Raw genomic sequence first — 72,089 nt, forward strand, 5'->3', positions numbered from 1 at the left:
CAAAGAGAGTACAGTCAATTAACTATTGAGTTATAAATTCAATTACCAGAGGAAGCACAAAGTTATTATTGTCATCATTACAGCTGGGCTTTTCCTGTTGCAAGAGAGGGGAACCTAATGATGGCTGCTTAGACAAAAATAGTAATTCATTGATTTAGGCTGCAAACTGGCTTTACAGGATAGGTGGATCTAAGGTTTCAAATAACATCGTGAACTGTCTCTCTGTCCAGTGTTTCCCCATCCCCACAGTTTTCTCCCTTCCATCCTCCCTCTATCTGAGTCACTCTAATATTTGCTTTCTCAATGATGGCTTCATTCCCCAGCAGGCTCAGCCCATCTGGGACCACAGGATTACCAGTTCCAAACTTAGAGCCTTTAATCTAAACAGGACAGAGACCATCTTTTTCCCAGTATCTATATTAGCCCACTAAAAATGACTGCTAAGTAGGATGCTCTGATCAGCTTGCCAGGAGCATGTGCCTGTCACTTGGACAGAGAATTTGATCACCAAGAACAACAGGGTCAAGAGGAAGAATTCCCAGAGGAAAGGATGGCAGGAAGATGAACAGGAACACCTGCTTACAGCCATTTCTTACTGCTCACTCTGTGTTCTCTGGGTCCTAAGGCTGAAGAGATTCTGCAGACATACTTGAAATCCAAGGAGTCTATGACTGATGCAATTCTACAGACAGACCAGACTCTCACAGAAAAGGAAAAGGAGATTGAAGGTGAGGAGTGAGTTAAGAGATTAGATGGCCTCAAAAGCTCCAAAAATTGAAATAACTTGACTAGACAAACATGAGATGGTTTAACTAGAGCAGGATCCACAAAGGTGTGTCTTATTTGCTGTGGTTGTCTCTGAGTAGGGCATATGCAGTCAACAACAATGACAGGTAAGTGTATAAGGAAGAATGAGGCAACAAGATAACCCCACACAAATTTTTCTTCTTCCTTTTCCTCCACAGTGGAACGTGTGAAAGCTGAGTCTGCACAGGCTTCAACAAAAATGTTGCAGGAAATGCAAAGAAAGAATGAGCAGATGATGGAACAGAAGGAGAGGAGTTATCAGGAACACTTGAAACAACTGACTGAGAAGATGGAGAGGGACAGGGCCCAGTTGCTGAAAGAGCAAGAGAGGACCCTCGCTCTTAAACTTCAGGTATCTAATTGCATCACCTTGAGGTTTCTGTTTTTCTGTTTTCTCTCCATTCTCCCTGATCACAAACTTAGTGTGGCAGGGAGAACGTGAAGCCCAGTGGAAGGACCCTGCTTGCTTACTTGTACTTTTCAATTCCTGTCTGTCCAGCCTGAACTGGCTACTGCCAAGTCTGGTCACTAAAAGATTTTTATTTGCAGTTGTGTAACATTCAGTCATTTATCAGTATATCCTTCAATTCAAGGCAGCTATTATCTGCCAGGCATCGTTAAAATATCTGTATCTTGGCCAGGCGCGGTGACTCAGGCCTGTAATCCCAGCACTTTGGGAGGCCAAGGCAGGCAGATCACGAGGTCAGGAGATCCAGACCATCCTGGCTAACATGGTGAAATCCCGACTCTACTAAAAATAAAAAAAAAATTAGCTGGGCATGGTGGTGGGCACCTGTAGTCCCAGCTACTGGGGAGGCTGAGGCAGGAGAATGGCATGAACCCGGGAGGCGGAGCTTGCAGTGAGCCGAGGATCGTGCCACTGCACTCCAGCCTGGGCAACAGAGCGAGTCTCCGTCTAAAAAAAAAGAAAAATCTGTATCTCTTGCTTACTACCATATGAAGAAAGAACTGTGTCCTTATTACTTAAAAGAAGAAACAAACATTCCAAAAAGAATAAATAATTAAGTTCACACAGCTAGTAAATACATCGGAGCTGTCTTCATCACTTAGTGGAATCCACAATGATTATTTTTTTCTCTGATACCTAGTAGGAAATTAAATTTATGAAAACCTTTATGAGCAGAAAGTCTCCTAACCCTCACACCTGTGTGATACTCTGCTAATTCTGACCATTTTTTATGTCCTGCTCTCAGTTCGTTTTGAGTTGTGAGCTATGTGCAGAAACTCAGTGTGGTCAGTCTGGCACTCGGATTTCTTACCTATCTTCGGCTACCCCTGACACCAAGGTGTGGCAGCTTAGATCAAATTTCCTAATGCATGATTCATATACCTTATGAGATTTTGAGGATACTTTGCTTATTTCTGTGTTATGTCATATACATAATAGTGTAAGGAACATGGCTGTGCTTTGATCAAGGATAAGCCAAAGTACGATGTTCACACCTTGCGTGACTCCATGAGTCTAGAGCACAGGCGTATAATTCCACTTGTCATCATAGCCATGCAGACATAACACAGAGAAGCTCACCACCATAGCCATAACATAGGGAAGGCCATCACTTGGCTCTCAGCCACCATTGTCTATAAAAGGTATAATTCCCTGTTGACACTGTGCAGGTGCTGGTGCCCAAAGAGAAAGCCAAAGCTGTCCATCTTTGCAGACAGACAGAGGGGAACCAGGACACAGCTCAGCCCACTCATGCCTAGAGAGAGAGAAAGAGTTAAGCTGCTGACCTTGAAGGCAGGGGAGAGCCAGCTGCATAGCTATGTGGGGGGCTGCGGGACTAAGCAGCCAAGGCAGGGCAGACAGTGTAGACAGCTAGTGTGAGAAAGCTGTTGATAAGAGCTGCTGCTGAATAAAATCATATTCACCTGCCTATGGCCCCCCGAATGGTCTTTCTGCTCATCCGCCCACACCCTCCCAACCTCAACATGACCTGTGGCATAGTCGTGAGCCTGACAAATAGCATATGTATAGGTAGATATGTAAAAGAATGCATAAATAAGAGTTGAAGCCAAACATATGGTCAAAACTGCCCACCAAGCTGTATATAATTAATGGAGGGAAAATCAAGGCTGGTAATTTAGGTTCATCAAACATAGTAAAATGTATAAGCTGAAACTCTCTCTTAGCTGAAGGATTCCCAGGAGAAGAAATCCTGAGCCTGGATGCCCAAGCAAAAGTATAATGAAAATTAAGGCTAGAGAATATTTTGAGAGAAAATTAAATAACAAACCATTGAATGTGGAAACCAGATAGAACATTTCAATTTGCCTGATGCTACACTTTACTTAGCCTCTGTTTGTCCCTTTTTAGGAACAGGAGCGACTGCTTAAAGAGGGATTTCAAACAGAAAGCAGAAAAATGCAACATGAGATACAGGATCTCCAGAAGAAAATGAGACAACGAAGGACATGTACCATAAGCTAAAGACCAGAGCCTTCCTGTCACCCCTACCCAAGGCATAATTGAAACAATTTTAGAATTTGGAACAAGCATCACTTCATTTGCTAACAATTAGATCTTGCATCGTAACACCAAAATTATAAAGGCATGCAGTACAGTGATCAAAATCATGTTTTTCCTTTAAAAAAAAAAAAAGACTGTAAATTGTGCAACAAAAATGCATTTACCTCTGTATCAACTCAGGAAATCTCATAAGCTGGTACCAGTCAGGAGAAGTTTATTCTTCCAGATGACCAGCAGTAGACAAATGCATACTGAGCAGAGTCTTAGGTAAAGTCTTGGGAAATATTTGGGCATTGATCTGGCCAAGTCTACAATGTCCCAATATCAAAGACAACCACCTTAGCTTCTTAGTGAAGACAATGTACAGTTATCCATTAGATCAAGGCTACACAGTCTATGAGCAATAGTGTGATTTCTGGACATTGCCCATGTATTATCCTCACTGATGACTTCAAGCTAAAGCAAACCACCTTATACAGAGATCTAGAGTCTCTTAATGTTCTCCAGAGGAAGGTGGAAGAAACCATGGGCAGGGGTAGGAATTGAGTGATAAAAAAATGGGCTAAAGAAGAAAGCTTTTCTTCTTGTTCAGTTTATCCAGATTATAACTTCAATGGGACACTTTAGACCATTAGACAATTGACACTGGATTAAGCAAAGTTACATAATGTCAAATACACACTGTATTTATGGCAATGTATAATTTGCAAAGATGGACTTTAAAAGATGATGTGTAGCCAAACTGAAATAATTCGGTTACTTATTGTTTAGAATGCTAAAGCTTATGCTAGTCTTTTCTAATTCTTAACACTCATACTTGAAATCTTGCTGAGTTTCCCCAGAAGAGAATATGGGATGTCTTTTGACATTTTTGACCCATTTAATAATGCTCTTGTGTTTACCTAGTATGTGTAGACTTTATCTCATGTGTCAAAAGTCCTAGGAAAGTGACTGACGTTTCTTACAGCAATTAAAAATTATTTTTGAACTGAAAATACAATGTATTTCACTAGGCTTCTTATTTCTGATTTTCTTTTTTTGCAGTTCTTTTTATCAGAAAATAAGGTTTTAGTCTTTATAGCAATGGTTGGCAATCTCTTCTGTAAATACCAGATAGTAACAATTTATGGCTTTGCAGGTCATGCAGTCTCTATCTGAAGTACTCAGCTCTGCATGTAGTGCAAATGCAGCCATAGAAAATACAAAAACCAATTGGTGTGGCTATGTTCCAATCAATTTTTACTTTCAATAACCGGGTGGCACACATAAGCCATAGTTTGCAGAACTCTGTTTTACAGAAACATTGGTCAAAGTTTTATATACCTGCCTTGTGTTACTCACATGTATAAAAATCATATGGATGAAATTATATATATTAGAATCTTGAAAAAAATATGTGGTTATGCAAAAGAACACAGTAAGAAAAAAAGCAGGGAAGCAACTAATGCCATTAAATCCACATTAATAATCCTGTCTTTCCTAATTGCTTTGAGGCCTTTTGTTACCTTGAACTACCTCTGATCCAATCACATGGCAAATGCCTCCTTTCACACTAGAGCGTGGGGCTGCCGAGCACGGTTTCTTCGTTGAACTGAAACTTCATAGAAGACCAGGTGAGACCACAGAATACTAGATGAAACGTTCATGTAGATACGCTTTATATTTTCTTCCAAACTCCATTGCTACAAAGGTGTAAATAAAATACATTTTTATGAGTCGAAGTAACTTCACAGTGGAAAAGAATAACTCTGCCTTCAAAAGCAAATAATGGTTTCTTTGTTAATCAATAAAGCATCAGAAAACGAAAAATCAGCAAAATTGAGTGACTTCCTCACCAGTTTGGTAGCATTAATATTTAGACCAAATTCAGGCCGGGCACTGTGGCTCAAGCCTGTAATCCCAGCACTTTGAGAGGCCGAGGCCGGTGGATCACGAGGTCAGGAGATCGAGACCATCCTGGTTAACACAGTGAAACCCCGTCTCTACTAAAAATACAAAAAAATTAGCCGGGTGTGGTGGCGAGTCCCTGTAGTCCCAGCTACTTGGGAGCCTGAGGCAGGAAAATGGCGTGAACCCGGGAGGCAGAGCTTGCAGTGAGCCGAGATCGCAGCACTACACTGCAGCCTGGGCAACAGAGCAAGACTCCATCTAAATATATATAGATATATACCACATTCCAAACCATCTGACTTGGTTTAGTACTTTTCTCTAACAGATGCCAAAATAGAATCAAGCTTTCTCCAGGGAGGCATGTTGCTTTCCTGTCCTTAGGCCCTCCAATGGTGTGCAAGGGTGCAGGCTACGGTGAGTGGGGCCGGGGCAATCACCAGCCCCCTGGATGGCATGCTTGGGTCCCAGTAGCAGGTGACCTGGGCCTGCTGTCAGACTTCCTGATGTTGTGTGCACACACCTGCAGCAACAGTTGAGGCAGCATAATCCCCAGGCCCTGGGCAGCATGTTTGTGTGGTTGGTGGTGTGAGAGCCTGTCCTCAGGACACAGAACAGTGTCTGGGCAGACCAGCTCCAGAACCTTTGGAGGCACATGCAGATGCTTGGTGGCCCTGCTTTGGGTGGAAGGTTGAGAGGGTTGCTGTCAGTGGCAGTGGCCCCAGGCAAGTGGCTTTCAGAAACTGAGGAGTGTGCATTTGGGCTCCCCTTGTCCAGGGGGCAGCCTCCCTGCTGTGGTGCACTGCCTGTTCCCTACTGCACCACTGGATTCAGCCCACGGGACAAAGTTGCAGCCCGCTGGATGGAAATGAAGAGATGTCAGCAGGGCTCCAGGGACGTGGAGATGCTGGGGCTGTTGGGCCCCAGAGCAGGCCACAGTCTGGTGGGGGCTGGGCTCTCAAAATAGAGCTGCCGGGTAGCTCCTTGAGTCTTGGCAGTGTTCGTTACCTAAACCAATGGAGGCCGTTTGCCTGATTGCAATGGAAAGCCAAACAAGGAAGCACAAGGGTTTTGTAGAGGGAAAGGTTTATTTTTAGTTGACTAGCAAGGAGATGGGGGAAATGTTCAAATTTGTCTCTCAGATCTGGGGGTTGCCACAGGTTTTATAGACAGAGGGTAATGAGGTGTGATCTGACTGCATTGTGCCATGAGGTGATGTCAGGCCTGGATCTGATCAGATCACAGATTAAGCCCTGAGGTGTCTCCTTCTTAAATCAGCCCTGCTCCTTTGTCCAAGCACTTAGGTTCCACCGTGTTTGCATGCTGAGTGTGTGTGGGCATGCTCAGGTAACATAACTGGAAACCAACAGTCCGTGGCAACTGTAAAACAATGCATTACTTTATTACACAAACTTGAACCACATTGGGCTGATTCTGCATTTCAAGTCCCCTTTTTTTCATTGTTCATTCCTCAATATTGAGGGAGAATGGGCGACAAGCACTCTAGTACTTCCTGTTGATTAGGGCACGGACCTTGGTTAGAGGAATAAAATTGTTTAGCACTGTGTTGTACGACCTCCCTGATATCAGGGTTATGTTTCAGAAGGAGTTGTTTGATTCAATTTTAGGAAAATGCATAAAGTGTTAACAACTTAAACATCATTTCTTCCAGAGAACAGAAAGAATGCTCAGGTTTTATAGCCAAAGTTCCCACGCAGGTTCCCAATCAGATCTGTTCATTCAATTGAGAATTAAAACTCGAAACCCACTTAGTTCTGATTGGTCAACCCAGCTGAGTTCTAATTGGTCAATACAGCTGAGCCCTGAATGACAGAGGCAGGGGAGCTGAAAAGCCCCAAAATAATAAGCTATGTGTTTTGGGTGAACTCAGAACGTGTGTGTGACCCCTTGTTAGCAAATGGCCCCTTGGCTCAACTTTAAATGTAGGCCCAGTTAAGCCACTCAGGATGCATCTTGAAAGATGGGCTCAAACTTGTTGGCAGACAGCATTACATTTCATCCCAGCATGGAAGTGATTAGCTACGTGCTTACCTGTTAGATTCTAATCAAAGTCTGCTAGGTTATGTTGATTCTGGTTCCTGTCTGGAGTAAATTTAAAGTCTCTGGGTTAGGTCAGCATGATCCAAGTCTCTTGCAGATATTTGTTAAAACAGGCTAGAAAAGCCAGGCGCAGTGGCTCACACCTGTAATCCCAGCACACTGGGAGGCCGAAGCAGGTGGATCATCTGAGGTCGGGAGCTTGAGACCAACCTGACCAATGGAGAAGTCGCATCTCTGCTAAAAATACAAGCAGGTGGATCGCTTGAATCTGGGAGTTTGAGACCAGCCTGGGAAACATGGTGAGACCCCATCTCTACAGGAAAAAAAAAAAAAATTAGTCAGAGGTTGCTGGGCATGCCTGTGGTCCCAGCTACTCCAGAGGCTTAGGGAGGAGGATCACTTGAGCTGCAGAGGCAGAGGTTGCAGGGAGCTGAGGTTGCACCACTGCACTCCAGCCTGGGTGACAGACCCAGACTCTGCCTCAAAAAAAAAAAAAAAAAAAAACAGAAATTAGGAAAACTAGTAATGATAACAACATAAAAGATCACACATTCACAACTTATTACAAATTTTATGCTCTGAAAACCTTTTTAGAAATAACATATATTTAAATATCATGCTTAGGAAATGTGTTGATATTTAATACTTAATTGAAAGTTTTACTAAATTTTCAGTGTTCAAAATAAGATAAGACTTCTAGGTACATTATTTCAATTCAGCCTCACTAAACAATATGAATTGGATATTGATGGGCTCATTGAAATGATGAAATAAGTTATAGAAAGCTCACAAACTGAGGAGTGGCAGAGAGGCTAGCATCTCCCTTTAGTGGCAACATCCTCTATATTCCTAATGTGACAGAGCTCGAAGTGACATAGATTAGATGCCCTTCTTCCTTCTTATCTTTGCTTCCAAATCATTTATTCTCTTTCTTTAGCTTCTAAATCTTCCAGAAAGCCACAAAACAACAATACACATAAAGTGAAACACATGTCATCAGGCTATATTACTCACAACTCCCTTGCTCTAGGTATTCTGGATCTCCCAACCCCTTTATTCACTGAATATTTTATCAGCTGACTCTTCCTCTCTTTATCACTACTCTTGTTGTTAATCTTTGAGGCCTTTCACATGTGGTAGAGAAGCATCTAATAACCCAGTCTCTCAGTTCCTTGACCTCTGAGAAAGTCTTTTCTATCATCTCACCTCAGCCTCATCCTTTTCTTTGCAGTAACTAAACCTCCTCCATAATCTCACTGTCAAGCATCCCACACAATCAGCCCCTCTCATGCCGTGCCTGCTCCATGTTGATGTGTCAAATGCTCGATTCTCCATTCTCATGTTATGTCTCAGCAATACGACAAAGATAATCATCCCTTCCTTCTTCAGGCATTTCATATTTCGGGCTGCTTATATAGCACACAGTTTTGTTTTCTCTATCTCACTGGCCATTCTTTTTCAATTTACTTTTCTGAATTATTTCTACTTCTACTTCTGAATTTCTAAATATCATAGCTCTTCAGTTTTTGAGCCTGTTTTTTTCTTTAATCCACTCTCTTGGCTTCGGCAAATCTCTATTCAACATGTCCAAATTTACAGCTCTAACTTTACTGCCTGTTTAGCGTTCCCATGCTGATGTCCAATAAATATCTCAAGTTTAACATATCCAAACCAAAACTCTGATTTCTCCTGTGATCCTAAACTTCATCCTCCCACAGTCTCCCCTAACTTGGTAAATATATTTCCTTTAACCTCATCCTTGATCCCTATTTTCCTCTCTGTCCTCAAGTTCAATTCAATAGCAAGCCCTGTTACCTCTAAATTGGAAATACATCTAGAGTTGAATAGAACCTCACCCTTTCTAGTCTAAGTCTATGTTGTCATTCACCCGGAATTCCACACTGGACTCCTAATTTGCTGTGTTCACTTTTGCCCTTCTAAATCTACTCCAGTCTTAGTGACTTTTACTTTTTTAAAAGTAAAATGAAAAACAATATACATAAGGAAAAATAACCAAATTATAATCTTACAGTAGATGATTTTTGAGAAGTACATCTGTCTTGCACCATCATGTAAGGAACTAAATCAAGGAACTAAATTTTGCCAAATACCCTCAGAATCTTAGTTATAGCATCACCCAAATTTCCATCTTGCTAGCCCATGTGCTCTATTGCTTGCTGACTCTCTCTGTGTGTCTCTCTCTTTCTCATTAGCTCACACACTCTTTTACTCTCTCTCTACTCCCCTTTCTTTTTTATCTCCCTCTCTCTTTCATGGCTTGCTCATACTGATGAAGGAAGTTATCAGGGCAGAAATTTCACATGGCAAACAATTGAGGATGACCTTTAGTCAACAGCCATAAAGGAACTGAGGACCTCAGTGTAACAACTTAATGATAAAATGAATCCTGCCAATGACCATGAGACTGAGTTTGGGGAGTGGATTCTTCCCCAGGGGGCACTTTGATTGCAGCCTGTGAGAAACCACAAAGAATACACAGCTAAACCTTGTCTAGAATCTTGTGAACTTTAGAAAATATGAGATAATCAATGCTGTTTCAAGTCACTACATTTGGAAGCATATTTCTTGTGCAATAGCAGATACTAATACAGAAATGTTACCTGACTTGGAACATCACAGATTGTTATTGTCTGCTTTTTTCTTTATATAAACTGAAATATATATTATGCTTTGTTTTTTGTTTGACTTCTTTAACTCAATATTATGTGTTAAAATTCATGCAAGCTTTTGGGTTCTGTAATAATATTTCACTACAGATAACTAGGAGTGGAATTATTAAATATATAGTATGTATTTTTCACCTTATAGTAGATAATACCAAATAGTTTTTTAATACAATTGTCTCAGTTTATACTCTCACCAGCAATGTGTAAGAATTCCCAGTGCTGCACACTCTCATCATCACCTGGATAGGTCAGCCTTTTGAATTAGAGTCATCCTGGTGGGTGCAAGTAGATTTTATTCACAGTCTAATTTGCTTTTCCTTGAGAATGAGAGATAATTAAGGAAGTTGAGCCCCTGTTCATGTCCACTGTTCATTAGGATATCTTCTTTGGGATGAGACTGTTTAAGACTTTTCTTCTATTTCTAGTGAGTTGTCCTTTTTTTCTTCATTTGAAGACTGCTTTATATATTCCATTCATGTGTATATACATATTTAATTTTTTTAAACTTTAATCTTTTTTTAATCTTTGTCTTTCAGTCTCTTCATTGTATCTTTGGTTAAATAGCAGTTCTCAATTATAATACAGTTAAAGGTATTGATTTTTTTTATTTAAACTGAATAGTTTTGTATCACGTTTCCCAACTGGGAAAATCTGAAAATAATGTCTTTGATTTTTTTTCTGAAAGTTTGATTGTTTTGACTTCCACAACTATATCTATAATCCATCTATAATTGACTGGTTTTTAATGTCAGGAGGGTAGGAACCAAGTTTAATTACTTTTTAACATGTGTATAGTAAAGACTTAATGATGGCAGCCACGACCCATCTAGAGTGGCTGCCGCCATGACACTGACTGCACTGGGGACGTGTGGCCAGGACTGCATACTCCATGGAGCTGGTGGGAGCCAGAAACAGGTGGAAGACCTGCCTGCTTCTGATTGGTAGGGTGGGAGCCTCACGTTCCCTAGGTGCAGCTGCAGCTGCCCAGCCATGGCTTCAAGCCTGGACATCCCTGTGCTCTTGGGGACTGGGAGCAGGCATGAGCTCCAGGTGCAGCTGCAGCCACCCAAGTTGCAGCTGCAGACCCAGGCATCGCTGTACTCCCAGGGGCCAGGGAAGTCCCCCTTGCCCCTGCGGGCTTGGAAATGCCTGCTCCTGCTTCCTGGCCTCTCCCTGCTCCCGTGCCTGCTCTGATCTGGAGCAAAATTGAGGCCAAGACTGGGTATTATTGCAACCTGGTCGGGTGTGCACACACCTAGGGCAGCCCTGACACACTAGCCCCTGCTGCCTTGTGCACCACCAAGCACCAGATGGAGGCTGAGGCAGGGCTGAGGGCAACTCAGTGCTGGCTTATAGGCACCCTTTGGCAGGAATAGCCTGGGTTACATAAGCAGCAGCAGGAGGCAGACAGGCTCTAGGGTAGAAACAGGTAGGCCCTTGGTGAAGCCCCACCTTCAAGCCAGGGAAGGCCTGAAGCCTGGAAGCTGGGCTGCCAGTCCTGCAGACCAGAGTGAGAACTTATGTTGCTTTTTCCAGGCCCACCCATGGCCACCCATGGACCAATCAGCACACACTTCCTCCCCGCTGAAGCCCATAAAAACCCTGGGCTCAGCCAGACTTGAGATGACAGAATGACCTGCCCGTGGAGAGGAGCTACCCCCTCCAGGTTCTCCTCTCTGCTGACAGCTGAGGAGACTTGGGACTACCAGCTGCAACAAGGAGCTACCTACTCCAGGGTCTCCTCTCTGCTGAGAGCTGAACACTCATCAGGACATTCCAGTTGTGGAGAGAAGCTACCCACTGTGGGTTTCCTCTGAGCTGTTCTACTTCTCAGAAAAGCTCCTCTATGTCTTCCTCACCCTTCACTTGTCTAGGTACCTCATTCTTCCTGGAAACAGGACAAAAACTAGGGACTCGCCAAATGGCAGAACTGAAAGAGCTGTAACACAGACAGGGCTGAAACACCCCCCTTGCTCACCATGTTGTGGGCAACAAGAAGGAGAGAAGAGAGAAGGAGAGAAGAGCTGTGGCCCCTTGGGGATCCCAGACCTAGAAGTTCCCCAAGCCAGGGCTGTGATAACCTCTCTGGAGCTCCACACTTCCTGGTGACTCCAAGCTTCTGGCACCACCACATTCCCTGGTACCAGCCGTGGAAGCTGCTTGTGGTTCACCTGGTCCAGTTTCAGCCTCTCAGGGAGTCAGTGCCCATGCCAGTCCCTGGAGCTGCCCACCCTGCCACAAAGCATGCCTGGCTATGAGCAGTGGCTGGACCCCATGCTCACTCACTCACACACTCCTCCCCACTCAGCTCACTCTTGACAGGCATGAGATCCAGGAGGGTAGCATAAGCCAAGTGCAACCTGCCAGGCTGAAGGGGTGGAACAAGTCCAGTGAGCCCAAGAAAAACTCAGGCAAAGGATCCACTGGCCACAGAGGTTTCCAGCTGGTGAAGTGATAACTCAAGAATCCCGTGATACTAACACCATTTATTGAAAAGATTATCCTTTCACTATAGTTTCTATTAATCAACTCGCTCTATGTATGAGTCTTGCAATTACATTGAATCTATAGATAAATTTGTGGAGAAATGAGATTCATAAAATAGTCTTCCAATCCCTAATCATGACACGTCCTACCATTTATTAACCCCTTTAATTCTCTCAGAAATACTGCATAGTTGATGGTGTACAGTTCTTGCATATTTTGTTAGACTTATTTCTAAATTTTGTTAGATGACTTAAGTAAACTACTTTGGAGCATAAATACACATGTAGAAAAGTGGACACATCATAAATATATAGCTCCATGGATATGCACAAATGAAACATCCAGAATGCCAGCACTCAAAGAAAATTCAGAATATAACAGTTGCCATGAAGCCCTTCTCATGCTTCCAAGCAGAGTCTACCACCTCCTCCTACACCCATGAAGATTACTATCCTGTTTTGGTACTTTATATAAATGAAATCATAAAATACATATTTTTTAGTATCCAGTGCCTTTTACTCAATAGTAGATTGAGTAAATGTAAGATTGAGTAAATGTAAGATTGGTCAGTATTTTTGTGTTTAGCTGTAGGTCAATTATTCTCATTGTTGTGTAGTATTTATTATATGAATATATCATAAATCATCTATTCAACTCTGGTTTTTTTGAGGAAGAGTCTCACCCTGTCACCCAGGCTGGAGTGAAGTGTCACTATGTCTGCTCACTGCAATCTCTGCCTCCCAGTACAAGAAATTCTTGTGTCTCAGCTTCCCAAGTAGCTGGGATTACAGGCGTGTGCTATCACACCTGGCTAATTTTTGTACTTTTAGTAGAGACAGGGTTTCACTATGTTGCCCAGGCTGGTCTCAAACTTCTGACCTCCAGTGATTCACCTGCCTCGATCTCCTGAAGTGCTGGAATTACAGGCATGCACCCCCACATTCATCCCCACTCAACTCTTGATGAGCATTTGAGTACTTCCACTTTTATGTCTATTATAGTAGTGTTATGAGCATTCTTGTGCATATCTTTTAGTTCACAAATGTTCAGTTCTTCATGTGTGTATTTAGAAATGGATTTCTATAAATGCATATGTTCAGCATTAGAAGATACTGTCAGTTTCATAGCACTACTAGGTCATATTTACATGAGTAATGTATGAACATTCTAGGTGCTCCACAAGCTCATCAAGCCTCAATATAGTTTGCCTTTTTTCCACTTGGCAGATGTGTAGTGGTAACACATTATGGTTTTTCATGACTCATATATTTAATAATTTTTATGGCTCAATAGTGTTATTTATAGACCACATTCATATAATCTTATATTACTTTTGTTAAGAAAATTATTTTATCTATGTATGGATGTATCTCTTCTTTTATTTTTCTCTTCCTCTTTATTTTTCCCATTCTTTCCTTTCTCTCTCCCTCCTCCCTTCCTCCCTTTCCTCCCCGCCTCCTTTCCATCTTCCTTTTTTCCTTCCTTTCTTTTTAAGAAAAATTTTAAGTTCAGGAGTACATGTGCAGGTTTTTTGCATAGATAAACTTGTGTCATGGGGGTTTTAGTACAGATTATTTCATCACCCAGGTTTTAAACCTAGTACCCATTAGTTATTTTTCCTGATCCTCTCCCTCCACCCCACCCTCCTCTCTGATAGGGCCCAGTGTGTGTGCTCCCCTCTGTGTTCTCATCATTTAGCCCCCACTTACAAGTGAGAACATGGGGTAATTGGTTTTCTGTTCCTGTGTTAGTTTGCTAAGGATAATGGCCTCCAGCAATCTCTTAATATTCTTTCCCATGTAATCATTTGTATGTGTGTGTATGTGTGTACTTGAATAATATTTAATTTAATATTTTGGTTAAATATTTGGCTGTTTAATATGAATACAACATTTGTGCTTTTTCATTGAAACATATGGAGGCAGGCCAGGCATGGTGGCTCAAGCCTCCAATCCTAGCACTTTGGGAGTGCCACAGGAGATGGATTACTAGAGCCCAGGAGTTCAAGACATCTTGGGCAACATGCCAAAAACCCTTCTCTACAAAAAAAATACAAAAATTAGCCACGTGCCTGTGGTCCCAGTTACCCGGGAGGCTAAGATAGGAGGATGATTGAGCCCAGGAGGCAGAGGTTGCAGTGAGCTGAGATCATGCCACTGTACTCCACCTAGGTGACAGAGCAAGACAAAGAAAAGAAAGGAAGGAAGGAAGGAAGGAAGGAAGGAAGGAAGGAAGGAAGGAAGGAAGGAAGGAAAGAAGAAAAGAGGGAAAGGAAAAGAGAGAGAGAGAGAGAGAGAGAGAGAAAGAGAGAAAGAGAGAAAGAGAGAAAGAGAAAGAAAGGAAGGAAGGAAGGAAGGAAGGAAGGAAGGAAGGAAGGAAGGAGGGAAGGAAGAGGAGAAAAGAAAACATACTTAGGCTGTTTTTAATATTTCAATGTGTCTAAGATCATCCCGATTTTTTGCCACCACCTCATCTCTAGCTCATCTTCCAGTGCTTATCTCAAAGCCAAACCATGAATGAGTCTCCAGGACATTTTGGCTTCCACATGAAACATAATAACAAACTTAGAACAGTACAAGAATTGTAGCATGTGCCTCCATTCCCTTCCCTGAGAATTCACTTTCAGAGCTGACTTTATTTGCTAATGCATAATGGACTCATTTGCTCTGCTAAAATCAAGTATTGGAGCAAAAGCAGAATACTTACTCAAATAGCTAAACTGCATGCCCTCCCAAAAGAAAGAGTAGGTTAAGCAGACATTTCCCTTATACTTCTATGACGTTTGGGTGGTTTTCCAGGGCTAGCTGAGAAAATGCTGTGTCACTGACTGATCCCTTCCAATACGCCTTTTCCAATCATGATGAAGAAGACCTCTCAGTTTGGGGTTGGCAGTTTAATCTGAGATAGAGCTGGACATGGTACCTCATCTAATCCTCACTCCCAAATGTAAGACAATTGAAACAGCACATTCAAGTGTAGGAGATTTTGTTAAAGATGTGGGTGTGGAAAGTTTGTTCCCTAAGATTTCTTTGATATCCAGGAGGCTGAGGCAGGAGAATCACTTGAACTCAGGAGGCAGACGTTGCAGTGAGCCGAGATCATGTCATTACACTCCAGCCTGGGCAACAAGAGCGAAACTCTGTCTCAAAAAAAAAAAAAAAAAGATTTCTTTGATCTTGTAACCTGGAGGAGAACCACAAGCCCTTCACTCCACAATAGCCCAGCCCAGCCCACTCCTACCTTGCTAGTTCCCATCTGTCCTCTCATGTCCCATGTTCTATCCTCTTCCCTCTACTCACTACCTGGTTTTTCAAAACAAACAAAATTTCTTTCACAAAGAAATTTAACAGTCATTTTTTCTTGCTTAGGTTTCTGCTGATACTTAAATTCTTGGAGTCCCATCTCTGTTTCAACAGTCATTTTAAATCTGCTTACAAACACATATATTTCCCTTTCTATCAGAAATTTGGGGACCAGATATTAATACATTTAATTTTTTTTTTTTTTTGGCTTTTTATAATATGCCAGCCCAATAACCATTCTGCTACAAGTAAAAAGGAAACTGTATAAAACCTGTGAGAGTTCCAAATAGTGCACAGTTGGTTTGGAAACTCTGCAGCAAACTAGATCACACACACAAAAACAACAACAAACAGAGGCATGCGGCTTAAATTAAATTATGTATTTTGAGGACTCTGAGAATTTAGGTACCATGGTTTTATATTTTTAATCAGGCTCTTCATTAGGAAAAAGAGCTAATGCATGATGGGATTAATACCTAGGTCATGGGTTGATAGGTGCAGCAAACCACCATAGCACAGATTTACCTGTGTAAAAAACCTGCACATCCAGCACATGTACCCCAGAACTTAAAAATAAAAATTAAAAAACTTAAGCTCTTGTTCTGCTGGAATGGAAAAGGAGTAGATCTTAGAAACAAGTCTATTATGGGGCCAAGCACAGTGGCTCAGCATCTGTAATCCCAACACTTTGGGAGGCCAAGGCAGGAGGATCACTTAAGTACCAAAGTCCCATTTGTCTATTTTTTGCTTTTGTTGGGTGCACTGCTGAAGTCTTACCAATAGAACATTTGCCTAAACCAATGTTCTGAAGTGTTTCCCCATGGTTTCCTCTAGTATTAATAGTTTTATGGTTGCCTGGCACCATTTATGAAGAGGGTGTCCTTTCTTTAATGTATGTCTTTGGTCTCCTTGTCAAAAATAAGTTGGCTATAATATGTGGATTTATTTCTGATTTCTCTCTTCTGTTCTACTGGTCTATGTGTCTGTTTTTATTGTCAGGTCATTTTTTAGAAATCTAAAATTTAATCCATTTCACATAAGTGACATCAGGATAAATTCCTCATGAGTAAAAGTTTCAAATGTTCCAATTTGTAATCTGAGGCTACATATTTTGTGGTTCAGTGCTCTTCTCTTCCTATTCTCTCTAATCCTTTGATTTTCTAATTTGGGTGCAAGTCACTCTTACCCACTGGAGTAAGTCCTACTGAGGGCAGTGGTTGTGTCTAATTAGTCTTCACACCCTCAGCATCCAGCCCAGTGCTGTGCACACAGAACGTTGCTCTCTTTACACACACATGCATATTGTTGATTGTTTTCCTAACTTGCAGGTCGTGTCTCCATTCTATACGAGACTAAGCAACCCCAGCTGAATCAATGAATCTCTGCTGCTGTGTACCCTACAGCATGCTGCCGGGAGTTCTTTATGTAAAAAGCAGCTTAATATAAAAACATACCATACCTGAAATTCAGAGTCTGTTCATGGGATACTAATATTTGGGGCAATCTTTGAAACACTAAGCATACATACATAAATTATTGTATTGTATAATAATCCTAAATTATGAATTAATTTGATCCGTGACCATCTATTAGAAGGATACAAGGATTCCATAGACAGCAAACCAAGTAAACAGGAAAGTGGAAATGTTGCTTCTGCCTACCTACCATTTAAAAGAAAAAGCCCCTAGAAAATTTTTCAAGCAGTCTCATGTAAAACAAAATGCACAAAACTGTTCCCACCTCATTGTAATAAACAGAAAAGAGCAGTTTTCTTAACATCTAGGCTATCTCCCAAAAATGAAGAGCTTGTCCCTGCTTCTACTTTCAATCTGACATGTGTCCAAAATAAAACTTGTTTCAAGTTGTTCTGAATTGGTATCAGAAACCCTTCACTCACAACAAAAAGTGGAAGAGAGCCTGAGACTTTTCATTTATAAGTACTAATCAGACTTTACAGTTACAAAGAGTAAAGGGAGAGACATATAGCACCAGAATGTTTCAGTCCACCTTGGCAGAGTACAGAACCACCTACGAACCCAATTTGATCCCCTTAAACACACCGATTCATCATTTGAAGAAACCTCAAATCAATCAACTGTCAGGGCCTTGTGGCCTGATAAACTGGTATTAAAAAGCCATTAAACAGCCGGTTGCAATGGTTCATCCCTGTAGTTCCAGCACTTTGGGAGGCCAAGATGGGCAGATCACCTGAGGTCAGGAGTTTGAGACCAGCCTGGCCAAAGTGGTGAAACCTCGTCTCTACTAAAAATACAAAAATTTTCCAGGCATGGTGGCACACACCTGTAATCCCAACTAATCGGGAGGCTCAGGCAAGAGAATCACTGGAACCCAACAGGCGAAGGTTGCAGTGAGCTGAGGTTGTATCCTGGGCTACCAAGCTAGACTCTGTCTCAAAAAAAAAAAAAAAAAAAAAAAATTTAAAAGTCATTAAACATATTTAAACTGTATTTACTGGTCTTTAAAATGCAAATAATACTACCTACATCATAAGCAGGTACTGAAGAATGGAATTAACTAATAACACCTGTAAAGAATTTAGCACAATGTCTACCAAATGCATTTTACTTCTTATTGTAACACTAACTCAGGCTTCATCGCCTCAAGGAAGCCTATATACTATGAGATAAAAATGTGGTAAAGATAATTATCTAAATATATATTCTTTTTGAGTTGAAAGGTTAAAACAGCTTATTTAGAAAACATGTCATTTTATACCTATTAGTGGAGGTAAGATTAAAAATCCTGATTCTACCTGGTTGGGAAGGAGGTGGAAAATGTGACAAACCACACTTGAAGGAGTGGGAGGGACTGCATATCTTTACAGAGGAAAATTCTATAACATATCTCAAAAATCTTGAAAATGAGCATAACGTTTAACCAACATGCTCACTTCCACAGTTTTGATTTATGCAATTAACAAATACTTATTAAAGGCTCATTATGTGTCAAGCACTGATTTGAAGTGCTACAGAAGATTGAGCAGTTAGACAAAAAATATCTGCCTTCAAGGGACAAAACATTCTAGCAAGTAATAAACAAAAATCTAAAACATACAGAATATCAAATAACCACAACTTTCATGCAGAAAAGTGAAGCAGAGATAAGGGAGCGAAAGAGCTGGCAATTTAGAGTATAGCAATTTGACACAGGGGATCAGAAATAACATCAATGAAATGGCAGTTCAGGGAAGACCTAAAGTAGTAAGGGGAAAAGTCGCCTGGATATCTAGAGAAACAGCGTAAGTAGCAATAGGAACAGCAGGTGTATAGGCCTAAGACATGAACATGCCCAGCGTGTTTGAGAGAGGCCAGGAGGGACATGTTACAGAATGGGTATATCAATCCCATAAACCTTGTAGTCTCTTATGCAGATACAGGTTTTATATTGCTTAATACAACATGCTATAAGCCTGAGATGAGTTCAGGCCTCCTTTGCACTGCCCAGCACTGCCACAACTGGGATGAGAAGAGAGTTTGACAAGAAGAGTCAGTGTCCAAATGCATCAGTGCATCAGATGCATCTGATACACTTCACCCTTCATCATTCTGATCACTGTGCCCTATATTAAACTCAATCCATTGTCAATACTTCATGTTAGTGACCAGTTGTATTTTATAAAGGACTTAACACGCAGGAGTTAACAGCACACTCCCCAGACTTCACTCCTGCAAATTGTATCAAGGCCATAATTGATACTCATCATCTCTCTCCTCCACCATCCATTCCAGATTTTCCTCTCCTGATCATTGCCACAAGCAATTATCCCATTTAGACTTTTTTTTCAGTTGAGCTGTGTGCTTAAAGCACTTCTTCCATAAGACTAACACAAAAAGAAAGCATGACTTGAAAGAAATTGAATTATTCAACAACTTCAAGAAACTCAGCTTATTCTCTGCTGAAAAATTGAATGATTTCCATAATACAAGACAGAATCTGAAATAAAATTAAAAAAAAGAAAAATGAGAGAGGTACGTGGAATGAGTACCACACAACACAGTCTACTTACTTATAAATGATTTATAAAAAGTGCATGCAAAGAAGTTCCATAACAAGATGGCCAAATAGGAACAGCTCCAGTCTGCAGCTCCCAGAGTGATCAATGCAGAAGACGGGTGATTTCTGCATTTCCAAATGAGGTACCTGGTTCATCTCATTGGGACTGGTTGGACAGTGGGTGCAGCCCACAGAGGGTGAGCTGAAGCAGGGCCAGGTATCACCTCACCCAGGAAGCACAACAGGCTGGGGGATTTCCCTTTCCTAGCCAAAGGAAGCTGTGACAGGTTGTCCTGGAAAAAACAGGACACTCCCACCCAAATACTGTACTTTTCCAATGGTGTTAACAAATGGCACACCAGGATATTATATCCCGCAGCTGACTCAGTGGTTCCTATGCCCACAGAACCTTGCTCACTGCTAGCAAAACAGTCTGAGATTGACATGCGAGGCAGCAGCCTGGCAGGGGGTGGGGCATCCACCACTGCTGAGGCGTGAGTAGGTAAACAAAGTGGCTGGGGAAGCTCGAACTGGGAAGAGCCACCACAGCTCAGCAAGGCCTGCTGCCTCTGAACAAAAGTCAGCAGAAACTTTTGCAGACTGAAACGTTCCTGTCTGAAGCTCCGAAGAGAGCAGTGGTTCGCCCAGCATGGTGTTTGAGTTCTGAGAACTAACAGACTGCCTCCTCAATTGGGTCCCTGACCCCCATGTAGCTTAACTGGGAGACACTCCCAGTAGAGGCTGACTGACACCTCATACAGGCGGGTGCCCCTCTGGGAAAAGGCTTCCAGAGAAAGGATCAGGCAGCAGTATGCGCTGTTCTGCAATATTTGCTGTTCTGCAGCCTCCACTGGTGATACCCAGGCAAACAGAGTCTGGAGTGGACCTCCAGCAAACTCCAACAGACCTGCAGCTGAGGGACCTGACTGTTAGAAGGAAAACTAACAAACGGAAAGGAATAGTATCAACATCAAAAAAAGGACATCCACACCAAAACCCCATCTGTAGGTCACCAACATCAAAGACCAAAGGTAGACAAAACCACAAAGATGGGGAGAAACCAGAGCAGAAAAGCTGAAAATTCTTAAAACCAGAGCACTTCTTCTCCTCCAAAGGATCACAGCTCCTCACCAGCAACAGAACAAAGTTGGACACATAATGACTTTGATGAGCTGACAGAAGTAGGTTTCAGAAGGTCAGTAATAACAAACTTCTCTGAGCTAAAGGAGGATGTTCAAACCCATCAGAAGGAAGATAAAACCCTTGAAAAAAGATTAGATGAATGGCTAACTAGAATAAACAGTGTAGACAAGACCTTAAATGACCTGATGGAGCTGAAAACCATGGCAAGAGAACTACGTGATGCATGCACAAGCTTCAATAGCAGATTCGATCAAGTGGAAGAAAGGGTATCAGAGATGGAAGAGCAGATTAATGAAATAAAGCAAGCAGACAAGTTTAGAGAAAAAAGAGTAAAAAGAAACAAACAAAGCCTCCAAGAAATATGGTGAAAAGATCAAATCTATGTTTGATTGGCATACCTGAAAATGACGGGGAGAATGGAATCAAATTGGAAAACATTCTTCAGGATACTATCCAGAAGAACTTCCCCAACCTAGCAAGGCAGGCCAATGTTCAAATTCAGGAAATACAGAGAACACCAAAAAGATACTCCTTGAGAAGAGTAACTCCAAGACACATAATTGTCAAATTCACCAAAGATGAAATGAAGGAAAAAATGTTAAGGGCAGCCAGAGAGAAAGGTCAGGTTACCCACAAAGGGAAACCCCTCAGACTAACAGCAGACCTCTTGGTAGAAACTCTACAAGTCGGAAGAGAATGGGGGCCAATATTCAATATTCTTAAAGAAAAGAATTTTCAACCCAGAATTTCATATCCAGCCAAGCAAAGCTTCATGAGTGAAAGAGAAATAAGATCCTTTACAGACAAGCAAATGCTTAGAGATTTTGTCACCACCAGGCCTGCCTTACAAGAACTCCTGAAGTAAGTGCTAAACATGGAAAGGAACAAATGGTACCAGCCACTGCAAAAACATGCCAAATTGTAAAGACCATTGATACTAGGAAGAAACTGCAACAACTAACGAGCAAAATAACCAGCTAATATCATAATGACAGGGTCAAATTCACACAGAACAATATTAACCTTAAATGTAAATGGGCTAAATGCTCCAATTAGATGACACAGACTGGCAAATTGCATAAAGAACCAAGACCCATCAGTGTGTTGTATTCAGGAGACCCATCTACGTGCACAGACACACATAGGCTCAAAATAAAGAGATGGAGGAAGATCTACGAAGCAGATGGAAAGCAAAAAAAAAAAAGCAGGGGTTGCAATCCTAGTCTCTGGTGAAACAGACTTTAAACCAACAAAGATCAAAAGAGACAAAGAAGGCCATTACATAATGGTAAAGGGATCAATTCAACCAGAAAAGCTAACTATCCTAAATATATATGCACTCAATACAGAAGAACCCAAATTCATAAAACAAGTCCTTAGAGACCTACAAAGAGACTTAGACTCCCACACAATAATAAGGGGAGATTTTAACATCCTACGGTCAATATCAGACAGATCAACGAGACAGAAGGTTAACAAGGATATACAGAACTTTCCATCCCAAATCAACAGAATATACATTCTTCTCAGCACCACATCACACTTATTCCAAAATTGACCATATAATTGGAAGTAAAGCACTCCTAAGCAAATGTAAAAGAACAGAAAGCACAACAAACTGTCTGTCAGACCACACTGCAATCAAATTAGAACTCAGGATAAAGAAACTCACTCAAAACCGCTCCACTACATGGAAACTGAACAACCTGCTCCTGAATGACTACTGGGTACATAATGAAATGAAGGCAGAAATAAAGATGTTCTTTGAAACCAATGAGGACAACGACACAATGGACCAGAATCTCTGGGACACATTTAAAGCAGTGTGTAGAGGGAAATTTATAGCACTAAATGCCCACAAGAGAAAGCAGGAAAGATCTAAATTGACACCCTAACATCACAATTAAAAGAACTAGAGAAGCAAGAGCAAACACATTCAAAAGCTAGCAGAAGGCAAGAAATAACTAAGATCAGAGCAGAACTGAAGGAGATAGAGACACAAAAAATCAATGAATCCAGGAGTTGGTTTTTTGAAAAGATCAACAAAATTGATAGAACTCTACCAAGACTAATAAAGAGGAAAAGAGAGAAGAATCAAATAGACACAATAAAAAATGATAAAGGGGGTATCACCACCATTCCCACAGAAATACAAACTACCATCAGAGAATACTATAAACACCTCTACACAAATAAACTGGGAAATCGAGAAGAAATGGATAAATTCCTAGACACATACATCCGCCCAAGACTAAACTAGGAAGAAGTTGAATCTCTGAAGAGACCAATAACAGGCTCCGAAATTGAGGCAAAAATGAATAGCCTACCAACCAAAAAAAGTCCAGGATCAGATGAATTCACAACCAAATTCTACCAGAGGTACTAAGAGGAGCTGGTACCATTCCTTCTGAAACTATTTCAATTAATAGAAAAAGGGGGAATCCTCCCTAACTCATTTTATAAGGCCGGCATCATTCTGCTATCAAAGCCTGGCAGAGACAAACAAAAAAAGAGAATTTTAAGCCAATATCCCTGATGAACATCAATGTGAAAATCCTCAATAAAATGCCAGCAAACTGAATCCAGCAACACATCAAAAAGCTTATCCTCCATAATCAAGCCAGCTTCATCTCTGGGATGCAAGGCTGTTCCAACATATGCCAATCAATAAAAGTAATCCATCACATAAACAGAACCAACAACCAAAACCACATGATTATCTCAATAGATGCAGAAAAGGCCTCTGACAAAATTCAACAGCCCTTCATGATAAAACTCTCAATAAACTAGGTATCAATGGAACATATCTCAAAATAAGAAGAGCCATTTATGACAAACCCACAGCCAATATCATACTGAATGACCAAATACTGGAAGCATTCCATTTGAAAAGTGGCACAAGACAGGGATGCCCACTCTCATCACTGCTATTCAACATAGCGTTGGAAGTTCTGGCCAGGCCAATCAGGCAAGAGAAAGAAATAAAGGGTATTCAATTAGGAAAAGAGGAAGTCAAATTGTCCCTGTTTGCAGATGACATGATTGTATATCTAGAACACCCCATCATCTCAGCTCAAAATCTCCTTAAGCTGATAAGCAACTCCAGCAAAGTCTCAGGATACAAAATCAATATGCAAAAATCACAAGCATTCCTATACACCAAGAACAGACAAACAGAGACCAAATCATGAGTGAACTCCCACTCACAATTGCTTCAAAGAGAATAAAATGCCAAGGAATCCAACTTACAAGGGATGTGAAGGACCTCTTCAAGAACTATGAACCACTACTCAACGAAATAAAAGAGGACACGAACAAATGGAAGAACATTCCATGCTGATGGATAGGAAGAATCAATATCGTGAAAATGGCCATACTGCCCAAGGTAATTTATAGATTCAATGCTATCCCCATCAAACTACCAATGATTTTCTTCACAGAATTGGAAAAAACTACTTTAAAGTTCCTATGGAACCAAAAAAGAGCCCATGTTGCCAAGACATTCCTAAGCAAAAAGAACAAAGCTGGAGGCATCACACTACCTGAATTCAAACTATCCTGCAAGGCTACAGTAACCAAAACAGCATGGTACTGGTACCAAAACAGAGATACAGACCAATGGAACAGAACAGAGGCCTCAGAAATAACACCACACATCTAAAAACCATCTGATCTTTGACAAACCTGACAAAAACAAGCAATGGGGAAAGGATTCCCTACTTAATAAATGGTGCTGGGAAAACTGGCTACCCATTTATAGAAAGCTGAAGCTGGATCCCTTCCTTACACCTTATACAAAAATTAATCCAAGATGGATTAAAGACTTAAATGTTAGACCTAAAATCATAAACACCCTAGAAGAAAACCTAGGCAATACCATTCAGGGCATAGGCATGGACAAGGACTGCATGACTAAAACACCAAAAGCAATGGCATCAAAAGCCAAAATGGACAAATGGAATCTAATTAAACTAAAGAGCTTCTGCACAGCAAAAGAAACTACCATCAGAGTGAACAGACAACCTACAGAACGGGAGAAAATTTTTACAATCTACCCATCTGATGAAGGGCTAATACCCAGAATCTACAAAGAACTTAAACTAATTTACAAGAAAAAAACAAACAACTCCATCAAAAAGTGGGCAAAGGATATGAACAGACACTTCTCAAAAGAAGACATTTATGCAGCCAACAAACACATGAAAAAATGCTGATCATCACTAGTCATCAGAGAAATGCAAATCAAAACCACAACGAGATACCATCTCACACCAGTTAGAATGGTGAGCATTAAAAAGTCAGGAAAGAGCAGACGCTGGAGAGGATGTGAAGAAATAGGAATGCTTTTAAACTGTTGGTGGGAGTGTAAGCTAGTTCAACCATTGTGGAAGACAGTGTGGTGATTCCTCAAGGACCTAGAACTAGAAATACCATTTGACCCAGCCATCCCATTACTGGGTATATACTTAAAGGATTATAAATCATGCTACTATAAAGACACATGCACACATGTGTTTATTGCAGCACTATTCATAATAGCAAAGACTTAGAACCAACCCAAATGTCCATCAATGATAGACTGGATTAAGAAAATGTGGCACATATACACTGTGGAATACTATGCAGCCATAAAAAAGGATGAGTTCATGTCCTTTGCAGGGATATGGATGAAGTTGGAAACCATCATTCTGAGCAAACTGTCACAGGGACAAAAAATGTAACACCGCATTCTCTCACTCACAGGTTGGAATTGAACAATGAGAACACTGGGACACAGGGTGGAGAACATTACACACCAGGACCTGTCTTGGGGGCAGGGGGAGGGATAGCATTAGGAGAAATACCTAATGTAAATGACGAGTTAATGGGTGCAGTAAACCAACATGACACATGTATACCTGCGTAACAAACCTGCACATTGTGCACATGTACCCTAGAACTTAAAGTATAATTTAAAAAGTGCATGCAATCCTTTGTCTTCACTTTTCATAATAGCTATATTATCAAATGATGTAGTTATACTACTGTCCTCAAATACTGTTCAATAGAATGCTGCTAACATCCAGAACATATATATTCCACTTTATCACAGAAACATTGCTTTCGGGTGGCAAGAAATGAAAACATTTACAAACTTTCACGGTTTTCTATAATACCTTCAACTCATAATAATCATTAATTGATTAGTATTTGTCCAATCTCATGAAAAACTTGTAATACTAGAGTAGTATTTTGGGGTCTGTTTTTTTCCCAAATATTTTTATATTTTTATTTTGATTAATTCATTCTACTCTATTTTGAATACAGATGACACATTTGTCTTTTTTTGATTTTGGCATTTTTCCAAATAGTCATGTAAAAATGAATAATATTCAGCAAGTAGTTTCATGATTCTTATGAAATATCCATTATTCCAGGAACGTGTTTCAATCATAACCTCATGTAGAGCAAGCCTCAGTTAAAATACAATAATTGCCACTATTCATTCTAAACTATAACAAATATTCTTCAAGACTTTGGTAAGTGCTTTTAGGTGATTTACATTGAATTAAAAAAACTCAAGCCTTCATATGCTCCGTGGAGTCTTTAATATATTTTGAGAGTTCTTCTACATGCATTCAGTTGGAACACCATGCCTTGTAAATAAATTTGTCCTTGTAGAAATTATTTACTAACTAAATACCACAAGCAGACTTTTGGTTCTGGGATATACTAACCAAGATCTCTTAATACTTTGAACATTTTAAAATTTGTGAATAATGTTTATTATCTCAGTGACAAATGAAAAAGTAAGTAGTCCCAACACAGAGTGCTTCAATCCCTAACCTTAAAAAGCTTCAAGAATGACATCAAAGGATTCCACCAGTCCTGAATCAACCTTCTATAATTTCCCAGTAAAGTAGATAGGCAGAGACAATCAGATATTAACTATTAATATTTGCTTCTTAAAGACACATATCCATGTTACACTTGCAAGAACAGGTCTAAAGAGTCTGTTACATATTGTTTTCCCTCCCAGAAGGAGACACAGAATTCCAGCTGTTAACTATGCAGCCATGAAAAGGAACGAGATCATGTCCTTTGCAGGGTCATGGATGGAGATGGAAGTTGGAAGCCATTATCCTCAGCAAATTAACGCAGAAACAAAAAGCCAAACACCATATGTTCTCACTTACAAGTGGGAGCTGAATAATGAGAACACATGGACACATGGTGGGGAATACACACACTGGGACCTATTGGGGTGGGGTTTTGGGAAGGGAGAGCATTAGGAAGAGTAGCTAAGGTATGCTGGGCTTAATACCTATGTGATGGGATGATCTGTGCAGCAAACCACCATGGCACACATTTATCTGTGTAACAAACCTGCACATCCTGCACATGTACTCCTGAACTTAAAATAAGAGTTGAAATATAAAAAAAATTTAAATAAAAAACTAGAAAAAAAAATGTATGGCCTAAGAATGACTTTACACAAATATACTGTGGCTCTGTAAAATAATTTCTCTTTTTTAAGAAACACACAATGAATTTTTTAGGTATAAAGAGCCATTATGTCTGTCACTAACTCTTGAATAGTTCAGAAAGAAAGAAAATAAATTTAAAATAATAATATTTGGGGAACTGAGGAAAAGATTGTACAGAAACTTTGTACTATTTTGCTGCTTTTCTCAGGTTTAAAATTATATCAAAATAAAACTTCATAGGACATTATAAAGCTGAGAATGCTCCCTTTTGTTCTCAGTGTGTTGACTGTGTTTATCAGGAAGGGGTATCAAATTTTATCAAATGCTTTTCCTGGGTATATTGAGATGATTATATGGTTTTTGTCCTTCATTCTGTTGACATGGTGTTTTATATTAACTGATTTTCACATGTTAAACCATACTTGCTTTCATGGGATAAATCCCACTTCATATAAGTCTTGGTATATATTTCTGGGATTTGGTTTGCTAGCATTTTATTGAGGATTTTGCATCCTTTTCATAAAATGTAGTGGTCTACACTTTAATTGTGATGTCTTTTGGTTTCATAGCATTGTAACATTGCCTCAAAAGGAATGGGAAATTGTACTCTTCTATTTTTGGTCAAGTTTGTAAGAAACTTGTATAAATTCTTCTTTAGCTGTTTAGTAGAACTAGCCAGTGAAGTCATTTGGGCCTGTAATTTTCTTGTGGTAGTTTTATGATTAATAATTGATATGGTTTAGCTCTGTGTCCCCAACCAAATCTCACCTTAAATTGTAATAATCCCCATGTGTCAAGGGCAGGACCAGGTGGAGATAATTGAATCACGAGGTGGTTTCTTCCACGCTGTTCTCATGATAGTGAGTGAGTTCTCATAAGATCTGATGGTTTCATAAGGGACTTCCCCATTTGCTTTGCTCTCATTCTCTCTGCTGCCTTATGCCATGATTGTAAGTTTCCTGAGGCCTCCCCAGCCATGTGGAACTCTGAGTCAATTAAATCTCTTTTCTTTACAAATTACCCAGTCTCAGGTATTTTACCACAGCAGCATGAAAATGGATGAATACGTAATTCAATCTCTTTACTTGTGACTTTTACTCAGATGAACTATTTCTTCTTGAGATAGCTTTGGTAGTTTGTGTCTTTCTAGGAATTTGCCTATTTTGTATAATTTAATTTGTGGACATACTGTTGTTCGTAGTATTACCTTATAATCTTTTTTTTTCTGTAAGGTCAGTAGTGATGCCTCCTGTTTCATTCTCAGTTTTAGTTTTTTAAGTCTTCTGTTGTTTTTCTGGATTGTTTCATTTTGTTTTGTTTCATTTTGGCCAGTCTAACTAAAAGCTTTGTCAATTTTGTTGATCTTTTCTAAAAACAGCTTTTGGTTTTATCAACTTTCTCTACTTTTTCCTTCTATTCTCTATTTCGTTGGTTTCTACTCTGTTAATTTCCAAAACTTTTCATTTTTTTCTTTCTGTTTGCTTCAGATTTAGTTTTTTGTTTTGTTTTGTTTTGTTAACCAGTGTCTCAAGGATAAAAGACTAGGTTATTGATTTGAGACTTATTATTTTTTAGTAATTGTTCTAGGCATTAATTCCTGTGAGATCCTGAATTATTATACTAATAACTCTATAACTATTGGCTCTTCCCTCTTTTGGTACTATTATTATTACATATATTAAATCTATATACGTTACAAATTCAACAATACACTGTTATGATTATTAAATCATAGTATGTTATGTCTTTTAAGGAAGCAGAAGGAAAAGGTATAAATTTATAGAGCTTTACATTTTATTTTCTTACTTACAAGTTCTCCTTATTTCTAGAGGTTCAAATTAACATCTGCTATTGTTTCTTTATTCCAATATACCTTTGCTCCCACCTTTTCTCTTTGTATCACTCTTATTAAGTATAATACATTTCTATATGCTATAGACCTTGAAATACACTTATATACATACTCTTTTATACAATAAAATACTTATTTTTAAAAAATAAGTTATAAGGAGAAAGGAAAAAATATACATTTATACTATCTTTTATAATTACATAATTCCCTTACTGTTTGTCCAGGTGGATTTGTATTACCATTTGAAAAGGTAACTTGCTTTCTGCTTGAAAATCTTCTTTTAGTATTGCTCATAGAGTAGATCAGCTAGCAATAACCTTTCCTCAAGTATCTATGCTTGAATTTTTCCACATGTTGTTTCAACCAAAGTCGGTATTTTGGGGAATAGCTTCCAAGCCCTTTGATTTTATGATTGGCCTCTTTTCCTGGGCAAAACCTCTGAACCATGGCCCCTTCTACTGGACAGGGATGGGAGCCTCTGGTCTTCTTTGCTTGTCTCTCCAAGCATGGAAACTCCACCCTACAAGTAAGTGAACCACAGTGAAGGGATCAGGAGGTGTTCTCAGGCTGAGAAGCCTGGGTTAGACCTTTTACCCTATGAGTGGGGTGGGGGAGGTTGAAAGCCCTTGACATCTGGTCACACTCACCAGGAATTTAGTTTCTACAACCTGGTGTTGGAGGGAATCAGAAATGCTCATAGACTGCCCCTCCTAATGGGATATTTTATCCCTGACCAGAAGATGAAAGAAGAGGGAACACAGGCTTCTTGGTCATACCCACCTGTAGTGGAATGTTTGACAATCTGAATTGAAGATGGGGAAGAAGCAGGCTGTAGAACAAGTACCATGGACTCTTGCTATTGTTACCATAGTTGTAGGGGTCTTCTTGAATAGATGTTTTGTTGTTTGATATATGTTTTTAGGACAATTTGCAGGATTTTAAATGGTTCAAATGATTATGACAAAAGTAACAATGATATACTCTGAAAAAAATAAGTTAAAAGACTTTGGCGGGGATGGTGGCTCATGCCTGTAATCCTAGCACTTTGGGAAGCTGAGGAGGGTGGATCACTTGAGGTCAGGAGTGTGAGACCAGCCTGGCCAACATGGTAAAACCCATTTCTACCAAAAAACACAAAAACCAGCCAGGCATGGTGGCATGGGCCTGTAATCCCAGCTACCTGGGTGGCCGAGGCAGGAGAATCACTGGAACCTGGGAGGCGGAGGCTGCACTGAGCCAAGATTGCAACACTGCACTCCAGCCTCCAGTCTGGGGGACAGAGTGAGACTCCGTCCCAAAAAAAAAAAAAAATACTTTAAAGTAGTTTTAATAATGATGAAGCTAAAGTGTTCAGGAAGAATAGGAAGAGTTTGAATAAAATTATTTTATAAAATATGAGCAAGAGAGAACAAGATATCTCATTTCATATATACCTAATGTATACTTTTAATGTGTGTGTAACTAACAAATAAATGCTCACAAGGGTTTTTTGCAATTTCTTGTTTTTACTGTAAAATAGAGTTTATACCACCTATTCTGCATGTAAGTAGTCATGAATGAAAGAGATACATAACATATGAAGCTCTTAGAAAACAATTTATGAAAGATCAAATTATAGTATACTAAATAAAAAGAGGAAAGCCATCTATAAATTAAATATTTTTACAATTATTCACTCACCAAACAAAGGCAGCATAGTAAGGTGGTTCAAGAAGAGGGTTTGCGATCAAGACTCCCTGGGTTCAGATTAGTTATAGTACTATGAGCTTAGACAACTGATAAAGTCTTTCTGTGCCTTGGTTTCTACAAAATCATAGGGAAATACTTGTTATGAGATTTAAGTAGTGTAATTCATGTAAACCAGTCAGCACTGAGTCTGGAACATGAGTACAATGCATGGAGCCCCCTCCTGACTGTGTTCTCGGCACACAGTGCCAGGGACTAGGTGTTCATGAGAGCATAAAACATGCCCTTTCCTCACTTATTGCACCTCTAAAAGAATAGGCAGCTCCATTGTGAATTGTCTCTTGTTATAGGAAATTATATCTAAAAATTAATGTGATGCCTCCTCATTCTACAACTCTCAAACAGATCTCTAATCTTGAGATACATTCCATTTTTTTCAATACCTAATGGACATGTTCTTAAAACAATAAATGGTCTCTAAGATCTCTTCCAACAAAAAACTTTGAAACCTCACTTCAAACCCTCCTACTAGCAGAATCCAGAAATTGCATTTATGGTTATTGAGTCAGTGCCTTGAAAGAAGTACTTTCAGTTTCATTAGGCTCTGAAGCCATCACAAAGGTTGCTTAACTTCTAACTATTTGATCACTGAGGAAAATCCAGAAAGCTACGCAACACTGGAGGGGTGAAATAAAAGTCCAGCTATCCAGTGAAAGAAAAGAGAAGTGACAGAAACAACTTTACCTGGACTGAAGAGAAAAGCACAGGTAAGAACTCCTATTGCTTCCTCTCCAGCTCTGAAGTACCTCAGCTCAGGGATGTGGAGCCTATAACGTTGTGGCAAGGATAGGAAGGAATTTATAAAAGTCAGTTCGTTTTCTTAAAAATGACCAGGACCAAATTAGGCTGCAGCTGAGCCTGACGTGGGACACAGGTCAGATGAAATCCTGGTGTTATCAGAAGCAGCATGGCTCTAAGTGCCACTACAGTGCTTGTGTTGAACGAGACACCAGCAGACGGGAACTAAACTGAGAGTTTGAAATGCACTAGGATCGTCTTTCTCTTTGTTGACACTGTCTGTGTTGACTAGGGACATGATTACATCTCCATTGTCAGTGATGGAGCTTGCTGAATTCTGGTCCTATGCAGCTAAGAAATGGAAAGAGTTACAAATAGGTTATTTTCACCAGAAGGAAAGAACAGCAAAGGTAATGCAGAGTAAGCAGCCCACTGACAGGGTTACAGCAAAGGAAAAACTGAAACCCAGCACCAAAGAGGAGGAAGATTCATGAAAACAGCATTTGTTTCAGATTGCTTCTTTAGAAATAACCCAGGCTAAAGAGCTTCCTCTCCTTTTTTTTTTTTTTTAGAGAGAGAAAGAGGGCGGTGGCCTAGTTTTCCTCTGCAGAACTTCTCTGGAGAATTTACAGAATTTCCTGTAATGCATCCCTACTAAAGCCAGTATCTTTGCTTACTTTAACTTCTCCCATGCACTCAGACAACTCAGATCCCACCTTCTGAAAACTCCTTCCCTGAATTCCTTGGCAAAACAATAGCCTCATTCATCACCTTGTCTGACAGCTCCCTTGCTGCCGCTTTCTCTTTCTCTCTCTCTCTCTCTCATCTTTCCAGCCCTTTGTCCTCCTCCTCCCCACTTCTGTTTCTCCTCTTCCCATTTCTCTTTCTCTTACTCTACAAAATGGAAAAACAGAACAAAACAGAAAACCTAAAGCTGTATTGCTGGAAATATATTTTCTTTTAACAACTTCCTATGTAGCTCTCTTTATGTGCCTCCTGGTCTTTCAATCCTTATTTCATGGATTTTTTTGTTTGTTTTGTTGTTGTTGTTGTGTGTGTGTGTGTGTTTCTTAGCAACATTCAATATTGGCAGTTTTGCATTTATAACCACACTGAGTTAGAGGCTACCTTATTGTGACGCTAATGAAGCTTAAGTTTCAGGGCCCCTCTCTTGCATGTGCCCCTTCAAAGCCCTTGGAAAGGTCCCTAGGCATGTGTTTCACATGGTTATGTAGTTCTATAAAATTTGCAAAAGTATGTTACATTGGTTCCACCTCCAGAACGGCACTGTGAAAAGCTTTGTGGATCTTCATTGCAGGGAAGTAAGCATAACCAGTTGAAAATGGAGGAAGGTTATTTAAAATCTCTGGAAATTGTCCTAAGGGCATATATCAAACAATGAAAATTTACTCATGGGGCTCTTTATTCACCATAAGAATTCATGAATAAACAAATCAATATTGAATTTCTTACGTATAGCCAAGATGTAAAAAAATTCTCTATGTCCTATTTTATCTTCTATTTATTGTCTAGTGTAAATTTTTAAATAAGAATCCAAGGGAAGGTTTTCCACAATAAGGTCACAAGAGTAGTTGACTGTTGATAAGTTGCTGTCATACCAATATTTAATTTGATGATAATATTTCCATAATTTTTTAAAATGATACAGATTTTCCCTCATCTCTCTCACTGACACACACAAAACTTTTGGCCATCTTGCGGAATTTTGTGACTCTATCCTCTAAATGCAAAAGACTGGAAATTCTAATTCATTCCAACTCCTCCCTTGCAGACAAGAGAACAACGCCCTGGACATGGCTCCAGAGATCCACATGACAGGCCCAATGTGCCTCATTGAGAACACTAACGGGGAACTGGTGGCGAATCCAGAAGCTCTGAAGATCCTGTCTGCCATTACACAGCCTGTGGTGGTGGTGGCAATTGTGGGCCTCTACCGCACAGGAAAATCCTACCTGATGAACAAGCTGGCTGGGAAGAATATGGGTGAGTGGCATGAGCAAAGCTCTGCAAACTTCCTTCTGTCCCACCACATAGTCAGCATCCATTATGAGGATGTGAGGAGAGGAAGCTGGCACTGGGAATGATAAGCTAACTTTCCATTCACAGTTGGGCTCCTTATCTTCACTCTTCTAGGGGTTAAGAGTCAGCTCATGGCTGTTCTGAAGGTAGTGAGTTATCTCAATTGATTGTTCACCATGAGTTACAGTTGAACTCCTTGTTCTACTCTTTCCCCTCACCCTTCTCACTACTGACTGCACTTGACTAGTCTTTTTTTTTTTTTCTTTTCTTTTTCTTGAGACAAGGTCTTGCTCTGTCTCCCAGGCTGCAGCACAGTGGCAAGATCTCAGCTCACCACAGTCTTGACTTCCTGGGCTCAAGCAATCCTCTCACCTCAGCCTCCTGAGTAGGTAGGACTATAGGTGCACGCCACCACACCCGGTTAACTTTTGTATTTTTTGTAGAGACAGAGTTTCACCATGTTGCCCATGCAAAGAACTTTTTAATTTTCCCCGAGAGAAACTCTGTGCCAATTAAACAAAAGGCGCAAAAACCCCCATCTCCTACCACAATTCTACATTCCATCTCTATTAATTTGACTACTCTAGGAATGTTATATAAGTTGAATTCATTCAATATTTGTCCTTTGGTGACTGGCTTATTCTAATTCACATAATGTCTTCAAGGTTCAGTGTGGTAGCATGTGTCAAAATTCTTCCTTTTTGGCCAGGCACTTACGCCTGTAATCCCAGCACTTTGGGAGGCCGATGCAGGTGGATCACCTGAAGTCGGGAGTTCAAGACCAGCCTGACCAACGTGGAGAAACCCTATCTCTACTAAAAATACAAAATTAGCTGGGCATGGTGGCACATGCCTATAATCCCAGCTACTTGGGAGGCTGGGGCAGGAGAATCGCTTGAATCTGGGAGACAGAGGTTGTGGTGAGCCAAGATTGTGCCTTTGCACTCCAGCCTAGGCACAGAGTGAAACTCTGTCCCAAAAATAAAGAAAGAGAGAAAAAATTCTTCATTTTGAAGGCTAAGTAACCGTATGTGTATACTAATTTATCTGTTCACCTGTCAGTTGACACTTGGGTTGCTTCTACCTTTTGGCTATTATAAATAATGCTGATAGGATCATGGGTGTCTAAATAGCTGTTCAAGTCCCTGCTTTCACTCCTTTTAGGTATACACCCAGAAGTGGAATTGCTGGCTCATGTAGTCATTCCAAGTTAAATTTTTTAAGGAATTGCTATATCATTTTCCACAGTGACTGCACCATTTAGCATTCCCAACTGAAATGCACAAGGGTTCTAATTTCTTTTCAAATTCCCCAACATTTGTTATTTATTGTGGGATCTGGTCAGCAGCCTGCAATGCAATGGGGCTCTCTCTTTGTTCCCAGGTGGATTGGCAGGTTGAGAAATAATAGACACACACACGATAATGAAAGCTGGGTCCGGGGGGTTACCGCCTTCTGGTCCTGGGATGCCGCCAATGCACTGGATATGTCAGCATTTATTATTAAGTTTAGTGAGGGCGTGGGTAGGTTAGTGAGGGATTTAGGGTCGTTTGATTATGAGGTGAGATGGTCACATGGGGATGTGATTTTTTTCTTTAATATAACATCTGTATGCAGAAGTACAATATACAGAGATAAGAATTTACAATATAGTGCACTCATCAGTAACTTCTAACAGAGCCTTAAAACAAAACACAGTCTTTCCATAACCTATGATTAGCAAGATATTAATCAACAGTAACAGTTGCAGCAAAAGCTGGTTACAAACAATCCATAGAAACAGGATGTGAAGCTAGACAACTGGTTAGACCAGAAATTCTCAGAAGGGAGTATGCCTTAACCCTAAAGAGGCCCAGAAGAGCCGTGGCAAGATGAGGGCGTTTATAGTCCCATCTTATCCATATGGATAGGTGCCCCTCATTCATCCATTTACAGGCTCTCCACAAGGATCACATTCCATTCCCAGAACTATGAACATCTGCTTTTCTGGGATAGGAATCTTGGTGATGTGAAACCTCCCTGACTGCATGTCCATTCATAGGCTCTCTGCAGAGGGAAGCACATCATGTGCTGTTGGCTCATTCTGGCAGTCCAACCTGGCATTGTCTTTACACAATCCTGCATGCAATTTTGTATTTACAATGATCAGGAGCATTTCATCTTTTATTCGGTAGCGATAGTTTCAGGGGGTCTCCCTACAGTTATTTTAATTTTTTTTTTTTTTTTTTTTTTTTTTTTGAGACACAGTCTCACACTGTCACCCAGGTTGGAGTGCAGTGGCAAGATCCCAGCTCACTGCAACCTCCACCTCCTGGGTTCAAGCGATTCTCCTGCCTCAGTCTCCCAAGTAGCAGAGATTACAAGCGCCTGCTGCCATGCATGGCTCAGTTTTGTATTTTTAGTAGAAATGGGGTTTCTCCATGTTTCCCAGGCCAGTCTCAAACTCCTGACCTCAGGTAATTCACCTGCCTCAGTCTCCCAAAGTGCTGGGATTTCAGGTTTGAGCCACCACACCTGGCCCTTTTCAATTTTTTTGATAGTCACCATACTAATGGATGTGAAGTAGTATCTCACTATGGTTTTAATTTGCATTTCCCTAACGACTAGTAATGTTGAATATCTTTTCAGGTGCTTATTGGCCGTTCTTTAGAGAAATGTTAATTCAAGTTCTTTGTTTACTTTTTAATCTGTTTGTGTTGCATTGTAGGAATTCTTTATATTTGCTAGATATCAATTTCCTTATCAGATACATGTTTAGCAAATGCTTTCTTCCATTCCATGTGTTGCCTTTTTTATTCTGTTGATAGTGTAATTTGATACACAGGAGTTTTTAATTTTGATGAAGTCAAAGTTATCTGTTTTTTCCTTTTACTGTCTGTTTTTTCCCATTTGTTTTCTCCCATGAGTTTTATAGTTTTAGCTCTAATGGTTAGTTCTTTGATCCATTTTGAGTTACTTTTTGGATTGTGTAAGCTAACAGTCCAACTTTTTTTTTTTTTTTTTTTTTTTTGGCATGTGAGCATGTGAATATCCAGTTTTCCCAGTGTCATTTGTTGTAGAGACTCCTCTTTCTGCATTGAATGATCTTAGCACCCGTGTTGAAAATTATTTGACTATAGATGTGAGAGTTCATTTCTAGGTTCTCTACTTTACTCCATTGGTTGATAATAGTGTTTAAGCCAATACCAAACTGTGCTGATTATCCTGGTTTTATAGTAAGTTTCAGAACTTAGAAACTGTGAGCCTCTGACTTTCTTCTTTCTTTTTGAGATTATTTTGACAATTTGGAGATCTCTTGAAATTTCATATGAAAGTGTAGATATTTTGATATTTTATTTATTAAAAGTCATTGGAATTTTGATAGGGATTGCATTGAATCTATATGTCACTTTTACAGGATGTCTTTCTAATTATTTATCTCTTCCTTAATTTCTTTTAAGAATGTTTGGCCAAGTGCAGTGGTTCACACCTGTAATCCCAGCACTTTGGGAGGCTGAGACCAGCAGATCACTTGAGCTCAAGAATTTGAGACCAACCTGAACAACATGACGAAACCCCATCTCTACAAAATATACAAAAATTAGACAGGCCTGGTGGCACAGGCCTGTAGTCTCAGCTACTCGGGAGGCTGAGGTGGGAGGATTGCTTGAGCCTTGGAGGTCAAGCCTACAGTGAGCAGTGATCACAGTCCAGCCTGGATGACACAGCGAGACTCTGTATCAAAAAAAAAAAAAAAAAAAAAAGAAAAAAAAAAAAGTTTTGTTATTTTCATTATACAAGTCATTGCCCTCTATGGTTAAGTTTTTTGGGTTTGTTTGTTTGTTTATTTTGTGACAGAGTCTTGCTCTGTCGCCAGGCTAGAGTGCAGTGGAGCAATCTCAGCTCACTGCAACCTCCGCCTCCTGGGTTCAGGCAATTCTCATGCCTCAGGCACCCGAGTAGCTGGGATTATAGGCGCTCGCCACCACACCCAGCTAACTTTTTTTTGTATTTTTAGTAGAGATAGGGTTTCACCACATTGGCCAGATGGTTTCAATCTCCTGACCTTGTGATCCACCCACCTCGGCCTCCCAAAGTGCTGGGATTACAAGCGTGAGCCACTGTGCCCGGTCAATTTTATTCTTAAGTAGTTTGCCCTTTTGGTGGTATGTTAAATGGGATTGCTTTCAAAATTTCCTTTTTGGATTGTCGATTGCTACTGTATAGAAATGCAGCTGATTTCTGCATGTTAATTTTGTATGCTGCAACTTTGCTGAATTCTTTTTATTAGTTCTAACAGTTCTATGTAATATTTAAAGTTTTCTGCAGAGATCATATCATCAATGAATACAGATTATTTTACATCTTCCTTTCCAATTTAGATGCTTTCTGTTTCCTTTTCTCACCTAATTACGCTGGATAGGACCTTTAGTACTTTGTGGAAAAGAAGTGGCAAAAGTGGGTATCCTTTCCTTGTTCCCATATTAGAGGAAAATTTTCAGTCTTCACCATTGAGTATGAAGTAGGCTATGAATTTTTCATATATATCCTTTATATTTTTATATTGTTGAGGTAATTTTTTTCTATTTCCCTACCCCTCTTCTTTTCTCTTTTTTAGACAGTCTCCCTCTGTTGCCCAGGCTGGAGTGCAGTGGTGCTATCTCGGCTCACTGCAACCTCCACCTCCTGGGTTCAAGTGATTCTCCTGCCTCAGTTTTTTTCTATTTCTAGCTTGTTGATTGTTTTTATCATGAAAGGTCCTGAATCCATTTATATACTGGATATTCAATTTTTTCTATTTTTCTGATTATAAGTAAGGTAAGTACGGATTGTGGTTTTGGTTATCTCTCTTAACGTTAATTATGATGCTATATTTGCCTTAATTTCCAGAATTACCTGCTACTAAACCTCCAGCCCTTCTTATTCCATCTCTTCTTTACAGGCTTCTCTATGGGCTCCACAGTGGAATCTCACACCAAAGGAATCTGGATGTGGAGTGTGCCTCACCCCAAGAAGCCAGAACACACCCTAGTCCTGCTTGACACTGAGGGCCTGGGAGATATAAAGAAGGTAAAGGTCAAAGATTCCATTTTGGAATAAGCCTCTCATCTCTGAATATTTTAAGCACCATTTAGTTTTTTCTTAAAGAAGCATTTGCATTTAACTATAATTTGTCTTTTCATTTCCGTGTACATGTCGTAAGGCCAAACTTAACAACCAGAAGTGAGAAAAATGTTCATAAGACAGAACCCTAGAAAAGCATGTTGGTCAACACACAGGATTCTACTAACTGTAGGTTGTAAGCTATGTGAGTTAACACAGATGCATAACTCACATCTGGGAGCACAAATAAATCCAATGTCTTGAGTCCTATCCTGCAGAGAACTTATAATTCAGTAGCCTGAGCAAATTTAAATTATACTTCAGGCCTTAGAATGCCCACCAACCTTGAATGTTTATTTTGCAATTATCTGCCAATGATCATAAGAGGACCTAGTGAGAATCAGCTGAGTAACAATTATTTTGTTTGGATTTGGGTTCTTTTCCTGGGTCATTAGTCTTAAAAGAAAACTCTAATTTATGATATACTACTGTTACTCTGGAAAGAGCTGTGATGATGAAACTTGCTCCTGACTCCAGTGTGTCTTGACTTCCAGGGTGACAACCAGAATGACTCCTGGATCTTCGCCCTGGCTGTCCTCCTGAGCAGCACCTTCGTGTACAACAGCATGGGAACCATCAACCAGCAGGCCATGGACCAACTGCAGTATCCTTTGTGACCCACAACAGCACCAAGGTCAGAGGGGACACCTGTATTCATAAACCAGCTGCCTGACTGTGAATCCTCATGAATCAAGCTCAAGAGGAGAAAACATAAAATAATGCAAGTACAGAGGAGAGATCCCATGTATCCACTTTAGAAATGACACTTAGGTTAGGAGCAAAGGAAAATGGAAGGTTTGGGAATGTGTTGAACTAATATGGGATAAGGTCCCTGTTCATTTTGTCACATTTCCTTAGTTAGCTACTCAGCTATGTGACAGAGCTGACACATCGAATCCAATCAAAATCCTCACCTGATGAGAATGAGAATGAGGATTCAGCTGACTTTGTGAGCTTCTTCCCAGACTTTGTGTGGACACTGAGAGATTTCTCCCTGGACTTAGAAGCAGATGGACAACCCCTCACAGCAGATGAGTACCTGGAGTATTCTCTGAAGCTAACACAAGGTAACAGGGACATACCATTGATAAATGAGGATGACGAAACACTAGAAATTATCATTTTTTAGTTTACTATTTATAGTTTTCTCACATTTATAGTTTTCTGTATCTCTAGCTTGCTGTTCTTAAGAATTAATGCTTGCTATTAGCAATAGAAAAGGTTTTTTGAAAAAAGGAAAAAAGGAATGAATGCTTGCTGAATATCTAAATTAATAGATTAGATTTTAAATTATATTCTCCCATGTTCTAAAATAAGTTTCTTTTTCTTTCATTTTCTCTATTGTATAATTTAGGTAAATTTTATCTCCTTATGTAGGGTTTGTGATTCTGTATTTACCCATAAAATATGAAGGACAATGGATATTTATTTAAAGAACATAGATTAAACATGAACAGTGTACTAGTCCAAATGCTGGCGAACTGCAGCCTAAGACAAATGATGGCCAATTCTGCCTGCCAGCTGTCTTTCTAAATGAGGTTTTTTGGGAAGAATGTTCTGCCCATTCATTTACATATTGTCTAAAGCTGTTGTCGTGCTCCAGTAACAGAGTTGAGTACTTGGAAAAGAGACCACCTAGCCTGCAGAGGCTAAAATACTATTTGACCCTTTACAGCAACACTTATATTAGGCAAATTTCTTTATTATGTTTCTCTAGGTACCAGTGAAAAAGATAAAAATTTTAATCTGCCCCGACTCTGTATCCAAAAGTTCTTCCCAAAGAAAAAATGCTTTGTCTTTGATCGCCCCGTTGACTGCAAGAAGCTTGCCCGGCTCGAGAAACTACATGATGAAGAGCTGGACCCCGAATTTGTGCAACAAGTAGCAGACTTCTGTTCCTACATCTTTAGTAATTCCAAAACTAAAACTCTTTCAGGAGGCATCAAGGTCAACGGGCCTCGTAAGTCCCCTTCCTAGTACTTCCACTCATTGTTAAAACTAAAGGATGGCCAGGCATGATGGCTCACACCTGTAATCTTAGCACTTTGGGAGGCCGAGGAGGGCAGATTACTTGAGGCCAGGAGTTTGAGACCAACCTAGCCCACATGGCAAAACCATGTTTCTACTAAAAATACCAAAAAAATTAGGCAGGCATGGTGGCACATGCCTGTAATCCCAGCTACTTGGGAGGCTGAGGCAGGAGAATTGCTTGAAACTGGGAGGCAGAGGTTGCAGTGAGATGAGATCACACCACTGCACTCCAGCATGGGTGACAGAGGAAAAAAAAAAAATATGAAAGGAGCATGGAATAACTCCACCTAGTTTTAGCATTGAAAAATCCCAAACTACTGCTACATTTGTGTTAAATTCTAGATGACACCAACATTTCTAATAGATTTTGTTGGTCAACTCTCTTGGTGGGAAAGGATAGGAAAAGCAAAGGAAAAAAGTTTTATTACTTAAAATTGCCACAGTAAACTGGGCCTGTACTGTACAGTAGCCATTAGACAAGTGGCACTATCTAAATGTAAATGTAAATCAATTAATATAAGGAAAAATTAAATGTCAACTCATATGGCTATATTTCAAAGGCTTATATTTACATGTTCTTAGTGGCTAGCTTACTGAAGAGCACATACAGAACACTTCCATCATTACAGAAAGTTTATTTTGACAATGCTTTTAAATTAAAGGAAGTTTAATTTATTTGTTAAATAAACCAAATGGAGGACTCCTTTTGACTAGGAGAGTATCATTTGTTCCATAAGTATTGATCAAATGCTACTGTGAATAGGCTGAGGATACAGTCATAAATGAAATAGCTATGGGTTCCTTTTCTGATGGTGCTTGGGGTTGAAATGGATGCAAACATTCAACTAACACAGGCCTATGTCATCTAGAACAAGGATTCTCAAATGTCAATATGCATACATATCATCTGGGGATCTTACCCAAAGAGAAAACTCTAATTCAGTAGATCGGGACAGAGGCTGACAATAGGCATTTCCAGCAAGCTTCCAGTTGATTCTGAGGACCTTGATGCTCTGAGGAAAATAGGTGGAAATTGACATGTTCAGAATTACACAGAATACAGAATTTTCTTTAGTACAAGAAACATTATCGTTTGTTCTCTATATGTAGGTCTAGAAAGCCTGGTGCTGACGTATATTGATGCTATCAGCAGTGGGGATCTGCCCTGCATGGAGAACACAATCCTGGCCTTGGCCCAGAGAGAGAACTCAGTTGCAGTGCAAAAAGCCATTGCTCACTACGACCAGCAGATGGGCCAGAAGGTGCAGCTGCCCACGGAAACCCTCCAGGAGTTGCTGGACATGCACAGAGACAGTGAGAGGGAGGCCACTGAAGTATTTATGAAGAACTCTTTCAAGGATGTGGACCATCTGTTTCAAAAGAAATTAGCGGTAATTTTTCTATCACGTTTACATGGATTTGGATTTTGGAAGGTAAAGTACTACTAAGAAATGAAATTGGTATTTATTTTGAGAGAAATAATTATTCTAGATTTTAAAATGGTGACAACTAGCTCTTGGTAATCATAATAATCAGAAAAAAACAATTTTATTACTTCAGACTCAAAGTTTAAAAACATTGCTTATCAATAAAGGGTCTTCCCTTTATTAAATTCATGTAACTGACAATCAGAGCTTCTAATCAAATTACATGCCCACTCTTCTCAGACTGATTTGATATTCTAGCCAAATGCAAAGAAAATTTTCTTCTTAGTTATCTTGAGCAGGGTTCTGTTCAACCACATTTATTCCATGTGAAATCATTAGTCCAATATGCAAAAGCAGAGTTTTCCTCTAACGGTTGACATAAAGCTATCAATCTCAGCCCTGAATCTCACCTCCAAAAAGAAAGCGACTTCAGTAGAAAGTGGGGTCAGGAGGAAGAGTGTGGTCCTGCTGAGGAGTCTGTCAGTTTCTCCAGAGTCATTGACTTTTTATTTTCAGAAGTCTTTCCCAAAATTCTGAGGTCAAGCTAACATCCTTTTCCCTGTTATTCTTTTTACTTCGTACTTTTACACTAAAGCTCCAGCTAGAAAAAAAGCGGGATGACTTTTGTAAACAGAATCAGGAAGCATCATCAGATCGTTGCTCAGCTTTACTTCAGGACATTTTCAGCCCTCTAGAAGAAGAAGTGAAGATGGGAATTTATTCAAAACCAGGAGGCTATTGTCTCTTTATTCAGAAGCTACAAGACCTGAAGAAAAAGTACCATGAGGAACCGAGGAAGGGGATACAGGTAACCAAGATTCATCTGTCGATTATGGAAATAAGCTGACCTGCCTTCTACAAACACCAAAGTGACCAAGTCTCGTTGCACACAGATGTGCTTTTTTGTTTGTATAACATTCATGCTTTCATTCAATAACATATGCAGGGAGACTGTTATACCAGATATGTCCCAGGTGCTCATCAAAGTAAGTGCAGTCAGCGGGTGTGGTGGCTCAAGCCTGTAATCCTAACACTTTGGGGGGCAGAGGCAGGCAGATTGCTTGAGCTCAGGAGTTTAAGACCAGCCTGAGCAACATGGTGAAACCTGTCTCTGGTAAGAATATAAAAATTAGCCGGGCACTGTGGCACATGCCTGTAGTCCCAGCTACTCAGAAGGTTGAGGCAGGAGAATTGCTTGAGCCCGGGAGGTTCAGTGAACCAAGATTGCACCATAGCACTCTAGCCTGGGCAACAGAGCCAGACTCTGTCTTTCAAAAATTAATTAATTAGGTCAGGCACAGTGACTCATGCTTGTAATCCTAGCACTTTGAGAGGCCAAGGCAGGCAGATTATGAGGTCAAGAGATCAAGACCATCCTGCCCAACATGGTGAAACCCCATCTCTACTAAAAATACAAAAATTAGCTGAGCGTGGTGGCGAGTGCTTGTAATTCCAGCTACTCAGGAGGCTGAGGCAGGAGAATCACTTGAACCCAGGAGGCAGAGGTTGCAGTGAGCTGAGATCGTGCCACTGCACTCCAGCCTGGCAACAGAGCAAGATTCTGTCTCAAAAAAAAATAAATAAATAAAAAATAGTTAATTACTTAATTACAGAGTGCAGTCAATTAACTATTGAGTTATAAATTCAATTATCAGATTAACCACCAAGTTGTTGTCATGATCATTACAGCTGAATTTTTTTCTGTTCCAAGAGACAGAAACCCAATGATGGTTGCTTAAAAAAAATTGGTAATTCATTGTTTTAGGTTTCAAACTGGATTTAAAGGACATCTGGATCCAAGATTTCAAATAACATCATGATCTGTCTCTCTGCCTGATGTCCTCCCTGCATCCCCACAATTCTCTCCCTCTCTCCCTCCTCTCAAGGAGGGCTTCATTCTCCAGTCAGCTCAGCCCATAAGGAACCACAGCATTAAATTTAGAGCCCTCAATTTGAAAAGAACAGGGAATCTTATTTCCCAGTATCTATATCATCCTCCTAAATAAGATTCTGCTAAGTAAGGTCAATTGATTGGCCAGCTTGGAGCATGTATCTGGCCCTGTGATAGGGAATCTTGACTACCAGGCACACCAAGAGGAAGAATTCTCAGAAGAAAAGATGGTGGAAAGACGAGCAGGAACACCTGCTTACAGCCATTTCCTACTTCTCACTGTGTTCTCTGGGTCCTAAGGCTGAGGAGATTCTGCAGACATACTTGAAATCCAAGGAGTCTGTGACTGATGCAATTCTACAGACAGACCAGATTCTCACAAAAAAGGAAAAGGAGATTGAAGGTGAGGAGCAAGTCAAAGGATCGGATTATCCTAAAGCTTTTCAATTTTTAAATAATTTGACTGGATAAACCTAACTTCCATAAATTAAAGCAAGACGTGTCTTACTTATTGAGGTCATCTCTGAGTAGGTCATATGCAGTCAGCAGCAACAATGGCAAGTAAGTTTGTAACAAAGAATGAGGTAATAAAATAACCCCACACAAACTTTTCTTCTTCCTTTTCCTCCACAGTGGAACATGTAAAAGCTGAATCTGCACAGGCTTCAGCAAAAATGGTGGAGGAAATGCAAATAAAGTATCAGCAGATGATGGAAGAGAAAGAGAAGAGTTATCAGGAACATGTGAAACAATTGACGGAGAAGATAGAGAGGGAGAGGGCCCAGTTGCTGGAAGAGCAAGAGAGGACCCTCACTAGTAAACTTCAGGTATCCAAATGCATCACCTTGTTTGTTTTTCTGTTTTCTGTCTGTTTTTCCTGATCACAAACTTAGTATGGCAGAGAGAACATAAAGCCCAGGGGAAGGACTCTGCTTGCTCACTTGTACCTTCTTGTTTCTGCCTGTCTGACTTGAACTGGCCACTGCCTACATGTGGTCAGTAAAACTTTATTTGCAGCATGTCACATTCAGTCATTTTTTAGTATATCCTTCCACTTATGGCTGTCATATACTAGGCATCATAAAAATGCCATATCTATATCTCTTGCTTAATACCATATGAAGTGAGAACTTTATCCCAATTACTTAGGAGAGGAAACAGAGGTTCAGAAAATATTAAATAACTTTTACAGTGTCACACAGCTAGTAAATATCTGACCCATCTTCATCACTTCGTGGAATCCACAGTAATATTTTTTCTATCCCATCTAGTATGACTTTGGCTCTAAGAGAACTTTTTTTTTTTTTTTGAGACGGAGTCTTGCTGTGTCGCCCAAACTGGAGTGCAGTGGCCAGATCTCGGCTCACTGCAAGCTCTGCCTTTCGGGTTCACGCCATTCTCCTGCCTCAGCCTCCCGAGTAGCTGGGACTACAGGCGCCCGCCACCTCGCCTAGCTAGTTTTTTGTATTTTTTAGTAGAGACGAGGTTTCACCAGGTTAGCCAGGATGGTCTCGATCTCCTGACCTTGTGATTCGCCCGTCTCAGCCTCCCAAAGTGCTGGGATTACAGGCTTGAGCCACCGCGCCCAGAACTTTTATGAGCAGAAGGACTCCCTAACCCTCACACCTGTAGGGCAGTCTACCACTCCTGTCTGTTTTCTGTGCCCTACTCACAGATTGTGTTGAGTTGGTAGCTATGTGCAGAAATTATATATGTTAAGTCTGGCACTTGGATTTCCTTGCCTATCTTCTGCTACCCCTGCTAACAGGGAGTAGAGACTTAGATCAAATTTCTTGATCTAAGATTCATATACCTCATCAGATTTTGAGAGTACCTTATTTCTGTATTATGTGTATATATAATAATATGTGTGTAGGTAGGTGTTCTAAAAAGTCTATAATGCATAGGGAAGACTTGAAGTCAAATATATTAAGATTGACCACAAAGGTTTTGTAATAGGGGGAAAAAAGCAAGAACTTCATCAGTACAGCAGAAGGCATAAGCTGAAACTCTTTTGGCTATAGAAAACCCAGGAGAAATAATCACACAGCCCAAATGCCCAACAAAAACTATAATTAAAATCAAGGGTAGAGAAAATTTCAAGAAAAAAATTAAGTACTAAATAAATCAATGCATGTGGAAACTAGATAGCTTATAGAGATTTACTTAATGCTACACTTATTTAGTCTCCATTTGTCCCTTTTTAGGAACAGGCCCAACTACTGAAGGAGAGATGCCAAGGTGAAAGTACCCAACTTCAAAATGAGATACAAAAGCTACAGAAGACCCTGAAAAAAAAAACCAAGAGATATATGTCTCATAAGCTAAAGATCTAAACAACAGAGCTTTTCTGTCACCCTGACCCAAGGCATAACTGAAACAATTTTAGAATTTGGGACAAGTGTCACTATATTTGATAATAATTAGATCTTGCATCATAACACTAAAAGTTTACAAGAACATGCAGTTCAATTATTGAAACCATGTTTTTTCCTTAAAAAGATTGTAAATTGTGCAACAAAGATTGCATTTACCTCTGTACCAACAGAGGAGGGGTCATGAGTTGCTGCCATTCAGAAGTTTCTTCTTCCAGATGACCAGTGGATACTGAGTCTTAGGTAAAAATCTTGGGACATATTTGGGCACTGGTTTGGCCAAGTGTACAATGGGTCCCAATATCAGAAACAACCATCCGAGCTTACTAGGGAAGACAGCGTATAGTTCTCCATTATATCAAGCCTACAAGGTGATTTCTGGACATTGCCCAGGGATAATTCTCACTGACAAATCTCAAGCTAAAGCAAACCACCTTATACAAAATCTAGAATCTTATATTTTCCATAGGAAGGTAGAAGAAATCATTAGCATTGAGTAAGAATTGAATCATAAACAAATGGGCTATGAAGAAATCTTTTCTTCCTTCTTCAGTTCATCTAGATTATAACCTTAATGTGACATTTTAGACCTTTAGACAGTTGACACTGAATTAAATAATCACATGATAATAATTATTCACTGTGTAATTTTAGTAATGTATAACTTGCAATGATGCACTTTGATGATAGAGAATATGTCAGAAAATTGAACTAACTTAATTATTTGATTGTTTTAATCTTAAAGCATAGGCTAGTCTTTTCCTAATTCTTAAAGGTCATACTTGAAATCCTGCCAATTTTTCCCAAAGGGAATATGGAATTTTTTTGACTTTTTTCAACAATAAAATAATTATCTTGTTATTACTTAGTATATGTAGACTTCATCCCCATTGTCAAAAGTCCTAGGTAAGTGGTTGACATTTCTTACAGCAATTACAGATGATTTTTGAACTAGAAATAAATTAACCTAGAAATAAAATAAGTTTCACTAGTTTTTTTATTGCCTTTTTTTTTTTTTTTTTCAGTTTTTCACCAAAAAATAAGGCTTGAGTCTTTAGAGCAGTGGTCGGCTAACTTTTCTGTAAAATACCAGATGGTGATTATTTATGGTTTTGCATAAGTAAATGGGTGGGGCTATGTACCAATAACACTTAATTTTCAAAAACAGGTGGCACACACAAGCTATAGTTTGCAGACTTTTGCTTTATAGAAACATTGGTCAAAGTTTCATTATATACATGCTTTATTTTACATACATTTATAAGAATCATAAGGATTAGATTGCATATGTTAGAATCTTGAAATAATTATGTAGTGTTTCAAAATATTACACGATGAATCCTGAGAGGACCCACAGACCATCTGAAGGAAGTGGACTGCTCCTGCAGGACCCAGGAAACACTCCAAATATTCTGCCCCAACTGCAGAAGTGGGAAAAGGAGACTCTTCTCTCTGGAACACACCCCCCCACTGGAGAAGCTGAAGATCTGTGTGCAGGAGAAGTTTCCGACTTTAGCTGAAGCTGAGTCAGGTTAGAGAGCCAAGCAAAATACAGGGGTAGAGGAAGCAGCTGGAAGGCCCTGGGAGCTTGCTGGGTCCCCAGCAGCCCATTCTTGCCTGGCACCACAGGGATCTATCAGGAGGTCAGCCAGAGGAGCCTCTTGCCAGAACTCAGGGAAGTCACAAATCCAGCATGCAAACTTCATAGGAGGGTGAAGAACTAAAGTCCTTTTCTTTCTCAGCTGGCCGGTGGAAAGCCTCAGGTAAATTTTCAAGCCCCCTTGCCCTCTGCCTGGAAACAGACTCAGGGCTGTTGGTGGGTGTGGGGGAAGTGGGAGTGAGACCAGCCTTCCAGTTTGCATCAGAGCTGGGTGAGGCCTGTGACTGCTAGCTTCCTCCACTCCCCTGACAACCTGCATGACTCAGCAGAGGCAGCCATAATCCTCCTAGGTACACAACTCCAGTGACCTGGGAATCTCACCCCCACCCCCTACAGCAGCCACAGCAAGACCCACCCAAGGAGAGGCTGAGCTCAGACACTCCTAGCCCCGCCTCAACCTCATGGTCCTTCTCCATCCACCCTGGTAGCAAAAGACAAAGGGCATTTAATCTTGGGAGTTCTAGGACCCTGCCCACCATCACTCCCTCTCCCTCTGATGCTTTCTGGACAGTGCCACCTCCTTGCAGGAGACCAACGAGCATAAAAATAGAGCATTAAATTACCAAAGCCAGCGATCTTCATGGAGTCCATTTCACCCTCCACCACCTCCACCGGAACAGGCGCTGGTATTGTAGCAGGATGAGCCACAGACAAAACTCCTCAGACACTGAGTTAAAGAAGGAAGGGGTTTATTCAGCTGGGGGCATTGGCAAGACTCCTGTCTCAAGTGCTGAGCTCCCAGAGTGAGCAATTCCTGTCCCTTTTACGGGCTCACAACTCTAAGGGGGTGTGTGTGAGAGGGTCATGATCGATTGAGCAAGCAGCAGGTACATGACTGGGGGCTGCATGCACCAGTAATTAGATAGGAACAAAACAACATAGGGATTTTCACAGTGCATTTCTATACAATGTCTGTAATCTATTGATAACATAACCCATTAGGTCACGGGTTGATCTTTAACTACTAGGCCCAGGGTGTGGTACTGGGCCATCTGCCTGTGGATTTCCTTTCTGCCTTTTAGTTTTTACCTCTTCTTTCTTTGGAGGCAGAAATTGGGCATAAGACGATAGGAGGGGTGGTCTCCTCCCTTATTCCCCCCTTTTGAGACTCTCACTCATTTTATTAGTAGGAGTTGTCACTTTCATTTTCACTACCCATGTCTTCTTGCAAGACAGATCGATAGTGATTCATAGTATACTTGTGCTGAAGCATTTTGGTGAACTAAGGTAGTGATGAAGCTTTTTATCATTTGAAGAAGTGCAGGTATCAAACAAGGGAGCAGTAGGTAGGTTCCTATTATTATTATAACTGCTATTATAAGAGTTTTAAATCCTCCTAGTGCTGGGAACCATTTTCCAAACATGTCCCCAGGATCAAATTCATGCCACACTTGCATGGGCACATGTGTCAGTTTTGTCATATCTCTAACTATGTCTTCAACTACTTGCCCTTGATCATCTATTTGTAGACAGCAATTAATAAGGTTAAATTTCCCACAGACCTTTCCTTCAGCTGCTAGCAAGTAGTTGAGAGCCAATCTATTTTGATAGGTAGCATTTCTCATCTGAGTTTCTTGCAGGGCCAGAATAGTCAAGGCTTTGCCAGTTTTATTAGTGATTACTTCAAAGATAGCTTGTAACCATATGATTTGGTTGATCATATAAATGGGGGTCCAGTATCCCCATGAGCTGTCTTGTGCCCAAGTAGCAGGGCCATAATATTGTATGATTCTCTCAGGGGGCTATTCACCATCTTTCCAATTTCCTATAGCTATGCTTCTCTTTTCATGGGAAGCATAGACAGGGAAGCCCAGGAGTTCACCTGTTTTTATGGGCAGTAGGAAGAAAGATGGTTTAATAGTGCCAATAACACAACTACCTGCCCACTAGTCAAGTAATTTGGCATAAGCTCTATGCCCACATATCCAGTATAATCCAGTGGGTGCCGTCCAGTCCCGGTGGGACTCCAGGTGGGTCCACACAGTTTGCAACTTTGGAAATTTGCTAAATGGATTCCTCTCTGTTTGATTTGAACTCCACCAAGTGACTGTTTTTGTGGTACCATTATACAGTTTCTGTCCCAGACAACTAAGTCATCCTACGGGATGAGTGAATTATTTTCCTTCTCTAGCTATGCAATATTGTCTGATAATTGAGGCTTTTAGGACCCAGAAGTTATCAGGGTGATTCTTTTGAGCTGGAATTCATCAGGAACTGGGTCTGTAGGTACTAATTCTCGAGCTTCCCATGGCCATTGATCTCCCATTACAGTTCCTCCACATATATAACATGAAGTGATATTGAGAGACTGGGCTACATGCTTAGCTAATTGCAAAAACACATTTCTTGTTTTTCCTGTAATTTCTGGTACTGGTACATTTAGTTCATCATAGAAAGTTTGAAACACTGGTTCAGGAGAGCATTTGTAAACTTCTCCTCAAATCAAGATATTTACTTGAGGATATAGTCCAGCCCCATCGATTCCTAAGGTCACACGCTCCCCTTTTTTCCAGCGAGGATCATGGGGATTGTTTATTACGAGCTCTAAGGGGTTACATTGTCCCTTAGTACAGGAAGGGCCATTTTTTCCTTTCTGAAGGTGAACTGGATCCTTTTCATTTTTTATCCAAGTGGCCCAAATGACACAAGACCAGTATCCACATTCATTCCACACAGTCCTAATTCATGACAAATGTACCTATTTTCGGTCATATAGCCTTTCTCCCAACTAAAAGAGCCACATCCCTTTCCTAACTTATTGCTATTAACAATGGCACAGGCATCAAATTTCAAGATTATCATTTGGGCACCCCTTTTTCTTCTCTTCTGGCTAATACTTTACTTGTATCATTTATGAGTCCCCACCAGTCTTCAGTCCTTAATCTTACTTCAAAAACTGTGGACATGGGAGGCTCAGAGAGGTTATAACACACATCTGTTTGGTCGTTTCCTGGGCTACATACCTTGTACTGAGTGTCATTATATAAACATATTCCTTTTAAAGTTCCTAGGCATTCATAGTAACTATAGAACAGAAAGATTGTTTTAACTAGTTGTCCTACCTCGGTAACCTCATGTATACACTGAGAGCAGTCTTCCACGCAGGGAAAATCAGTGGAAGTTTTCACTATACAAGTCCAAATTATAAGGAAAATGAGTTCCACGATGATTCTCCTCATGTTTCGGCCGTGCATAGACCAGTCAGCTTCTGGGTGTGACTGGAGCAGGGCTTGTCGTCCTTCTCAGAGTCACTTTGGAGGGGTTGTCCGGGCTCAGTTTTGCCTCCCAGGTTTCATCGGCTGCAGGTTTCACATGGCTGTGGTGGATCCAGGTTGGGATTCCTTCTACCTTTACAGCCATGGGGGTGGTCAGGATGATGGTCTAAGGTCCTTTCCACTGTGGCTGCAAAGGGGCTACGTTCCAGTCCTTGATCCACACGCGATCACCTGGAGAGAAAGGGTGAACTGGGGAGAATAAGCTGATGGGACACCTCTCATTTACCCAAGTTGAGATTGTTTGTGCAATTTTTCCTAAAGCCTGTAGCTATCGCTGTAATTCAACTTCACCTAACTCTCGGGGAGTGCCTGGAAGCCCCTGTAGTATAGGAGGAGGCCTATGATACAGTATTTCATAAGGGGAGTATCCTGTTTTCTTAGAAGGAGTGCACCTAATTTTAAACAATACTATAAGAAGGGCCTTTATCCACTTTAATCCTGTTTCCTGACATATTTTCCCTAAACTATTTTTGACAGTTCGATTCATTTGCTCCACCTTTCCTGAACTTTGAGGTCGGTAGGCGGCATGTAGCTTCCAAGTGATTCCTAATGCTTTTGCTGTCTTCTGTACCAACTCAGTCACAAATGCCGGCCCGTTATCTGAGCTGATTCATAAGGGCAGTGCAAACCTAGGAATAAGATCTCAGAGAAGCACACGGGTTACCTCATAGGCCTTTTCAGTTCGTGTTGGATAAGCCTCCACCCACCCAGAGTAAGTACACACAAGAACCAGCAAATACTTGTTACCTCCACATTTTGGCATTTCTGTGAAATCCACCTGAAGATCTTCAAAAGGAGCTGCTCTATAAGCTTGTATGCTGGGTGGAACACTAGGGCCTTGCCTCGCATTGTACTGTCGGCAAGTAACGCACCGTTATGCTACTGCTTTGGCAAGGGCTGGCAAGTGTGAGATGTAGAAGTACCGACCTAACAATTTTTCAAGTGACTCTTGACCTAGGTGAGTGGTTTTGTGCATAGCCAATACTATTGTGGCTCCCAGCAACTATGGCACAGCTATCCTCCCATCTGGCAGTCTGATCCATCCTCCTTTTATTACTTGCCCCCCTTCTGCTTGGAAGAAGTCTTTTCCTTCCTTAGAATAGGTAGGTACCAGGTCAGGTGTTTGAGGGAGTAAGGGGGCTACTACTGATGCCCGGTAAGGGGTAGATGCTGCTTTTTGAGCTTCTGAATCAGCTCGAGAGTCTCCTAAGTCCACTGAGATGGAGGCTCGCTGGTGTCCCCTGCAGTGCATGACTGCCACCCCCTGAGGTTTCCACAATGCCTCTAATAATTGTAGAATTTCTTGTTGATGTTTTATGTCCTTTCCCCCAGAATTTAACAGACCCTTTTCCTTATATAATGCTCCATGCACTTGGAGGGTTAGAAAGGCATATCGAGAGTCAGTGTAGATGTTTACCGTCTTATCTTCACTGAGTTCTAGAGCCCGAGTTAAAGCAATGAGATCAGCCTTCTGGGCTGAAATGCCCAGTGGCAATAGTTTGGCTTCAATGACAGTATCCAAAGTTACCACCTCATATCCTGCCCATCTTTCTTCTTGTGGGTTAATGAAGCTGCTCTCATCCATGTATAACTCCCAGTCTACTGATGTTCATGACTGGTCCTGAAGGTCAGGTCTGCTAGAATAGATTGAGTCCAATACCTCAACACAGTTATGCTCGACTGGGCTCTCTGATACTGGGAGCAGGGTGGCGGGGTTTAGGGTGTTACAGACCTCAACAGTTATGTGGGAATTTTCACATAGCAAGCTTTGGTACTTGGTTAATCTAGCATTTGTTAGCCAATGATGCCCTTTGGTATTCATCAAAGTTACCACAGTATGGGGAGCCTTTATATTCAAGTTTTGCCCAAGGGTTAGTTTATCTGCTTCTTGTGCTAATAGGGCTGTTGCTGCCAGGGCCCTTAGACATGGTGGCCAGCCTTTGGAAACTCCATCTAGTTGTTTTGAGAGATAGGCCACTGGCCTTGGCCAGGGCCCCACAGTCTGGGTTAAAACTCCAACTGCCATTTTTTCTCTTTCTGACACATAGAGTGTAAAGGGCTTTGTCAAATTGGGTAGTCCTAGGGCTGAGGCCAACAAAACTTTTCCTTTAACTTACAAAAGGCTTGCTGTTGTAGAGACCCCATTCAAAAGGCTCCCAGTCACCCCACTTTGTAACCCCGTACAAAGGTTTGGCTAGTACTGCAAAGTTTGGAATGCATAATCTGCAAAACCCCACAGCTCCTAGGAATTCCCTTACTTGCCTTCTGGTTTTAGGTTCTGGTAGGCTGCAGATGACCTGCTTTCTTTCTGACCCCAGGCTGCACTCCCCTTTCTGAATAGTGAATCCCAGGTAGCGTACCTGCTGTCTGCAGATCTGAGCTTTCTTCTTGGACATCTTATACCCACAGTCCTCCAGGTGCCAAAGCAGGGCATCAGTCCCTTTTGCGCACCCAACTGCCATGGAGTGTCCCAGCAGAAGGTCATCCACGTACAGGAGCAAGACGCAGCGTAGGTCTTTAGCAGGAAACTTTTGCAGGTCTCAAGCCAGGGCCTCCCCAAAGATAGTAGGGGAGTTCTTGAACCCTTTGGGAAGCCGGGTCCAAGTGTACTGAGTAGTGACACCTGACTCCAGATCTTCCCACTGAAAGGCAAATAACTTCTGGCTCTCAGGAGCTATTCTGATGCTAAAGAAGGCATCTTTTAACTCCAGACAGGTAAACCAGCTGTTCTCAGCTGGCAGCAGCCCTAACAATGTGTAAGGGTTAGGAACTGTTGGGTGCAGAGTCCCTGTAGCTTGGTTGACCAAGCGCAAGTCCTGTACTGGCCGGTGGTCCTTGTTCCCTGGCTTAGGGACAGGCTGGATGGGGGTGTTCCATGGAGACTGGCAAGGAACTATATTCCATAGGCTTTCAAGCACCTGAGATGAACCTGGATTCCTTCGAGAGCTTCTCTGGGAACTGGATACTGCTTTTGTCTAATTGGTTGGGCCCCAGCCTTAACTTCCATGAGTACGGGGGCTTGGTTGACCGCCAGTCCCGGAGGGTTATCCCCTGCCCATACTCAGGGCCATCACTTAACCAGAGCTGGTTTTATCTCTTGGCCTGGCTTGGTTAGAAAAAGTCTCCATCTTTCTTCCTGGGGGACCGTAAGGGCCGTGATAACTCTGTTCCCGGTAACTTTAGCTGTAAAGAGCCCTGTTTTGTAAAGGAGATGGTGGCTCTCAGCTTGCTAAGCAAGTCTCTTCCTAGCAAGGGCAAGGAACAACCAGGCATGTACAAGAACTGGTGAACTATCTCATGTTCCCCCACCAAGCAGGCCCGTGGTAGACAGAAAGCCTGCTTAGTGGAAACTCCTGTTGCTCCAATTATATCAATGGGTTTCTTGGATAAGGGGGTGACCGGGGTGGTCACTACTGAATGTTCAGCACCAGTATCGACCAAAAACTTAATGTCCTTGCCCCCAATTGTAATCCTGACCGTGGGCTCCTTGTGGGCACTTGAGCCTGGTCCCCTTCAGTCCAGTAGCCCTTCAGCCAGATTTAACAAAGCTCCCTCACCTTTATCTGAGGTATTTTGTTCCAAACTACCTTACTTTTCCTTCAGTTGGGGACACTTATCTTTCCAATGTCCTATTTCCTTACAATAGGAGCATTGGTTATGTTGCAAGCATGGGCGATTAAACTAGGTATTCTTCCCTGAACCCCTCTTTCCCTTTCCTTTCAGTGGAATTCCCTTTAATGGCCACAGCCAGTAAGTCAGCGTTTCACCTAGCCTGGCATTCACCTTCCTTATGGCTTTCTCTGTGGCTTGTTACATCTCTATTCACAAACACTTGATTGGCTATTTCCAGTAACTGTGAGGTATTCATATCCGCAAACCCAGCCTGTTTCTGCAATATTCTCCTGATATCATCTGTGCTTTGACTAACTAAGGCCATGTTAATCATGCGCTGATTTTCACAGCTATCTGGATCAAAAGGAGTTTACATACTGTAAGCCTCACACAGTCTTTCATAGAATTGCGCTGGACTCTCCTCTTTTCCTTGGATGACCTCAGAGACCTTATTTACATTTGTAGCCTTTTGAGCCCCTTTCTTTAGACCTTCTATTAATGCCTCATGGTACCATATTAGCCTCTCCATGTCTGGTCCCTCGTCCGGGTCCCATTGGGGGTCTGTTCCTGGCAGTTGAATTCTTTTTTTTTTTTTTTTTTGAGATGGAGTCTCGCTCTGTCGCCCAGGCTGGAGTGCAGTGGCCGGATCTCAGCTCACTGCAAGCTCTGCCTCCCAGGTTTATGCCATTCTCCTGCCTCGGCCTCCCGAGTAGCTGGGACTACAGGCGCCCCCCACCTCGCCCAGCTAGTTTTTTCTATTTTTTATTCTTGGGAGTTTTGGTAATCGGCTGGGACATGCTCCTCTAGTCACTTAGTTGCCGCCTGGAGCAACCTTTGCCTTTCATCTGTATTAAAGAGGTACATGAGCAGCTGGTGGCAATCAGTCCAAGTAGGATTATGAGTCTGTATAATAGTTTGGAGCAAGTCAATTAAAGCTTGAGGCTTTTCAGTGTAAGATGGAGTATTATTTTTTTTCCAATTGAGGAGGTCAGCAGAGGTGAAAGGTTGAAAGGCATGCCTTTACACCATGTGTCCATCCTCATCTACCCCAGTATATCGCTGCTCTCTCAGGGGCATTTGGATTCCAGTTTTGGGTTGCAAGCGAGCTGCCAAGGGAGGAGTTTCTCCCACAGCTTCACTTCCTCTCTTGTCTACTCTGGGTGGTCTAGGGGTGTGGTCATCTGGTGGAGGTGGAGGTGTTGTGGGCTCAGGGGTGGGGAGCTCTACCTCCCGATAAAGAGGGGGTATTGCTGGTACCAGTTCCTGCCATGATTCTTCTGGTGTTGGGTCGGACAGGACTTTTTGGTGCTGACTTCCCTCGGCAGGTGGAGCGAAGTCCTTCCTTAACTAACTGTCCCTTTGCTACTAGTACTGCTGCTGCCTGCCCTCTTAACCACTGTGAGGGGTTCAAAACTAGCTGTAACAAAGAATCTATATATGGGAACTGATCTGGGTACCCTGACTAACAGGTTACCCTGTGCCGTGCCTTCACGACAAGGGACCTGTCCAGGCTTCCTTCTGATGGCCAACCCACCTCTAATGCTGGCCAGTCTATCTCACACAAAGTTCTAAGTTTTCCTGGTGTCATGATGACTCCATAGTCTCCCTTAAATCCCTTTTGAAATTTTCAACATAGTTCCTAGTGGGGTGGGCTTACTTTGTGCCTGACCCATGTTTCCTTGAGACAAAACACCACGCTCACACCACACACACACCACAAAACAAAGAATGGGTAAAAAGGACACACACACACTTTTATAGTTCATGCCAAACCAGAATCAAAAACCAAAATCAGAGTATCAAGAAATCTAAGCCAGGTCAAAACCAAAACCACAGTATTAAGCAATCCAAGTCAAGTCAAAAACCAAAACCAAAGTGCCAGTACAGACGCACCATGGGTGATCAGGCCACGCTTCCACTGAAATGGAGTAGGCAAGTTCCCAGGACCAGTCCTGTCAAGCAATTTAAACCAAGTCAAAACCAAAACCAAAGTGCCAATAAAGGCATGCTGTGGGCGATCAGGCCATGCTTCCACTCAAATGGAGTGGGCAAGTTCTCAAGACTAGTCTTACCAAGTTTCAGACGTCCGGACTCCAAGTACCAGTTCCTTCCTGGTGTTCAGCCACTGCATTGATCCTCCATGGTGGCCTGCTACACACTGCTCTGGCGAGGCGTCCCACGGGGGCAAATGCCTACCCGGGAGTGCTCTCAGGATCCGCATCTCTCAGGCTGGTCAGAGTCCCCCACAGGAATGTTCCATAGGGCAGGCTTAAGCCACCTAAGGAGCTGCCTTGAACATCCGCCAATCACCTCACTTCCCAGTCAGGGAGTCAAGAAATGTAGCAGGACGAGCCACAGACAAAACTCCTCAGACACCGAGTTAAAGAAGGAAGGGCTTTATTCAGCTGGGAGCTTCAGCAAGACTCACATCTCCAACAACTGAGCTCCCCGAGTGAGCAATTCCTGTCCCTTTTTAAGGGCTCACAACTCGAAGAGGGTCCATGTGAGAGGGTTGTGATCGATTGAGCAAGCAGGGGGCACATGACTGGGGGCTGTATGCACAGCAAATTAGAACGAAACAGAATAGGACAGGGACCTTCACAGTGCTTTACCATAAAATGTCTGTAGTCTATTGATAACATAACCTTAGGTCAGGGGTCAGTCTTTAACTACCAGACCCAGGGTGTGGCGCCGGGCTGTCTGCTTGTGGATTTCATTTCTGCCTTTTAATTTTTACTTCTTCTTTCTTTGGAGGCAGAAATTGGGCATAAGACAATATGAGGGGTGGTTTCCTCCCTTAGTATCCATGGCTGAGAGACCCAGTACTAGCCTGGAGCTGGGTAGACGCACTGGCTGGCTAGACTCAGAAGAGAGACAACAATCACTACAGTTCGGCTCACAGGAGTCATACCCATAGGAAAAGGGGGAGAGTACTACATCAAGGGAACACTCCGTGGGACAAAAGAATCTGAACAACAGGCTTCGGCCTTAGACCTTCCCTCTGACAGAGCCTACCCAAATGAGAAGGTACCAAAAAACCAGCTCTGGTAATATGACAAAACAAGGCCCTTCAATACCCCCCAAAAATCATCCTGGTTCACCAGGAATGGATCCAAACCAAGAAGAAATCCCGATTTATCTGAAAAAGTATTCAGGAGGTTAGTTACTAAGCTAATCAGGGAGGGACCAGAGAAAGGTGAAGCACAAAGCAAGGAAATCCAAAAAATGATTCAAGAAGTGAAGGTATAAATATTCAATAAAATAGACAGCTTAAAGAAAAACAATCAACAATTCAGGAAACTTTGGAAACACTTTTAGATGTGCAAAATGCTTTGGAAAGTCTCGGCAATAGAATTGAACAAGCAGAAGAAAGAAATTCAGAGCTCAAAGACAAGGTCTTTGAATTAACCCAATCCAACAAAGACAAAGAAAAAAGAATAAGAAAATATGAACAAATCCTCCAAGAAGTCTGGGATTATGTTAAATGACCAAACCTAAGAATAATGAGTGTTCCTGGGCAAGAAGAGAATTCTAAAAGCTTGGAAAACATATTTGGGAGAATAATCGAGGAAAACTTCCCCAACCTAGCTAGAGACCTAGACATGCAAATACAAGAAGCACAAAGAACACCTGGGAAATTCATCACAAAAAGATCTTTACCTAGGCACGTTGTCATCAGGTTATCCAAAGTTAAGATGAAGGAAAAAAATCTTAAGAATCCAAAGTTAAGACGAAGGAAAAAAATATTACCTGGTGAAACAGAAGCACCAGGTAACCTATAAAGGAAAACCTATCAGATTAACAGCAGATTTCTCAGCAGAAACCCTACAAGCCAGAAGGCATTGGGGCCCTATCTTCAGGCTCTTCAAACAAAACAATTATCAGCCAAGAATTCTGTATCCTGCAAAACTAAGCATCATATGTGAAAGAAAGAAACAGTCATTTTTAGACAAAAAAAAATGCTGAGAGAATTCACCATTACCAAGCCACCACTATAAGAACTGCTAAAAGGAGGTTAAATTGTGAAACAAATTTTGGAAACACATCAAAACAGAACCTCTTTAAAGCATAAATCACACAGGACCTCCAAAACAAAAACACAAGGTAAAAAGCAAAAGCAAAAAAAAAAAAAAAACACAAAGTACACAGGCAACAATGAGCATAAAGAACACAACGATTACCTCACATTTCAATACTAACATTGAATGTAAATCACCTAAATGCTCCACTTAAAAGATACAGAACTGCAGAAAGGATAAGAACTCACCAATCAACTATCCACTGTCTTCAGGAGACTTGCCTAACACATAAGGACGCATATAAAGTTAAAGGTGTGGGAAAAGGCATTTCATGCAAATGGACACCAAAAGCGACCAGAGGTAGTTATTCTTATATCAAGCAAAAAACTTTAAAGCAACAGTGGTTAAAAGAGACAAAGATGGACATTATATAATGATAAAAGGCCTTGTCCAACAGGAAAATATCACAATCCTAAACATATATGCACCTAACCCTGGAGCTCCAAATTTATAAAATAATTACTAATAGACCTAAGAAATGGGATAGACAGCAATACAATAATAGTGGAGGACTTCAATACTCCACTGACAGCACTAGACAGGTCATCGAGACAGGTCATCAAGATAGAAAAACAACAAATAAACAATGGATTAACTGTACTTTGGAACAAATGGACTTAACAGATACATACAGAAAATTTCTTCCAACAACCTCAAAATACACATTCTATTCAACAGCGCATGGAGCTTTCTCCAAAATGGACCACATGATAGGCCATTAAATGAGCCTCAATAAATTTTAAAAAATTAAAATTATATCAAGCATACTCTCAGACCACAGTGCAATAAAACTGGAAATCAACTCCAAAGGAAACCTTCAAAACCATGCAAATACATGGAAATTAAATAACCTGCTCCTGAAAGAGCATTGGGTCAAAACCAAAATCAAGATGGAAATTTAAAAATTCTTCAAACTGAATGACAATAATGACACAACCTATCAAAACCTCTGGGATACAGCAAAGGCAGTGCTAAGGAGAAAGTTCATAGCCCTAAACACCTACATCAGAAAGTCTGAAAGAGCACAAACAGACAATCGAAGGTCACACCCCAAAGAATTAGAGAAACAAGAACAAACCAAACCCAAACCCAAACCCAAACCCAGCAGAAGAAAGGAAATAACCAAGATCAGAGAAATAAATGAAATTGAAAAAAATTACAAAGATAAATGAAACAAAAACCTGGTTCTTTGAAAAGATAAATAACATTGATAGACCATTAGCAAGATTAGCTAAGAAAAGAAGAGAGAAAATCCAAATAACTTCACTAAGAAACAAAACAGGAGGTATTAAAACTGACACCACTGAAATACAAAAAAATCATTCAAGGCTACTATAAACACTTTTATGCACATAAACTAGAAAACCTAGAAGAGATAGATAAATTCCTGGAAAAATACAACCCACCTAGCTTAAATCAGGAAGAATAAGATACCCTGAACAGACCAATAACAAGCAGCGAGATTGAAATAGCAATTTAAAAATTACCAACAAAAAAAGTCCAGGACCAGAAGGATTCACAGCAGAATTCTACCAGACATTCAAAGAATTGGGACCAATCCTTTTGACACTATTCCACAAGCTAGAGAAAGAAGGAACCCTTCCTAATTCATTCTATAAAGCCAGCATCATCCTAATATCAAAATGAGGAAAAGACACAACCAAAAAAGAAAACTACAGACTGACATCCTGGATGAACGTAGATGCTCAAATCCTTAACAAAATACTAGCTAACCAAATCCAACAACATATTATTATGGGTGGGTCTTTGTTCTTAGAGCTCCCAAGATGAGGCGGGCCACTCCCAAGATGGCAGCAGACCTTTTGTTCTCTGACCTGGGGTTCTTAGCCTCATGGATTCCAAGGAATGGAACCTTGGGCCATGTGGTGAGTGTAATAGCTCTATTAGAAGCCGTGGGTCATGGAAGAGAACCGTGGAACCCAGTAACTAGTGTTCAGCTCACTTAGGACGAACCCTGGGCCCTTAGCCATACAGGAACAATGCCCAGCCCAACCAGGCTCAACCAGGAGCGGCAATGGGCGCCTCACTGGATGTTCCTTGTACGCCAGTTTTGCTGAAAGTTTTAATCATAAAGGGATGCTTGATTTTGTTGAATGCTTTTTCTGCATCTATTGAGATGATCATGTGATTTTGTTTTAATTCTGTTTATGTGATGTACCACATTTATTGACTTGCATATGTTAAATCATCCCTGCATCCTTGGTATGAAACCTACTTGATCATGGTGGATTATCTTTTTAATATTGAGATACAGGACTAGCTGGATTTCCTAGGTCAACTAAGAATTCCTAAGCCTAGCTAGGAAAGGTGACCGCACCCACCCTTAAACATGGGGCTTGTAACTCAGTTCACACCTGACCAATCAGTTAGTAAAAAGGGCTCACTAAAATACAAATTAGGCTAAAGCAGGAGGTAAAGAAATAGTCAAATCATATATTGCCTGGGAGCACAGGGGGAGGGACAATGATCAGGATATAAAACCAGGCATTCAAGCAGGGAGCAGCAACCCCCTTTGGGTCCCCTCCCACTGTATGGGAGCTCTGTTTTCACTCTATTAAATCTTGCAACTGCACATTCTTCTGGTCCATGTTTGTTCCAGCTTGAGCTGAGCTATCACTCGCCATCCACCACTGCTGATCACCGCCGTTGCAGACCCACCGCTGACTTCTAGCCCTCCGGATCCAGCAGGTTGTCCAGCAGCAGAGTAAACAGACAACCCACAGAGTGGGAGAAAATCTTCACAATCTATACATCTGACAAAGGACTAATATCCAGAATCTACAACGAACTCAAACAAATCAGTAAGAAAAAAAACAAAGAAACCCATCAAAAAGTAGGCTAAGGACATGAATAGACAATTCTCAAAAGAAGACATACAAATGGCCAATAATCATATGGAAAAATGCTCAGCATAACTAATGATCAGGGAAATGCGAATCAAAACCACAATGCAATACCATCTTACTCCTACAAGAATAGCCATAATCAAAAAATCATAAAACAGTAGATGTAGGCATGGATGCAGTGAACAGGAATGCTTCTACACTGCTGGTGGGAATGTAAACTAGTACAGCAACTATGGGAAACAATGTGGAGATTTCTTAAAGAACTAAGAATTGAACTACCAGCAATTTGATCCAGCAATCCCACTACTGGGTATCTACCCACAGGAAAAGAAGTCATTATTTGAAAAAGACACTTGCACATGCATGTTTATAGTAGCACAATTCACAACTGCAAAATCATGGAACCAACCCAAATGCTCATCAATCAATGACTGGGTAAAGAAACTGTGGTATATATATACAATGGAATACTATGCAGCCATAAAGAGGAATGAATTAACAGCATTTACAGTAACCTGGATGAGATTGGTGACTATTATTCTAAGTGAAGTAACCCAGGAAAGGAAAACCAAACATCGTATGTTCTCACTAATATGTGGGAGCTAAGCTATGAGGATGCAAAGGCATAAGAATGATACAATGGGCTTTGGGGACTTGGGGGGGAAGAGTAGGAGAGGGGCAAGGGATAAAAAGACTACAAATATGGTGCAGTGTATACTGCTCAGGTGATTGTTGCACCAAAGTCTCACAAATCACCACTGAAGAAATTACTCATGTAACCAAATACCACCTGTACCCCAGTAACTTATGGAAAAAATAAATAAATATTACATGATGAGAAAAAAGCAGGAAAGCAGTTATGCCATTCAATCCACATTAATAACTGTCTTTCCTGATTGCTTAGGGGCCTTTTTTTTTTAATCATGAACTCCCTCCTCTCCCATCAAATGGAAATGCCTCTTCACAGTTGAGCATGGTGCTCCCAAGCAGTATTTCTTCACCTGAACTGAAACTTCATAGGGGACCAGTAAAGACCACAACATATAGATGGTATGTTTTTGTAGATATGCTTTAATAGGGTTTGGCTGTGTCCCCACCCAAATCTTATCTTTAATTGTACTCCCATCATTCCCACGTGTTGTTGGAGGTATGCAGTGGGAGATAATTTGAATCATGGGGGCGGTTTCCTCCATACTGTTCTCATGGCAGTGAATACGTCTCACGAGATCTGATGGTTTTATCAGGGGTTTCTGCTTTTGCATCTTCCTCATTTTCTCTTGCTGCCACCATGTAAGAAGAACCTTTTACTTCCTGCCATGATTCTGAGGCCTCCCCAGCCATGTGGAACTGCAAATCCAATAAAACCTCTTTTTCTTCCCAGTCTCAGCTATATCTTTATCACCAGCATGAAAACAGACTAATACATACTTTATCTTTTCTTTTTCAAGCTGTATTGCTACAAAGGATTAACTAAAATACATTTTTTATCATTGAAGAAACTTCACAGTAGAAAAATTTCACTCTGCCTTCAAAACCAAATAATAGTTTCTTTATCAATCATTTAAAATAAGAAAATTGAAACTCAGCAAAATTAAGTTACTTCCTCCTTAGTTTGGTAGCATCAATGTCCCTACCTGATTCCATATCATCTGACTTCTGATTTAGTGCTTTTCTTTAATATCTCCAGGAATCAAATAAAGCTCTCTCTTCAAGGTGGCATGTTGCTTTCACCAGTGCTTCTCAATCCTGATAGGCATTAAAATCACCTTATTAAGTATATAGATTCCCTGGCCCCTACCCTTCCTCTGACTTTCTGACATAGTAGGTCTGAGAGTGTCATTGAGTGCAACAATGACAAGAAAATGGCAATGCAATGCTGTTTTTCTTGCATCGTTCCTGGATCTACAACCAGGAGTATTGACCATTGGGAGCCTGATTAAGTTGGCTCTGGAGTCCTTTTGGAATGACCCTGTAGCTTTCTCTATCTATATGACAAGGTGCTTCAAGTTTCCCTTATTCATTTCCTGCCTGTTTGCTGAAGCTACCACAGCTTAAGGCCTACAATTGCTGGCCTGTATGGTATGTGTCTCTGTGCCAAAAATATTTACAGTTTACAGAAGTATTTCTTCTCTTGTTTAAGTAGTAAGTTGCTAGTTTTCCTTCTCTGAGTTTAGTGAAAGGAAATACAAGCTCCTCTGATCTACAGGGAAGGAGACATCAAATACTGAGATCCTGACCAAAAAAAAAATTAGAAATCCCTCAGTGAAACCTGTCCAATCAGTCTTATAAATGACCAGGCTCAAGAATCAACTAAGCCAAATAAAGTGATTCTACCAAAAATTTTTTTAAAAACATAAAGATTTAAGAAATACTTTTAATCTTTGATGCATTAAATAGTAAAACTGAAAATCAACATTTCGACATTCTGACAACTCTATGTGTGTAACTTCTACAACTCAGACAAATGGAGTAATTTCTGAAAAAAGCACAAACAAGCAACTAAAACTCACCCAAGTTCAAATAGATAACCTGAACTCTCATATAATTTCTAAAGCAACTGAAATGGAGTAAAAAAGTTAAGAATCTGAAAAACAAATCTCCACATCCAGATGGTTCCTCTTGACTGGTAAATCTTACTAAGCTTTTTTTTTTAAATAATACCAATTCTTTTTTTTTTTTTTTTTTTTTTTGAAACGGAGTCTTGCTCTGTAGCCCAGGCTGGAGTGCGGTGGCCGGATCTCAGCTCACTGCAAGCTCCGCCTCCCGAGTGTAAGCCATTCTCCTGCCTCAGCCTCCCAAGTAGCTGGGACTACAGGCACCAGCCACCTCGCCCAGCTAGTTTTTTTGTATTTTTTAGTAGAGACGGGGTTTCACCGTGTTAGCCAGGATGGTCTCTATCTCCTGACCTCGTGATCCGCCCGTCTCGGCCTCCCAAAGTGCTGGAATTACAGGCTTGAGCCACCGCGCCCGGCCAATAATACTAATTCTTAATTTCTTTCAGAAAATATAAAAGGGAACATTTCTCAATTCATTATATGAGCACAGCATTATCCTGATAACAAAATTAAACAAAGACAGTACAAAAGAAAACTAGACCATTATCCCTCATAAACATAGATGCAAAAATCCTCGACAAACTATTAGCAAATCAAATCCAGCAATATACAAAAATAATGCACATCAATCCAGTGGGATTCATCCTGCGGATGTAAAGCAGTTCAAAAATCAACTGGTGTAATTCACCACACTAAATGTCTAAAGAAGGAAAAAAAATCACATGATTATATAAATAGATAAAGGAGAAGCTTGATAAAATATGACATTCATATGAAAATTCAGCAAATAGGAGAGGAAATGAAATTCTTCAAACTGATAAAGGGCATCTGCAAAAACTCTACAGTTAACATCATACTTGATAAAAGGCTGAATCTTTTGCCCCTCAGATCTAGGAACAATGCAAGAATGTTCACTCTCACCACTCCCACTCAACATTACACTGGAAGTGTTAGTACAATGGAAGTGTTAGTACAACTGGAAGTGTTAGTACAATTTGGCAAGAAAAGGATATAAAAGGCATATAGATCAGAAAGCATCAAATAAAACTGTCCTTATTTGCAGGCAACATGATTGCCTATGTAGAAAATCCCAGGTAATCTACAATAAAACTCTTAGAACTAATAAATGAATTTAATACAGTCAAAAGATACAAGGTCAGCACATAAAATCAACCTCCAACAGTTTCTGTACATAAGCAAAGAACAACTGGAAACCAAAGTTTTAAAAATGATACTATTTACAACACCTACAAAAAAAAAGGAAATAAATAGATACAAATCTAACAAAGCATAAACAGGATCTATATACTAAAAACTACTAAAATATACTACTACTAAAATATACTAAAAGACCAAGAGACTGTCAGGATGGATCACAATTCCTGTATCTGCTTAGATTCCATCACCCTGTAGTTCTTATAATGTTCCTTCTACTCACAGTAGAAAAGAAGTTTCAAGACCTTCTTTCTAGAATTAGCCTTAACAAAGACTAACTTTAATGTTCTCCCATGTCTTATTATATAGATTTTCCCCCCAGTCTAACTCTAAAACAGTCCTTTTAGGAAGTTAGGTAAGACTACATAGAAAACAACAATTGCTTAGGCTAGAGGTATTTATTCATTGAAGATATTTGTTATCTACAAGATACTCCGCCAAGGACTAGGAAACATGGTTGTGTTTCTCTCTTAAAGAGCTAAAAGTCTATGCTGAATACATATATTAAATAAATGAAAGAAAGTTAAATACCCAGGAAATTGACGGGAGAGCATATCTATGATTTAGGGAGTTAATCTAATCCCCCTATACCAAGATAGTTCACACAGCTCTTTAGTATGTCTTAGTCCTATTTCACCTTATCAGTCAATTCGAGAAAGAAAGAGGGAAGGGAAGGGAAGGAAGGGGAGGAGAGGGGAGGGGAGGGAGGGGGAAGGAAGGAAGGAAGAAGGGAGGAAGGGAAGGGGAGGGGAGGGAGGGAGGAGGAAGGAAGGAAGGAGGAAGGAAGGGAGGAAGGAAGGAAGGAAGGAAGGAAGGAGAAAGAAAGAGAAATCCAGTCAGGCATAGTAGTGTGTGCCTGTAGTCCCAGATACTCGAGAATCTAAGGAGGAAGGATTACATAAGGCCAGGAAGTCGAGACCAGCCTGGACAACAGAGCAAGACCTGCCTCTTAAAAAAAAAAAAAAAAAAAAAAGTCCTTGAAAATCTCTAAGGAGGCTGAGCATGGTGGTGCACGCGTGTAATCTCGGCATTTTGGAAGGCTGAGGCAGGAGGATTGTTTGAGCCTAGGAGTTCAAGGCTGCCATGAGCTATGATCCCACCACTGCACTCCAGCCTGGGCAACACAGCAATGAGACCCTGTCTCTAAAAAATAAAAAACAAATGTAAACAAATAAAAATTGGGAGAAGGGAGACAGCAAAAGAAAGAACCTATTACTTTGACCCAAACACAATCTTAAAATAATAATAATAGATACGAGCCCTGGCTATGTTGCCCAGGCTGATCTTGAACTCCTGGGCTCACGCCAGCCTCCCAGTTCAGCTTCCCAGAGTGCTGGGATTACAGTTATGAGCTACTGCACCTGGCCCCAAACACAACTTTAATAGAGCATCAGGCAGTCAGCATCCCTCCACAGTTGAATGTACTGGATAAGTGAAAGAAATTAAGAAAGCCATGAGCACCATCTAGTGACCAGAATTTTTATTTTTCCTCACAATATTTTATCACTACCTTATATTACTGATGAGTTTGTTTAAACTTACTGCCTATCTCCCCTCCCTACTAGAAAATAAGGTCCAGCGGGCAGGGTCTTTGTCTTTTTGTTCCTCACGGCATCAGTAAAGTCTAGAAAGGTTGCCAGGCACATATATATATAATAAATAATTTTTAAAAAATGAATGAACATCTTATATACACTTTATTATACCAACTCCATTCCTAACACTTCTCCCTGAAAGTTTACCATTTAATTATTAAACATCATATTATTTCACGAGTTTGATAATTATGTATATTCTTGTGCTATTTATAATAGAACCTTCTCCCTCTACTCCCCACAAAGGATTTAATCAGTATCCCCTCTTTAAAGACCTAGAGAAGCTGGTGTTGATTAATATTTCTAACATTGCTCTAGGGATCTAACTGGCACGAAGCATGGAGCACTAACTCTGGGCCAGCATTGTGAACACTGCTACAATAAACATGGGGGTGAAGACATCCCTTTGATATACTGATTTCCTTTCTTTTGGGTATATACCCACTAGTGGGATTCCTGGATGATATGGTAGCTCTGTTTTTAGGTCTTTGTTTTGTTTTGTTTTTCAGGAACCTCCAAACTATTCTCCATAGTAGCTGTACTAATTCACATTCCTACCACCAGTGTGTGAGGCTTCCCTTTTCTCCACATCCTTGCTAGAATTTTTGTTGCCTGTCTTTTGAATGTAAGCCATTTTCACTGGGGTGAGATGATATCTCATTGTAGTTTTGATGTGTAATTTGGATATTTTGAACCAACCTTGCACCCCTGAAATAAAGCCTTTTGGTTATGGTGGATTAGCTTTTTGGTGTGTTGCTGGATTTGATTTGTTAGTATTTTGCTGAGGACTTTTGTGTCTGTAGTCATCAGGGATGTTGGCCTGAAGTTTTCTTTTTTTGCTGTGTCTCTGCCAGGTTTTGATATCAGACTGATGCTGACCTCATGCGTTAGTAAGGAGTCCCTCCTCCTTGATTTTTCTGGAATAATTTCAGTAGGATTATTGACAGCTCTTCTTTATACATCTGGTAGAATTCGACTGTGAATCCATCTGGTCCACAGGTTTTTCTTGTTGGTAGGTATTTTATTACCGATTCAACTTGGAGCCCATTATTGGTGTGTTCAGGATTTCAATTTCTTCTTGAGAGGCTATATGTTTCTGGGAATTTATTCATTTCTTCTAGGTTTTCTAGTTTGTGTGCGTAGAGGAGTTCATAATAGTGTCTGGGTTTGTTTGTTTGTTTGTTTGTTTTCTGTAAGGTCAATGGTAGTGTCACATTTGTCATTTCTGATCGTGTTTATTTGGATCTTCTTTTTCCTTATTTATCTAATAGTCTTCCAATCTTATTTATTCTTCCAAAGAAACAACTTTTGGTTTCATTGATCTTTTGTATGGATTTTGCACCTCAGTTTCATTCAGTCAGCTTAATTTTGGTCATTTCTTTTCTGTTGCTAGCTTTGGAGTTGATGTGCTCTTGTTTTTCTAGTTCCTGTAGGTGTAATGTTAGGTTGTTCGTTTGAGATCTTTCTAACTTCTTGATGTAGGTGTTTAGCACTACAAACTTTCTTCTTATACCTGCTTTAACTGTGTTCCAGAGATTCTGATATGTTGTATCTTTTTTTTTTTTCACTAGTTTGAAAGACTTTTTTGATTTCTACCTTAATTTCATTGTTTACCCAAATGTCACCCAGGAGCAGACTGTTTAATTTCCATGTAATTGTATAGTTTTGAGAGATATTCTGGGTATTGATTTCTGTTTTTATTGTGCTGTAGTCTTAGAGTGTGGCTGGTATTATTTCAGTTTTTTTTCAGTTTGTTGAGAATTGCCTTATGGTTGAGCATGTGGTCAACCTTACAGTATGTGCCATGTACAGATGAGAGGAATGTATATTCTGCTGCCAAACTGATTTGTAAAGTCAAAATTCATTTTCCCCTTTTAAAAATTGTTCAAAGACTATAAAGATTATCTGACTGATTCAAATCACAAATTCTAACAGTTAAGTTGCTATCAATCCAGCCAAACGTGTATGTGGATAGACAGACAACAGATAAATAAGATGCATATTTACCCTGATCAGCCTTTCCATGGATTAAGTGTACAATTTCTATTATCTTTTTGAAATAGTTGAACTAATGTCTGTATAGCTATTATTATCTGGCTAGGAAACATTAGTTTAACATTCTGATACACACACATAAATATTGCATTTAAAATAGTTCCATGAGACTGAAAACTGAACATAATTCTTTAGAGCAGGATTATAAGGTGGAAAGGTCTTTAGGAACTTACAAACCCACACTTAGTTGTCTTGTTTCCAAGAGCAGGTCCTTCTTAGTACCACTGTAGGGTTATAAGATAAAGGAAAATGTAGTCCTGCCTCCTTGACTCTTAGTACCTAGAAGTCACAGATACCTCTTCAGCAGCATTTTCAGATAACGAGGGATTGCTACTGTCATCCAACTTGTTTTCCTCCCTCACTCCTCTATTGTTACCTGGAAGACCCATGTAAAAGTAAAGTGGAATGCCTTTGGGAATCAAACTAGAATAGTAGTCAGTAAACAATTACAGGCAAACTGTGGCTACACTTCAGGAAACAAATGAAAAGAGTTAAACAAAATTGAAGTTGATTTCTTTAACCACAGATAAAGATAGTTGGTCCAGAACTGGAGTGGTGGCTCCATGATGTCAGGGCTCAGGATCGTTCTCTCTCATTCTATTGTACTAGATCATCTGATCATCTTGAACTTGTAGATTCCATATGGTGGCCCAAGAGGGCTGCAGGCATCTTAGACCTGTACCCTGCACCCAAACTGGCAGGTAAACTGCAAACCAAGGGAACAAGAAGGGCCTACCACTCCTTTAAGACATTTCATGGCAGCTGCACATACAGCTCCCATTTATATGCCATTGGCCACAATTTGGTCATACAGCCAACCTAGCCATAACAGAGGGTGGAAATGCATTCTTTGTATCACGCACCCAGGTACATTGCTGAAACTTGGGGACTCTATCACTATAGATTTAAAAAGGGATTGTGACCCCAAAAAAAAGTTTTTTTAAAAAATAGAAGATAGTATCAAATAGTGGGGGATAAATAGTAGCCCCATCCTAAAGTTTCTCTTTCTTTTTTTTGTAACGACCAATGTTACAGTACTTATTAAGGACTGAGTACTCCCTAAGTATTGTTGGTTTTGTTTTGGTTGTTTGATCCATTAAATCATTTAATCCTTACAATAATACTCTGGGTAAGGTTCTATTATTCACTTTTTACAATTGAGGAAATTGAAGCACAGAGAAATGAAATAACTTGTCCAAGGTAACACAGCTAGAAAATTGCAGAGGTGGAATTTGAACCAGGCAATTTGACTTATCGATTATGCTATACCACCTTCTCTCTGCTATATTTCAAAATATTTTTAGTTCTTTAGATGAGGCAAAGAAAAAGGCCTAATCTACATAATTTTTTATTCAGAAAATAAGGGTACAGGGTAATGTTTTATTCAGAAAACAAGGGTATAAGGGTAATATAAGGGTAATATTAGGGTATAAGGTAATTTTTTTATTCAGAAAACAAGATATAAGGGTAATATACCTATTAGCTAGTAATGTCTTTTCTTTTCTTTCTTTTTTCTTTTTTTTTTTTTTTTTTTTAGACAGAGTCTCACTCTGTCGACCAGGCTGAAGTATAGTGGCACAATCTTGGCTCACTGCAACCTCTGCCTCCCGGGTGCAAGCGATTCACCTGCCTCAGCCTCCTGAGTAGCTGGGATTACAGGCGCGCGCCATCACACCAGGCTAATTTTTTGCATTTTTAGTAGAGACAGGGTTTCACCATGTTGGTCAGGCTGGTCTCGAACTCCTGACCTGATGATCCACCCGCCCGCCTTGGCCTCCCAAAGTGCTGGGATTACAGGCGTGAGCCACCGTGCCCGGCCTATTAGCTAGTAATTTCAAGGACTCACTTACAGGGCCTTTTCAACTCCTATTTCCCTTTCCAGAATCATTTTTGCAAGTCTGCTTCGTTATCATTCAATTCTGAATTCTAATGTCACGTCCTCAAAAAAGACTTCCTGACCATCCTGTTTAAATTTGCAGCTATCTCCACCCATCATTTCTTCTTTCATAGCACGTCACCCTCTAAAATCATTTTTTATACTTACTTGTCTATTGCTTGTCTCTCCCTACCAGAATGTAAGGTTTAAGACACATGTTTTTCTCTACCTCATTCTTCTCAGTTACCTCAGCATCTATGTATGCAATTCATATTTGGTAAATATGAGAAAAAGAAAAATAGCCCTTGGTGTCACCAACAGAACTGACACTTCAGTGTTGTTAGGAATTGGCTGTGGTGTTCCCCTGTTAAAACATAATCTCACAAAACGCTAACATTATACTGAGAGGTGACAATGTGCTAGCAGCCCTCACTCTCAGCGCCTCCTTGGCCTCCAGCCTCGGAGTCCACTCTGGCAGCACTTGAGGAGCCCTTCAGCCTGCCACCACACCCTGGGAGCCCCTCTGTGGGCTGGCTAAGGCCTGAGCCTCCTCCCTCTGCTTGCCGGGAGGTATGGAGGGAGGAAAGGTGTGGTTGGGAACCCGGGCTGCGCTCCCGGTCAGGAGCCCCTCTCTGGACTGGCTGAGGCCTGAGCCTCCTCCCTCTGCTTGCTGGGAGGTGTGGAGGGAGGAGAGGCGTGGGTGGGAAGCCGG

General features: G+C 40.6%; 2 protein-coding genes across 2 annotated transcripts in view; both read left to right on the forward strand.

The window, feature by feature from the left end:
* LOC108514550 (guanylate-binding protein 1-like) overlaps positions 1 to 4,293 on the forward strand; it is a 13,754-nt gene extending 9,461 nt beyond the window's left edge. Inside the window, 3 exon segments of the mRNA XM_017850848.1 lie at positions 626 to 728; positions 966 to 1,159; positions 3,146 to 4,293. Of these exon segments, the coding sequence (XP_017706337.1) occupies positions 626 to 728; positions 966 to 1,159; positions 3,146 to 3,259 (411 nt within the window). The 3' untranslated portion in view covers positions 3,260 to 4,293.
* A 27,147-nt stretch (positions 4,294 to 31,440) lies between these two features.
* GBP3 (guanylate binding protein 3) lies at positions 31,441 to 47,570 on the forward strand. Its single transcript, XM_017850852.1, has 11 exons — positions 31,441 to 31,651; positions 33,475 to 33,686; positions 38,644 to 38,771; positions 39,359 to 39,468; positions 39,735 to 39,931; positions 40,582 to 40,824; positions 42,006 to 42,286; positions 42,918 to 43,130; positions 44,514 to 44,616; positions 44,847 to 45,040; positions 46,421 to 47,570. The coding sequence occupies exons 2-11, from the start codon at positions 33,497 to 33,499 to the stop codon at positions 46,547 to 46,549; spliced, it is 1,788 nt and encodes a 595-aa protein (XP_017706341.1). The 5' UTR covers positions 31,441 to 31,651; positions 33,475 to 33,496; the 3' UTR covers positions 46,550 to 47,570.
* The last annotated feature ends 24,519 nt before the right edge of the window (positions 47,571 to 72,089 follow it).

This window comes from Rhinopithecus bieti, unplaced genomic scaffold, assembly GCF_001698545.2.
Source record: "Rhinopithecus bieti isolate Rb0 unplaced genomic scaffold, ASM169854v2 scaffold_1467, whole genome shotgun sequence".
Taxonomy (NCBI): domain Eukaryota; kingdom Metazoa; phylum Chordata; class Mammalia; order Primates; family Cercopithecidae; genus Rhinopithecus; species Rhinopithecus bieti.

What these genes read in the sequence shown, in the direction of transcription:
- GBP3 (XM_017850852.1), top strand. Translation starts at nt 33,497, where the DNA reads ATGGCTCCAGAGATCCACATGACAGGCCCAATGTGCCTCATTGAGAAC. An exon ending in TTCTCTGAAGCTAACACAAG is followed by an intron (nt 39,932 to 40,581) that starts GTAACAGGGACA and finishes ATGTTTCTCTAG; the next exon opens with GTACCAGTGAAAAAGATAAA. An exon ending in CCCTCACTAGTAAACTTCAG is followed by an intron (nt 45,041 to 46,420) that starts GTATCCAAATGC and finishes GTCCCTTTTTAG; the next exon opens with GAACAGGCCCAACTACTGAA.